The following is a 72,089-nucleotide window of genomic DNA, read 5'->3' on the forward strand; positions in this document are numbered from 1 at the left end:
GAATTGCATAAGGTGCGCGCGCGCATGAGACCCGATCCTCTGCGCGCACGCACCAATTGCGGCGAAGAAAGCTGGCTGCGCGGGAAACCGAGCCGGATCATGTTCTTCCTTATGAAACGGAGAACCGGCCGCGCGGCACATCGCTATGTCGCGTTTAATTGCAGTTCAAATCTTATCTTTATTTTAGTAAAAATCTATTATCCAAATTGATTTTTTGTTAGAAATGAAAAATCTTCGGCCCTTTCATGAAATTTGGCACAATAGATAAGAACAGAACTTTATTTTACGGATTGGTAAACTATTTTGATTTGACAACGTAAAAAGTGAACTAAAGTTATGCCCCTTATTGCCCTAAGAATAGAGCCATTCAATCTCATCCATATGCCTCAAATTAGAAGTTTGGAGTATGTTTATCAAGATGAAGATGATAAAAATTCTCAATCTTACGCTTAATGAACATGACTCCTTATACGACAACTATTTATACGAGAGCTGTGCTAATAGTTTTCAGAATGGAATATTTCCATTGTTCCTGTCATAATGAAATCTTTTAAATTGAAAACTCCTTGGTTTTAAAAATCGAATACCATGTAGATTTTACCCTATTTGACATGGCAACTTGTCAAATAAGCATATAACTACTTCGCGGTAGGGCTTTATCCGGTTAGTGGTAAAATTTGACTGCGATAGTATGCCTCACAAAATATCAAATGGAAGGTCGCAGTCAAATTTTGCAACTTATTACCATAGTTGTGACAATCGTAGTCAGTGGCGTGATGTCATGATGTTAATTCCACTCAATTGATTATTCCTAAACTAGTGGCTAATGTAATGACCATTGTCACAACGCCTAAAATAGTTCTAGCTGCTGGCGAGACTATCGTGAGAGCTTGTTTTAATGACACTACTGAATAAGGCCAGGGTTGAGATATTTAATTGGCTTAACCACATACCTACTGCCAATATGAACTTCAAAGTATACTTAAATTACATTATTTTATCCCTACCTAATTCTTTCTATTGTAAATTGTATTATATGCACTTTAATATACTTGTCATCAAAGTCAATCCAGTCATTACCTTTGCGATTTGTTTTATTACATTTTGTGTTGTATATCTTTCTTGTGTGCTAATAAAAATATTATGATAATGAATAAGCTGTGCCTGACGATTATTACGAAATTTATAAAGTTTTGTCAATTATTGTTTTTATGTTCTACCGTCCGGCTACAGGGGCCGAAATGCTGGCGGCCTGTAAGTCATCCTCTCCACATTCCACTCGCTCTTTTCAATTGATGAATGTCCCAAAGCATCACATTTGCGTGAACCCGTCGCCTCTGATATTCTCTCATTTAGGTAGCTAACAATCGTTCGTTCATATAACGCCCTATCCATGTAATTACATAAAATTATCTTTAGGTTTATGTATTTCCTCACTGGTCTTGCCGGAGTGCGGCACGATCGGCGGGCGCGACGGTAACCGATAAGGTTTCATTAATACCTCTGCACCGGAGTCATTCACCAAGTTGCCACATTACGGCGGATCGCGTCAGCTACGGGTTGTTAAGTAGGCCCGCGGGTTTCCGGTGTCTGCCTCGCAGTAGCTTATGTAATTATGACAACCGATAAGCACTGGTGGCTATAGTTGTGGCGCTAAAGATCCGTAATGGATTATGTGACGAGAGGGCATACTTGACTAGATAACATGACTGTTAAAGTGATATTCAAGTAACAGTTAGTTGGATATATAGTCTAGATCATAGCGGCCGAGGGTACAACGGATACACAAATATGCTAGAGTCTAAATCAGTTGCTACTCATGATGAAGTTTATACTAAGGATTTCTAATTCTATCCTCAATTTCATCACATTTACATTTTCTTTCAGAAGGAAGTGCGATAATAGATTGAAATTACCTGATAGCTCTCATATAGGTATCCGCTATTATGTCGTGGGCAGTAAATCCGAAAGTTATCGGTATTGCTTCCTAGACTAGCGGTCCGTCACTCACCACGGCATACAAATGATTCAGTTAATCACGCTTATTATTCGAAGAGAACGCCACGCATCCTGCGGGCGATCCTAATAAGATCATTATGGCAGTCTTTAGGGGACGATATCAGTTTGAGTCTATGACTTTATTGCTAGTGAAAAATGCTTTGAAGCAATTAAGCCCCTTTTGGGATAAAGTTAAACTTTAATTCAGACCTTGAAGAGAATTAGAGGCTGTGCGACTTAAAACTGTATATAATAAATAAATAAATATATACGGGACAAATTACACTGATTGAGATAGCCTCGAAGTAAGTTCTAGACTTGTGTTACAAGATACTAACTCAACGATACTATATTTTATAATAAATACTTATATAGATAAACATCCAAGACCCGGGCCAATCAGAAAATGTTCGTTTCTCATCATGCCCTGGCCGGGATTCGAACCCGGGACCTCCGATGCCACAGACAAGCGTACTACCGCTGCGCCACAGAGGCCGTCTAATAAAGATGACTTCATTATTTATCTCCCGAGAATCTAGTGCATCGCTTCTTTCTAGTATTATTGTGATTAAATTTAAAATCACAATAACTTCTTTACGAATTGCTTGCTTTGGTTAGAAGAAGCAGGCAGCGTCTGGACGTCCCGAGCATAGTCAATGAGTGGCGCCGGCGCCGGCGGCGGGGGCGGCGTGCGTTTACGATGTCACGTAGGTAGTGATAGCGGGGCAACGCTCTGTTAGCGGATTATCTTCCTGTCGTGGCTGTAGCTTCTGAAATCCACATTAATGTCTTATCCTGTATAAAAGTGCATTTATGTGTCTCCTCTTTACGCTCCTTCATCCATCTGCCAAATCTCTATGTTTCTTGCACATCGATGTAAATACCAAAAAGGATTACAATAGGTACCTTTCGCCCGGGAAAAACTCCTGTTCCCATGGGGGTTCGCGTTAGGTAAAAAAATATACGCGGACAAAGCTGTGCTAAGTGGAGTATTTTAGTATATATAAGGTCATTTAAACATATAACAAACAAGAAGAACACCTTTTGCTGACGGGCCTACCAACAACGCCTGTGAAATTGTAAGTTGTTTTGATTGCTTGATGGTTAAAAGTGTCCAACATAATGATAAATTGATAATGTATTAATAATGTCTCGCGTACGCTCCAGTTACCAGTATAACAAACAAATTTCACGTGATTTAGAATAATCATCACTTATCACGGCACATTAGGTATACGTGCTCGATCTAATAATATCTCTCTAAATTAGAATATGATTGTTCTTATATCCATCGAGGGGCATAATGATAGTAGAATAGAGGCAATGGCGTGGGACATGTTGCGTAGCTGCGGATTACTGAAGAGAAATTAGTGGTTCCGAATGCTTGAGGCGGAGCGCGGAATCTCGCGCATCATCGCCTCTATCGTAATTCTGCGACTGCACGTCTCGTGTTGCTATGTGCAAACAAAACCAAACCCACGAACATAATCCCGTCTAAATTCGTTGTTGCTTTATGACAAAATTAAAGTTTAGATTAGGACCACTCCATATATTTCTCACGGATTTCGCGACTAAAGGAATGGCTAATAAACTTGGGATTCTTTTTAAAGGCGATAGACGTGATCATATGCATGTAGATATGTATGTTGACGTTAAGGAATTGCATTATGTAACAAGAGAACCCTTCACAACACCCTGTTTTTAGTCCATCAGTACGAATAAAAGCTAGCGGCTATCATTAGAACCAACTGTGAAGGTATTTATTACACTGATTTTACACACTGCATACAAATTCGAGGCACGAAAATGTTATGACTGAGATTTGAACCTGTTAAAATTTTTACCGGTGCTTATTGCATCGGTGTATTTTAAATGTTTAAATTGAAATCCAAAGAAAGTAATTCAACTAAGGTATCCATTTTCTAATAAAATGCGTCTCTTGGTAGGTACTTTATGGCTGTCCCGTGGGACACTGGTAAATTAGTGACTTTCTTTTCTTGAGTGACACCCACGCGCGCTTCTGCGTAGTTTTAGGCAGTCGTGGGCCGCACGGGCGGGGGTGGCCCAAACAGGCCCATCTGTCTGTTTTATACCACTTTATTCTGATCGTTGTAATTTGAATTTATGCGCGCGAGCACTTTCACTCTTCACAGCGACTAATCCCACGTCTAATTTCACTGATTAGATGCAATGACTGTGTTCACAAACAATGTCATATTCTGTCACGTTTAATTAATTTGGTTCATAAAGAGTGGGTTCATTGAACCTTTTTGCAGACATCTAGTGTGAAAAGTTGTTAGAACTTTTCGTCGCCATTAATTTATTATTTTTAGGCATCAGGTTGATATAATTTATCAATCCAATTGGTTTTATCATAGCCTAAAGATGACTAGCCCCGCGACCTAACGAATTTTTGTTCGGTCCTTCGTACCGGATAAATGTAGACGTTACGTTACGTGTAGTAGTCAACGTTACGTCTTGAAAATTGTTGTCCTTGGCACTACTATGTAATTAATAAGGAATGCATGCAATTTAGCACATACCTGTCGTCCCACGTATTAAGCTTTAAGCGCACTTCTTACTGAGTAAATCCGCGGTTTGTGGTGGATGTACTAGTTAGTCTCTTTTGCTTCTAGATAAGTTTACTGTTCTGGTTACAAGAGACAATCTATTGTTCATGGATTTTAAGCAAGATTTGTTTCCGTCGTCGATGACGATATAATTGTGTAAAGCCCGACCTTGGTTGAATGTTTTATATTATTATTATGCGTCGTGGCGGCGCGCCGCGCTGTTAGCATAAGATCCGCTCACCCACGACTATAGTGTACAACACTTACAATACGTCTCATTGTAGGGTTTACCCGACAATGACCACCACATCCCAACATGAATTTTTAAGGATTACTGTTCCAACTTGAAGAGTTAGTTCAATGCACTAATTCGTCAAGTTGAAGGAGAAACGTTTGATATCAGATGTTATCTTTTAGACGAGCTATTGTATGATTGACTTTATTTTTATACATATGATCACGTCGGCGCTCAGCCCATCGTCTAAAAGAGGAATCCCAAGTTTATAAGCCTCTCCATGGTCGCCTTTTACGACATCAATGGGAAAGGGATGGAGTGGTACTATTCTTTCTTATTACATACTTAATTTTCAACCTACTAACTACATTCGATTGCCAACACACGCCAGCACGACATATTTTAGGCAGAGTTTATTGTTGAGTGAACGTTGCAATATAATACTTATCTCCAGCGAAATAGAGGAACCAAACTAGGGAATGCCCGTGGATCCGCCCGCGTGAATCGAAAAATTAATTTCTTATGGTGCACTACTACATAAGGAACCAAATGTCAAATTTTAAATCTCTTAACCCTATGGGCTTTGCATTGATATGTTAGTATGTCAGAGTCCTCTTTTATATTTTTAAGGTAGATACATGCACGCATAAAATCACAGATAAGTCTGCAGAGTCTACATCTTTCTACCTTCATTCCTGACTTTGTAGAGTCATAGAATGCTTTTTCTCTCTCTCTTTAGATAGATAACTCCTTTTACTTCGACGCCTAAAAATAAATTAAATTTATTTTGCTTTAATGAACAATAAATTTAATAAAAGGTGGGAATAGGAAGGCCTAGACGAACGTATCTTGATCTAATTAAGGACGTCCTGGTAAAGGGTCAGGTCGAGAGTACCCGAAACCGCCGAGCTTGCATGAAGAGAGTTTTGAATGTGGACGAAGCGAAAGAAGTATGTAGAGATCGTGGCAAGTGGAACGATGTAGTCTCTGGCTACCCCTCCGAGAAAGAGGCGTGATTTTATCTATGCATGTTTGTAAGAATAACTATTTCATATTACGGTGATTTGGTTACGTGTCATGTAGGTCTGTCAATATGTCATGTCGATATGAGGTATCGTTCGCAGTCGGTGAAGGTCATCGCAGCAGATGTGCGAGGCGGGCCGAGACAGTGACATCAAGAGCGGCCGAGCGCGACGTGCGGGTCTACACGGGGCAGACCACGGACAGGCGCAGTCGTCGCCTTTCAGGCTTACTATCAGTGCTCTAGCGCACTGAAAGCGGTTCAATATTACATGTGATCATTTTAATGGATAATTGCAAGGATACTGTTCTGATTTGGCTTGCAAATGTGATCACTTTCCGATTCTTTTGATTGTCGCTCGCCTTGATTTGGACTTATCTGTAAAGTGTTTCATAGGAGTTGTGACGTAATGTCATGATCACGTTGCTGAAGAGCTGGGAACTGCTGTTCTCGGCGCCGGCGCCCGGCGAGAGTGAGGATGCCAGCAGTTAGCACTCGATGTAGCGCACCGTGTCACCCGCACTCGAGCCGTTCAGCTTGTAACAGTTGAAAGGAATTCTTACTATGTAGACGAGAATGCACCGCATACCGAGACCATATAGAATCTAGACGTATATAATTCTGAATTATATGGTTTAAGTAGGCTTTTCACAGAAACATTAAATGACTAGTGAACTATTCGCATAAAATTAACTTTATTGGGTTTGTAAACGTAACATGTAATTTATACTGTATACGCTGTAAAAGGTTTTAATCAAAATTGGTTATTTGCTGTAAGACATCAACCGACTTTGGAAATTTTTGATATCCAAGTTATATAAAACCCTTGGAACAGAAAGAGATTCCGTACTTCTGTGCCCTATACCATACAGCCGTTTGCTGTATCAACTGGGCTTTTCCTAGTTTCTTTTTTATAGCATAAAAATTAAGCTATAATGTAAGGTAGCATACCGTATTATGTCCTAATGATTTTTAATCATAACGTTTTTTCGCATAATGGTTTACTCAACTATTTATAGCATAACTAATCTATGAGGGCGAGTTATGCCTTAGACCCATTATGTCAAAATCTTTTATCCTAAAACCGTATCTAATACCAAAGAACATTAGGACAACATAATTTCTGCGAAAAAAGGGACCCCACATATCACATCAGTATCTTTGAATTTTTACAAGCTTTAATTTAACTTTTATGACAATATTTAGATTATATGGTATGATGTTTGAGCTTGATTATAAAGCAAATGTTATTATGACCAATTTTGTGCTTATGTACACCGCGTGACAGTGAAGTGAGCTGATCTGCCCATTAATAACTTACTTAGCTCATAATAAGAGCATGTGTCACAATTTTTTGGTTGAAGAACTTATCAGATATTATTTTGGCCACATATTCAATGTATTTGTTTGTTGTTACAGACGAGCGGGAGGACGTCCAAAAGAAAACTTTCACAAAATGGATCAACTCACAGCTCGCCAAGGTGAGGGATTAATCATTATCATCTTATTGATTGATGTGCAACATAATTGACATGCATTTAGTTTCCAATGTCTGTATGTTGACATGAGGCACACTTACTCAATGTGGAGAAAGATTGCTATAATTTCTATTCGTGATGTCGCCACGAAATTCACGAGATGATTCAGAAGTAGTGCCTGCCACATTTCCATGCTGTTAACCTAATATGAGCAGCGACTCCGCACTCTAACGAATTGAGGACAATTAAACACGCGTGTAGTACCCGCTAGACTTCTTCTAAACGACTCGTGCACAAGCGATTCACACGATGTTATAACTTACATGCCCAAGGTTATGAAGCAAAATGTAAGGAGCATGCAAAATGTAATTTGAAAATGGATTTTGTTAAAAACACTTTCCACGTACAGTCCGAACGTAAAGATCGCATCATATTTGTGCAGATGCATTTGCCTCATTCACAATTTTCACATGCATATGTTAATTCTATGAAATCGTTGAGACTAAGTAAATTCATGTTGCGTTGTTATTATGACAACCTGATATGTTCCTATAGCGTCGTGACGACGTAGTGTTAGAAAACAGAATATTGTCTATCTTGCAATTGATTACTTACGTACATTAGAGGCAAAAAAAAAATTTTAACATCATAAGATTTCATTGCTAGTTATAACGGTTCATAATGATATATTATTGCGTCGTTGATGACTCAATGATGGCTCAGCCCGCGACGCTCGTGAAAGTGGTAATGTGTCTCACGATGAACCAACTTGTCACACTGTTATTGCTTCCGCGCTGTATGAATCGTATAAGTAAATACCTGGTGATAATTATCATTAGGTGACTGGGTCACGCTGCGAAGTCACTTCAAGGTCGACGAGTTGTTATTATGAGCACCTTGCTTATTCAGTTATCGTTTTTTATTCAACAAAAATTTGTACAAGTATTCACTTTCGCGGTTATCACTATTAGTAAAGTCGGGATTCGCTTCAACATATCGATGTATTTCATTTGAAATTATACGAGTATATCAGTTTAATTGACCTTGTTATTTATTATCAATTTAAGTAATCATAAGGCTGGACTATAAAACTTTATTGAAATTGATTTTAGAGAACATATTGATCATATTGCAAAGAAAGGTGCGAAACTAGCTGGATTTATAATACGCAAATCAAAATTTTTCAATGAGCCAGAAATTACTATTCTATTATTTAACTGTTTTGTAAGGTCACTTCTGGAATATTGTAGTATAATCTGGAACCCCTTTTTTCAGGTACATTCAAAACGTTTGGAGAGAATCCAAAAAAGATTTTTATACCATCTTACGTTTGCTAAAAATTTATGCCGTAAATTAGAGTCGTATGATTCTAGACTTAAGTATTTTGGTGTAATTCCATTAGATCAGAGAAGAAATGTTGCCGATCTTCTGTTTTTGCGTAAATTAGTGATGGGAATTATTGACAGTCCTAGCTTACTCCGTAAGATTTCCGTATCTATTCCACGTCAGAGTAGTCGACTTCATAACAGAAAAACCTTCCATGTCCCAGTCACTCGTACTCTATATTTGGAATATTCGCCGATAAATCGCATGTGCACTGAATTCAATAAAGTCTCTTCTCAGTTTGATATATTTAGTGCATCTATAAATTCAATTAAAAGCATAATGCTAGCTAAATGTCAGTAATTGATTAAGTAAACCTAATTTAAAAATTTTTTTAGTATCTGTAATTTTTAACAGAAATTTGTATTTTTTGTATGCACGATGTGTTCACATCTAGAAGACTTGCCACTTTTGTACGTGTATTTTGTACTTTTATGTTTTGTTTTGTTACTGTGTCATGTCAGTTTTGTGAACCAAATAAAAAAAAAAAAAAAAAAAAAAAAGAAATTAATTTCTTGCTCCTCATGAGAAGTCCGATTAAGTAAGGAGTTGTTTGGTGACACAACTGAAAGTATCAGATTAGAATGTTTACCGCCTGCTTCAGAACGACAAGCCGCTGGTGTCGGACCTGTTCTGCGACCTGCGCGACGGCGAGCTCCTGCTGGCGCTGCTGGAGATCCTCACGGCGCAGCAATATGTGAGGCTACTTTATTGTTTCGTTATTCTTCATGTTCAGATCTTTGCTTAAGAAGAATACGATGTCGTGTGGTTCCCGACACTTAAGCATCAACCCACGCCATTTCTTGCGAGTGGATATCGGCAGAAAGGGCATAGACAATAAATCTTTTCATCTGAACCAATAACCAAGCTGCGAACAAAAATTTCCTCTGTTAATGACGGAGGTCAGACGGGAGTCGCTCCTGAATTGCTCACTGTGGTTGTCCTATGAGGAAGTCTTGGGTAGGCTACATATCAGACCTACTTTCCATCAATCGGGACAAACTACAGGAGGGCAATAGCGAAGGACCATGACTATTTTATACACGAAGTGATAGCGACAAAATTATATCAGTCAAATACTTTACTGTGCTATGCGTAGTATGATTATATTACCTTTTATGTAAATATGTTAACAATTTATTTCCGATTTTTGTTACTCAGAAACGCGAGCGCGGCCGCATGCGCGTGCACCACATCAACAACGTGAACACGGCGCTGCAGGTGCTGGACAGCAACGGCGTGAAGCTGGTCAACATCAGCAGCAACGACCTGGTGGACGGCAACCCCAAGCTCACGCTCGGTCTCTCCTCTCTTTACAGCTTCTTTATATTTATTGCTTTCAGCACTATCCCAATTCGCGCTCGATCTGTTAAAATCGATCAATTCATGAAAGCATCGTTGCTAAAAGATGACAACTTTAATATAACTCTGTTACTATTCCTGTAAAAACCAGGTCCAAAAATCTGACAATAATTTGTTTTGATGTGTAACTGATGTTAGATATCTGGTGTTGCAGGTCTGGTGTGGAGCATCATCCTGCACTGGCAGGTGCACTACCACCTGAAGGAGCTGATGTCGGAGCTGCAGCAGACCAACCTCGAGAAGACACTGCTTGCCTGGTGTCGCACGCACACGCAGGTTTGGACGTTTATTTGTGAATTATTCCATTGTAATATGGATATGTTCATGTTAAAAAATGTATGATTATTCAGTAACGAGGCTTTTGAGTAACTTTGTAATTACAGGTTAAATCAACTGGTTTTTTTAGCTAAAAGGAACACGACAGCCGCTCGGTGTATTAACCAGTAATCTTGTCAAATCATTTAGTATGTATCAATCACTTAGATTGTTATGTTAATCTGTAGTGAAGCAAGAGCTTCGGACCCCAGGCGGTGAAGGTGCACCTGGAAACACAAGAAGATGAGAGAGGGGGCTAAGGAAGCTCTTCACACCTTAGGTTCGGAAACAGAGAGTGCGCGTGACAGAGCACTAAGCTAACTCTGCTTCCAGAACTACACGGGCGTGAACGTGAAGAACTTCACGACGTCGTGGTCGGACGGGCTGGCCTTCAACGCGCTGCTGCACCGCTGGCGCCCGCAGCTGTTCGACTTCGCCGGCGTGCTGCGCCAGGCGGCCAGCGCGCGCCTCGACCACGCCTTCGCCATCGCGCACGCGCATCTCGGCATCGAGCGGCTGCTGGATCCTGAAGGTAGGTGTTCCACTTCTCAGTTACATTCCTTCCAACACGTACATAAAATCATGCCTCGTTTCATTTGCGACGATCCTTGTATTTCTTAGGCTTTGTTCGCATTATTTATTTAGTTAGCAGTCATTTTTCACTGTCAACGAATTATCGAAGCGTTCCCTTTTCTGTATTTGTAATTATATTATTTTACATGTTCTGCAGCTATACAACGTAATCGGTTATGTTTCAGACGTGAACACGCCGCACCCGGACAAGAAGTCGATCATGATGTACCTGATGTGCCTGTTCCAGTCCCTGCCGCACGCGGGCGAGGACGTGGCCGACCTCGACTCCTTGCACTCCGAGCCCAGCACGCCACGGGCTGAGGTAACTATGGCGTGCCAGTCACCAAATCAGTGCACTGGTAAAATTACCGTTACAAACTAGATGGCGAAAACTTAAACAAGTTTTTATGTTTAACTCGTTGTGTGTTGAGGTTCCGCCGAGTCGTCCCCTGTCGATCGCGACGAGCGCATCAGCCGAGCTCGGCGGCTACGGCAGCGCGCTGGAGGACGCGCTGGCCTGGCTGCTGGAGGCCGAGGAGCGGCTGCAGCGCGCCCCGCCGCCGGCGCAGGAGCTGGCCGAGCTCAGGCAGCAGTTCCAGCAGCACGAGGTGAGACCCGACAGGACGCGCTGGCCTGGCTGCTGCTGCAATGGCGGAGTGTTCCTTGGTGTTGCCAAGCTAATTGAGTGTCGCTAATGCATTCCCTTTATATATTCACAGGCATTCCTTCTAGAACTGGCGGAGCAGCAAGGCCGCGTGGGGTCCGTGCTGGAGGAAGGCGGCCGGCTGCTGGCGGAGGGCGGGCTGAGCCGCGAGGAGAGCGCGGAAGTGAGGCTGCAGATGCGGCTGCTCGGGCAGCGCTGGGAGTCGCTGCGGCAGGCCGCCATGGCCAGGCAGGCCACGCAGCACGAACAGCTCATGAAGCAGCAGCAGGTCAGGATTTACCACTGAATTTAGGGCCAATGAGTCTTCTTCGGGAAATTCTGGAAGTAATAAAGCATCATCCGTTCTCTGTCAAATGTGCTAGTATTCCTACTTTTCTTGAACACTTCTCTCGCCTAAGACTTTAGCGAAAGGTCAAAGATAGTGCCTTCGTGTCGGCGGGTAGATCACCAATGAAATGGAGTGGACCAGGTGAAGGTGGACCTTTAAATATTCTTCACTAATGCACACTGAAGCAGAGAGGCCGGTTGCAGGCGCACCTGGAAGCGTTCCGCGCGTGGCTGACGCGCACCGAGGACCGCATGTCGCGGCTGGGCGCGGACATCCCGCCCGCACTCGCGGCCGCGCAGCTGGCGGCCGTGCGCGCGCTGCAGGAGGAGCTGCGCGCGCAGCAGCCGGCCGTGGACGCGCTGGCCGACTGCGTGGTGGTGGTGGACGACGACGCCGCCGCCGACAGCGGTGAGCGACTCACTCTGCGTAGCACATCGTTTGTCGCTGTGCTCTTGTTGCACAACTTTCTGTTACAATGTCTTTTCTGTGCGTTTCAGCGGTGACGGAAATAGAAGATCAGTTACGTGCACTAGGCGAGCGTTGGTCGCACACGTGCTCGTGGACGCAGCAGCAGATACAGCGGCTGACGGAGCTGAGCGAGCGCTGGAGCGAGCTGGACGAGCGCCACGCCGACCTGCTGCGGCACTGCGACGCGCACGAGACCGCGCTCAAACAGGCGAGTGGCTTCATGTGCCAGCAGACGCGGCGGCTGTGGCTTCATGTAGCAGCAGATACGGCAATATCACATTGTGACATGGTCTAACTTCCAGATGGAAGCGAACCCCGTGAGCGCCGTGGGGGAGGTAGTGGAGCGTATATCGGCCCTGCAGCGCATTCAGCACGCGCTGAGCGTGACGCAGCAAGCGGTCAGCGAGTACGGCGAGCGCTGCGGCGCGCTGGCGGGCGGCGCGGCGAGCGGCGCCGAGCGCGCGGAGATGCTGCACGACCGACTCGACGCGCTGACGGAAATCGCCAGCGTGCAGGCCAACAGGGTCCATACCTATTTTTTCTGATTTTATTTCGTCGTTAATTTGCCTCGGAGTGTTTATAATACTGTACACTTTAGATGTTTAGTGTTTAATATAGAACTATTTGATGATCTTTGTTGGAACTTGTTTTGAAAGATATTAAAACTGCACTTTCTGAAATAACTGGCTGAACTTATATTTTTAGTATTTGGTTTACATATTAGGTATTAATCCATAACATTACAAAAAGTGAACTTCATTATATATATATATAACATTGTAACATACGCGCTTCTGACCTTTTAAATATTTTATCCAATATTCTATTTTTGTTCTTTTTTTTTCTTTGTGGCCAGCAGTACCACTTGCAAATTACTGTACATGCCGCCTCCCAAGGACATCTATTGGCAAGATGTCCTTCACTAATAAACAAACTTAATTATTAAATTGATGAACCTTAACTGTATTTACAATTTTGCAGTGTAACATAACAAGATACTTTAATCTATTCACTCATTTTGGCCTTTTGTTGCCTTAAATCTAATAGGTAGATAATCTTTATAATTCTAATGGACTTTTTACTCTTTGAACATACCTACATGCCCAACCTCTCAATTTTTTTGCTAACTTTATTTACACATTATTTACAACACCAGAAATTAGCCAACCAAAAACTGTTTCCTGAGCAATCAGATCACCTTCACAATTTTTTAATAAACCTTCTTTAATTATATAACTGTAAATGTTTGCCCCTAAAATCATGTCCACTTGACTAGACCTATTGAAATCTGGATCAGCAAGATGTTGATCTAACCAATAAAAATATTTTTTATCAATTTCTTTATCTGGTAAGTTGGAAGTTATACTTTTAACAATGTGTGCATCGATTTCAATATTAAAACGACAAACATTTGAATGAATAGGTAACTTAACTATATGATTAATATTAATTGTTTTGTCATTTCCTAAACCAGAAACAGATCCATTTAGAGGTATCTTTTTAAGACACAGTTGTTGTACGGCAGCTTCTGTTATAAAACATGACTCAGAAGCCTGGTCTACAAGGGCACGTAGCACTCGGGGTTCACCAGTTTCGGATCTGGTGTGTTTAGATGTTTAGTGTTTAATATAGAACTATTTGATGATCTTTGTTGGAACTTGTTTTGAAAGAAATTAAAACTGCACTTTCTGAAATAACTGGCTGAACTTATATTTTTAGTATTTGGTTTACATATTAGGTATTAATCCATAACATTACAAAAAGTGAACTTCATTATATATATATAACATTGTAACATACGCGCTTCTGACCTTTTAAATATTTTATCCAATATTCTATTTTTGTTCTTTTTTTTTCTTTGTGGCCAGCAGTACCACTTGCAAATTACTGTACATTTAGAATTGAGTGAAAGTTCTATGTCAGCCACCGCACCATGCCATAGTACTGGGGCAGGTCTCGGATGTGATAAATGAATCGCTTCGAGTAATTTCTTTAGCCAGGCAGGGTTTAGAAAGACAGGACCTTGATCGTAAAAGACTTAATGACTGAATCGGACCAACGCTTAGATAAAATGTCTGCTTGCTGTAAAAGTTGCGTTCATAACTTGTTCGTACCAAATATTTTCTCTTTTTCTTCTACTAAGAATGTAACCCTCATCAGCACTACTCGCTAATGAATAAATTCGCAACAGATCCGCGAGTTGGGCTTCGAGTTCGACATCGAGACGCAGTCGGAATCGTCCCCGCAAGCGCACACCACCACCACCACGCTCCGCCTGGAGGCGTCCCCGCCCGCGCCGCGCGCCGCCAACAAGAAGCCGCGTCTCTCCGCCCCGCTCCCCGCCCCGCCCAGCGCTGTGTCCGCCGCTCCGTCCGCCGCCGTGGCCGCCGCGTGTAAAGCGTTCGACACATGGGCAGAAAGCGCTGAGAAGGATCTCGAGATGGTATGTTTAATTCATTACGCAGAAGACTTACTAATGTTACTAGAAAGAAAATAATAATTAGAAACGTATAGCCGATTAATTAGAACGTATAGCCGATTAAAAATTCCCACAGAAAGATGAGAAAGTAAAAGGCAGAAAAGCTCTATTTTATATATACACAAAAGTTAAATGATAAAATATGTGACGTATTTATTAAGAATTAAATAAAAATAGTAAACTTGGCGTATATTTATTTTAACGAAATTTCTGTTTTCAACCAAGCAAACTGTCGTTTGGGAATCACAGCAGTACGTATTATAACAGTAATTTTGTTTAGAATTCGGATGTGGACTGTTGTCAAATAAGTTTAAATTTTACCACGAAAAGATAGTTTCTATAGTAAACTTACTGAAAAACAAATTTTTCCTCAATAAACAAGGGATAAATAAATAAATAAATAAATAAAAATAAATTTATTGATAGTTTCTTAAACTACTTACGCTAAAGTACATGGTTAATGTAAACAGCGCCAAATCCGCATGCTCCACAAATCAGCAACCCGCGATTGAGCTAGGAACTAACCTGTGATTACAATTCACGTGAGGCGTCATGAGGGGCCAACGGAAGTGGCTTATTAAAGAAACAATTGAAAAGAATACAGATATGTTTGATTCAGTAATTCCCAAACTAGAAATTTTCTGTATTTTGGGAATTTGTAGAAATTAGTCTGTTGACACCATATTTTGTATTTTAGAAAATAAGAATAAAAATCTTATTTCTACATAAATATATGCTCTCTACCGTCATTAAAAGGAAAATAAAAGAAAAAGAAAATGTCACAAGTGCCCATTTACAACTCAATATATTCGCATGCATGTATTGTATATGTATATTTATTTATATTTATTTTTGAAGTTTATTTTTGAAATAGCTCATAAGTTAGATAAGGTCTTCTGTTTTGGTATAATCTAGTGTTAATAACCATTGTTTAATTTTCTCTTTAATTATTCTTTTAGAATTGGGATATATATTTAATATCTTATTAACTTTATTATATATGCAGCATCCAAACACTTTAAAGTGCCGAGATGCAAAAACTGTTCTGTGGATGGGGGTAGCGCACACGAGATCCGATCTGCGTCTCCGCTCATATATAGTCGGGTCATATGGCAATTGTGTGTGTTTCCTTTGAAGGGTCATCATAATATAGATCTGTCTTACTGTTAGCACTGATGTATCGGCATAAAGTTTTGTAGAGGGATACCGATAAGGTTTTCTTGTCATAACCTTAAGAACGGCTCTTTGAGCTCTTTCCAACGGCATAATCGTGGTCTTGGCTGCACCACCCCATGCAGTAATACAGTATGCTAATAAGGACTTACAAAGTGCATTATAAACTAGCTTTAGTGTATCCAGGTCTGCGCATTTATTTAGGTTTTTAAAAATGTATATGAGTTTTCTTATTTTTGGGACTAAAGCTTTAATATGCTGTTTCCATGTTAAGAAATTATCGATTTGAACCCCCAAATACCTAACAGTACACGATCTAGTTAAAGGCAGACAGGTACAGTTTGAGAAATTATCCCCACAAGTATGCGCTTTGATACTGTATTCGTTTTCTGGAGGCAAAGTGGACGAGTTTATCGCAAAGGTTATATAATTTGTTTTGGTTGAATTTAGGGTTAGTAAGTTTGAGTCTAGCCAAGATATGATCTGGGATAATGATTTTTCAGCACGCTCAAAAGCTGTCGGCCAATTTGGAGCTTTAACGATCATAGCAGTGTCGTCTGCGTAAACGAAAATCTGGCAATGAGGGATGTGAAGCTTACATAGATCATTTATGTATATGAGAAACAAGGTTGGGCCAAGAATAGATCCCTGCGGGACACCAAATACAAGTCTTCGCTCATCACTTACCACCCCATCTATCTTTACACATTGAGTGCGATTTTGTAGGTAGTCCTCGAAAATTGAGAGGGGAAGACCGCGAATACCAATGCTTTCTAATTTTGTTACAAGCAAGGGAATCGAAACGGTGTCAAAGGCTTTGGATAGATCCAAGAACATACCAATACATCGGTGTTTACCATCCAATGCCTCAACAATCGTTTCGAGTAATGAATTGACTGCATCTTCTGTACTAATACCCCTCCTAAAACCAAACTGATTTTTTGCTAGAATATTTTTTGACTCCAAATAGTTTATCAGCCTATTGTTTAAAATCCTTTCTAAAATTTTAGAGAGAGCAGTTAGAACCGATATGGGTCTATAATTGGACACATCATCTTTATTTCCAGACTTATAGATTGGATGCACTAAAGCTTTCTTAAAAGCATCAGGAAATTTGCCAGTAGATATCGCTAATTGACAAATGTGGGTAAGCAAGGGAACAAAAACTAGTTTCGATGTCTGCAAAATACGTGCAGATATACCATCCCAGCCAATAGCGCAGTCACTGCGGAGACTTGTTATTATCGCATCTATTTCGTGTTCATCGACATCATAGAAAACCATTGAGCTTGGCTCAGGATGAGACTTCACCGTTGGGCTGTTGGGGGGCTGTCGGTTTTGTATAGCACACGCCAAGGATTTACCAACGTCCACAAAAAACTCATTGACCAGATTTACCGATGTTTTTTGATTAGGATGCAGATTTAAAAGGGATTTTGCATCGGATATCGAAGGTTTTACATTAGCTATTGTCTTTATAACACTCCAGGTAGATTTTGAATTATTTTTAGCATTATTTAATAATTGTTTATGATATGTGCGTTTAATATTTTGAAGAAGCTTGTTTATAAAATTCCTATATCGTGTGTATGTTGTTTTGAGTATAAGATTATCGGGATCTCGCTGTAACTTCCGGTGCATTTTATCGCGGTTTCGGATACAACGAAGGAGGCCAGGGGTTATCCAAGGCTTTATATTTATTTTGCTGCGTGGAACTTTCACTGTACATGTATTATTTTTTATTATATCTGATGTAGTAGAAATTAAATTATTTACCGCCAAATTTACATCCTGTGTCGAGTAAATATGAGAAAAATCCGTGTTTATTATAGTACGATGGATATTTTCGTAATCTATTTTAGTTTTTGTATTTAATGAGCCTACAGGTTTTTTCTTGAGATTCGCTATTAGGAACGTAGGTTTGTGATCCGTTATATGCGTGTCAAGAACCAAAGTCGTAGAGAGCAACTTTGATTTCAGCATCACATGATCGTAACATTTATCACCTCTTGTCACAAACGTGTGAGTTGGTAGGAGACCATGAGTTGCATTTAAATCTAGATATTCATTTGCATACGAATCCTCGTTATCCAATTTTATATCTATATTTAAGTCTCCCACCATACTTAAAACTTGAAAATTTGGTAAGGACATGAACAAGTAATTAAGACTATTCAAGAAGGTGTCGATATTTTGATAAGATGGTGAACGGTACACAGCTACCAATGCAAAGGACTTTCCAATCTCACATACCAAACAATCAGCTTCTTTTATGCAATTTGGCTCATATACTTTGCAATTAATATTATTTTTAACAAATATTACTACGCCACTGTTTTGATTGGCATTTTTAAGAGTGTTATGGCTGTTATATCCAGGAATCTGTGGCAAGAAAGGAGCCTTAGATAACCAACATTCACTGAGAACGATAATGTCAGCCGTTATATTCATAGTAGCCAGTAAAACACTGAAAGAGTCAAAATTATGATTTATGCTACGTATATTTAAATGTATTACAGTTATAGTATTAAAATTATCACACTTCAAATAATTTATACATTGTTCCGGAAAGCAGACAAATGAACGCGATGAGCTAAGATTCTCAAGTTCCGACGTAATAGTAATAAAATTATCTATAATCATAATTAAAGTAAATTGATATATATTTTGCATAAAAAAGAGGGAACTCAGAAAAAATCAGCCCAGCGCACGTGACCGGGGTCAGCAGCGAGTCCGATCTATTTAATCCGATACTCTTAACTACATGAAAATGTTTTGACAAGCCTCTAATACAATACACAAGTATACTCGTAAATACTTCACATGGCACATGTAAGCATAGCATATTGGGCGTGGGAGAGAATTTGTGACATTTAATTTCACGTATGTTTATGCTACATCTAAGACGGTGAGAGATGCATAATAATAAATTAAAAAGTACCATCTTAAGACTACAACAGTTATGTTTAAAAACCCATTTAAAAATAGAACTTACAAGATGAAACAAGTGCAACACATAAGAAAAAACATAATAATTTCCTGAGGCATCGCTACCATCTAGTCATTTCCCCTCTACAGCGTCCAGAGCCGCTGCGGAATCCACTCTAATAGCTTTGGAATGTTCATTTTTTCGAATATATATTTTATTATTTGCAGACCAGCAAAATTTATAGTTGTGTAATTTGGCAAACTCTCGACATTGATAAAATAATTTCCGTCCACTTCCTGGGATAAATTCAGAAATGTAAATTGGGTGTTTTTTATTACCTGTAAATCCTATCAGAGATGTATTTAGCTTATCTACCTTGCCATTAGAGTCATTAAACTTGCGAACCGCTGCAAGGAAGTTATTTTTATGCGACACCGTTGTGAACTCAGCAACAATGGTGCGGGGATTACCCGGTTTTCCTGGGAGACGGTATACATCTCGTATGTCAGAGGACTGTGTGTTGCAGCCTGTAGCAGCTCCAATACCTGTTATATGGGAGAGAATGTCTTCCGTTGTCTCGAGATCAGCACAAGGGACATTGCGCACTTCTATAGCGGAGGACCTAGAGTTGAGTTTTAGGTCGCTTAATTGGGTTTGTAGCTGTTGAACGTGGTTGACTAGACTTTGCTTCTCACTTTCCAATTTTTCAATTTTACGAGACATTTTTTCCTGACTTTCTCTCATATCTTCAAGGTTTTTCACAATACACGTATTTGTCTGTTGGATTTGGAGATTTTGATGCTTGATTTCAGACATATCATCACTTATTTTTTTAAAGAAAGCCATTTGATTTGCTTGGAGCGATTCCATCATGACTCGCATTTCTTTTTGAAAATCGTTCGTTATAATATTTTCTGGAGATAATGACTCCTCTCGTAAACGTTTGCACCTAGTCGTAACGTTGATTTCCGGCGCATCATATTTAGCGAGATTCGGTATATCAGAGTCGGATTGTGACATGGTAGGAGTATTCGGTGGCGTTCTTTTAAGCGGCATGCTACTGTTGCAGGGAAATCTAAGCCTTATTTCGTACACTGATGTGCTCAAACTACAGTGCTACAAGACTCGGCAACGTCGTAGACGGTCACGGCAGTAAGTATCGTCGTAGCACAGGTGATCGAGTGCGTAGACGTTCGTAGCAGTCGTAGCGCGGCAGGTTGGTGGGGCACGGCACGCAGCGCGTTGGTGGGGATCCCGCTAAGTGCGCGCGTAGCTGCGATGACGTCGAAACTCGTAGCGGTTGACTTGTTTACTCAAATTTCGCACGTAGCTCACCGCGCTGTCTTGGTGTAGCGGTCGGGTTCTCACTGCACTCTCCACAGTTCCGAGTTCAATTCCGGGGCACCAATAAGATTTAGCACAACTTTAGTTTTTTAAGACGTATTTACATTTCACATCTATCTCACTCGCGACACGCCTAGGAGGGGGAGCTATACCATTTAAAGTCCACAAGAGTAAGCAGGAATTGAAATTTATCTAATTAGCCAATAGGAATTTAGAAATTTGATTTTATTTGTACACAAGTGACACTCGTCTGCTCACAATGAGGGCACAAAGGCGAGAGGCAGAGGGATTATTATAATATAATAAAATGTAATTAAATATTTCACTCTCAAGTCAGGTGACAATGAACACCAACCAAAATTCGTGACGTCACTTGTTGCCAAACTATAATTTTCGCTGTCAAGTATATGTATGTGTTTGTTGATATTTGGATAATATAATTACTGTGATTTCTGTGCAACTTCTTCGAAATTTGCTCGATTATCTTTTTCAATAGATTTTCACATAATGGAAAATGGAAATATTAAAGCACATAGTTATATAATAATAACTTCAAAATAACTATTCATTACATATAACTTCGCCAATGTTTGGCAACAAGTGACGTCACAGCGGGCGTTTAACAGGTATCCGCGTTTTGACGCAATATTTTAAACGGAATTTTAAATAAATAAATTTAAAGGTATTACTTGTAATAAAAAAATGGTTGAGGTTATATTTGGTACTTTTGCATGGTTTTAAACACTTTCCCAAAAATAGTCCACATCCCTGTTGTAATTAAATTTAATGGTCGCTATATATCGCTGTCGCAAATGTTTTAGTGCAAACAAAAACTGGAACAAAAGAGTGAAAGACGCAAAGAGATCCCCGCCATAGTGGAGAGAATTTCTATGGAGGCTTCTCAGCAGGGCGCGCAGCTGGACACTGGCGTGTTGACAGGTAAGGCCACGTTTCACTTTATACTATCATTAAAGCATTTTTCTATATGTTACTGTCATATTATCATTAAAGCATTTTCCCGCAACATTTTACAATTCTCGTCTTCTTCGAAAATCCTACGAGTGTTGTCTTATGTCTGTTAAACATATATGATAAATTTCTGCTTCGTACGTCCACTAGTTTTCGACTTTACATTGTGTGTCAGCCAGTTTCTCATTAATGAAAAAGTGAAATATAACACCGAAAAATCATGACGTTTTGCAGGAATAAAAATTAAAAATTATTCGTTTCAATTCAATTTCCCCCACAGATGTAGCAAACCAAAGCGCGGATAGCATTGCCGAACTTAAAAATCGACTGGAAAACATACAACGCACATCACTCGACATACGGAACACGCTCAATCTGCTGGAAGACAAGGAGTCCTTTTATAGAAACCTACAGGCTTTCCGCAAGGAATTAGACGAGATTCGAGCCTGGAAGGAGAAGATGTTAACGGATCCACCGACCAACAATCAGCTGATACACCTGAGGAACAAGATCAGGAGCGTCAAGCAGATGGAGATGAAACTCAAAGAGTTGAATGCGCAAACGATTATACTACTGACGAAGTCGATATCAAAATCGCACAAGGACGAGATTGAAGCTGACTCGAAACGAGCGAACGACGAATACGAAAAATTGTTGACGGAACTTAGTTCTCGCGAGGTCGAGATAAAGCTGGCGTTGAATAAGAATAGAGATAGAAGAGACGCAAACGTGGACAAGTTGAAGCAGTTGGAGGAAGAGTTACGAGAGCTGGAAGGAAGGGTTGTCTCTGAACACGCGGAGTTGTCAGATCGTAGTCAAGTAGAAGCTAAATTAGAAGAGCTACGCGTGTTGCGACAAAAGCTAGTTGAACTACGAAAACTGGGAGATCAGCTCGTCCAGGAGAGAAGTGAGACTCGGGAGAAGGGCAGCGCGCCAGATCTCAGTCTCCGCAACAGTGTAGAAAACCTGGTCACCAGATTCGACGATACCAACACTATACTGGACAAGAAGATCGACAAACTGGAGAGAGGTGAGCTTTCTCGGTTTTCTTACAAGCTGAATTTAAAAACTTCGACCACGTAAAATACAATACCTTTAAAACTATTTGTCAATTCATTTTGTATTTTGTGCTAGCTTTTTTGTCCCATTGTTAGGCAGAGTTTTTACCGGAACTGACTAATGAAATTTGTAGGCTTGGAGCTGCTCAGCCAGTTCAAGGAGGACCTGTCGTCGGTGCAAGCGTGGGTGGCGGCCACGGAGGCCTTCCTGCAGGAGCACCAGCGCGTGCCCGTCGGAGACCTGGACCAGCTGGACCCGCTGCTGGAACAGAGCAATGTTCGTAGTTTGATACGCAACTCACACATACATTACGCGTCCCATATAGGCAGGAATTGGCAGAGATAACATCTCTTAATTTGCCACGATTGTTTAGTTCATCAAAATAATAGTTAGTTTAATATACTCTTGATCCGAATTTTACCAGTTTATCCTATGTCTATAGGTTTTAAAGGGAAGGCAAATCTAATAGTCACAAGATTCAAACGACATATTTAGCGCGATGGCTAAATGATGGAATGCCATCGATGCAGTCCTATGTTAGAATTGATTTGACTGATGAAAACAAAAGTTCACAGCGTAAGTGTTGCACATTTCAGAAAATTGACGAAGAAAAGGCCACCCACGAGAGTAAACTAGAAACGCTGGCCGAGATCAAGGAGAAGATAAGCGAGGACTGCGAGGAGAGCATTCGGCAGTGGATCGAAGCGGAGTTGAGCGCGCTGCGGCGGCGCTTCCAGCGCAGCGCGGAGCGCGGGCTGGCGCTCAACGAGGCGCTGCGCCGCGCCGCCGAGCGCAGCGAGGCTGTGAGTCCGCACTATGAGAGAGTCACTGCAACAGCAGTTCAAATTCTGAGGCAATCATAATTCAACGGCTGAGACAGCAATTAATATAAACGTTATCGTTCATTGCTGAGTTTTCAAAGTTATAACAATAAATCTCAAGGCAGTTTTTATGACAGGTTACTTCGCCAGGTGTTCCGCACTATTAAGATGACAGGACGGCGGCTACATCTCAGGCGCAATGATTGGTTTGTGTCGCCAGGTCTTCCGCGAGATAGAGGAGACGGAGCAGTGGCTGGCGGAGCTGGAGGCGGAGCTGCCGGCGGAGGCGGAGTGCGAGATCGCGGAGAGCGCGGCGCTCTACAGCATGAAGGCGCGCTTCCAGGCGCTCAAGGACAAGTGCGACGCCCGCACGCAGGCCTTCCGCGACCTCAACGAGGCCGGTCAGTGCACTTCCTGACATGTTCATTACTACTGGGAATGTTATGAATGTCCCCATCAATTACTGTGAAGTCTGTACCTAATATGTGATTCGTCATCGTATGTTTTTCCCGCCAGGCAACGAGCTCCTACTGGCAGCGGGCGAGGAGTCCGACGAGAGCGGCTCGCCGCGCGCGCGCCCCGTGACGCTCGCGCGCAGACTGACGCAGCTCAACGCGCGCTGGAACCAGGCCACGCACGGCGTCTACGAGAGATACAAGTCAGTCGCTCTCACTGCACTCTCCCCTCCACTCGACTGACGCAGACTATCGCCTTACATTTTTAGAACCGCGTTCGCTTCGGCGGTATGCTGCCCTGGCGTGCGGTACTGGGCTTTATCGGCGAGGCCTTGTAGGCCCGCCGGCCGGGCGGACGCGGCCGCCTTGTTGAACATTGTTCTCGCTAGTCAAGCCATTTTTTCCCCTAAGAGCTTTAGCGGTGGCGAGAGGGCGGTCCCCGGTCAGCATGTGTTGCGTTTTTGCCACGTTCACCGACAACCTCCTTTTGGAAGAGCCAATCTGGCAAGGCATCGCTGGGCCCTTGTGGGAGCGTACCAGCTGCAGACTGATATTCCTAATGCACTGCAGAATATTATGAGCCCCAACACTCTCATCTACCCTTCGCCACGGTGCTTCGGAGCCTGGGGTTCGCCAGTGGCAGCCTCAACACCCGAAGATATGTTGATAGTACTCGTAAGTCGCTAGGAATGGTGGGTATAGCTAGTTCTTACACTAGTTCTGCGTTCAAGCGTGCACTGTTTGACGGCTTTCGTGTTGCAAGGACCTGTTGATAATGCTCACCACGGCGTGCGCAGGGTGCTGTGCGAGGCGTGGCTGGAGTCCGGCGAGCTGCGCGCGTGGCTGACGCAGGAGGCCGCGTGGCTGGGCGGCCTGCAGCGCCGCCTGCTGGCCGCCAGCGCGCCCGCCGACGCGGAGGAGATACACGACGAGCTCTACGTGAGTCTATTGCCCTCCGCTTACATCCTCACCTCCCTTTCTTTATGATCCTGAGTTTATGGTCCCGTATGTTACCTCGCTGTCCCCAGGACCTGGAGAACTACCTGCAGAACCACAGCGAGGAGCGCATGGCCCGCATTCAGGCGGTGGGGCGCCAGCTCATCGACGCCCACATCATGCCGGACGCCATTCGCCAGGAGATCGACAGCCTCGCGCAGCGCTGGGCCGAGCTAAGAGAACAGGTAACACTCATCATCTTTTAGAGGTCCTTCTTCCACTCTTAGACATTGCATTTTGGCATCTTTTTACGAATTTAATTGCAAATGTAAGGTGCATCGTGAGAATTAAACAGCAATATTAACTTTAATGCGTTTTGTCAGGCGTTATCGCGAACTGAAAAGCTCGAAGAGAGCGCGCGGTCGGCGGCGCGCTGCGAGCTGGCCCTGGACGAGCTGCAGCAGTGGCTGCAGCAGCTACAGCAGCGGACCGACGATCCAGAGGTATAACATAAGTGGCAGCAGATATTACCAACATGTGACAATATAAATTGTTGTAGCGTATGGCGAACCACTATATAATCAATTTTACACGTTAATTTAGTTAAAATGTTTGTTGTTGATAGTTTCTCAAAATGTAATCTATCTTGTAACATCTTTTTCTTCTTCGCAGCAACTCCGCGAAGAGTTCGCCTCACAAGAGGAAGTGCTGAAATCGGTGGAGCAGCAAGTGGCCTTGTACCGCGCCGAGGGCCGCAGCCACGCCGCGGACCGGCTGCAGCAGCAGCTGGAGCCGCTGCGGGCGCGGCTGGCGGCGGCGCGCGGCCCGGCGCGGACGCTGCGCGCGCGGCTGGCGGGCGCGCGCGCGGCGCTGCGCGAGCTGCAGCGCGCCGCCGACCTCACGCTGGCGCGCGCCGCCGCCGACCCCGACTCCGTGCGCGCGCAGCTGCGGCATTGCTTGGTGAGCGGTGTGACGGCGGAGAGCCAGTGTATCTCTAGATATAACATGATCCGCGCGCGGCGCTGCGCGAGCTGCAGCGCGCCGCCGACCTCACGCTGGCGCGCGCCGCCGCCGACCCCGACTCCGTGCGCGCGCAGCTGCGGCATTGCTTGGTGAGCGGTGTGACGGCGGAGAGCCAGTGTATCTCTAGATATAACATGATCCGCGCGCGGCGCTGCGCGAGCTGCAGCGCGCCGCCGACCTCACGCTGGCGCGCGCCGCCGCCGACCCCGACTCCGTGCGCGCGCAGCTGCGGCATTGCTTGGTGAGCGGTGTGACGGCGGAGAGCCAGTGTATCTCTAGATATAACATGATCCGCGCGCGGCGCTGCGCGAGCTGCAGCGCGCCGCCGACCTCACGCTGGCGCGCGCCGCCGCCGACCCCGACTCCGTGCGCGCGCAGCTGCGGCATTGCTTGGTGAGCGGTGTGACGGCGGAGAGCCAGTGTATCTCTAGATATAACATGATCCGCGCGCGGCGCTGCGCGAGCTGCAGCGCGCCGCCGACCTCACGCTGGCGCGCGCCGCCGCCGACCCCGACTCCGTGCGCGCGCAGCTGCGGCATTGCTTGGTGAGCGGTGTGACGGCGGAGAGCCAGTGTATCTCTAGATATAACATGATCCGCGCGCGGCGCTGCGCGAGCTGCAGCGCGCCGCCGACCTCACGCTGGCGCGCGCCGCCGCCGACCCCGACTCCGTGCGCGCGCAGCTGCGGCATTGCTTGGTGAGCGGTGTGACGGCGGAGAGCCAGTGTATCTCTAGATATAACATGATCCGCGCGCGGCGCTGCGCGAGCTGCAGCGCGCCGCCGACCTCACGCTGGCGCGCGCCGCCGCCGACCCCGACTCCGTGCGCGCGCAGCTGCGGCATTGCTTGGTGAGCGGTGTGACGGCGGAGAGCCAGTGTATCTCTAGATATAACATGATCCGCGCGCGGCGCTGCGCGAGCTGCAGCGCGCCGCCGACCTCACGCTGGCGCGCGCCGCCGCCGACCCCGACTCCGTGCGCGCGCAGCTGCGGCATTGCTTGGTGAGCGGTGTGACGGCGGAGAGCCAGTGTATCTCTAGATATAACATGGCTAAGATTCTGATCTGCAAGGAATTCCTATTGATCTCTCCAATAACTTTTCTTAGCGACGGTGGAAATTTACTTACATATAAGACTTCTATTGTTTGCTAAAACATTTAAAAATAAAAAATAAAATTCTTAGTTTTTGATCCCTCATTCAAAATAGTCTGATAAACGATGTGAATAAAGGAACGAAATATTTTATCGCTTTAATATAGTAAAATCTTCTAAATCTTCCGCCACGTTAGGTGTTATGCCTGGGGAACCGCGCTACAGGTGTTGTTGTGTCGGAGGTTGTAAATAAGTTCCAATCCGTGAAATATTGCGTGATTTCGACTTTTTGTGGTTTTTGACTGATAGCGTCGCGTGATTTTGTTTTTGTGACTTGTGGCGTAGAGATGTCGCCACAAACTAGTGACATAAAAACAAGCCAAGGTAAAGCGGGCGAACCAATGGAGCGTACTTCCGACAGCTGCCGGCGTACTGTAGGTGACACACGAGCCCGTCATTCATGCCGCTCGCGGAGGAAATTGCGTGTTTTATTGTATTCTGTCTAGTTGGCAAGTACCTACTTACGGCGATCCAATAGTTGGGTGCGTTTAAAAAACCTTTGACATTGAACAAGCGCATACATAATATATAAAAAATATAATATACATTATCAAAATAAGTATGCAGGGATGTTTATGCTGAAATGTTTGAACTGGAAAAATGAAACTGATATTTGTGGTTAAGAAATTCAATGTTGGTATATTTGCACTGATTATCACAATTATTGGTTAGATAAAAAATTAACTAAGACAGGATTTAATTCTTAAAAACATGCACTCATTAAATTTGTTTTGTTTAGATGTCAAAAAAATTCGAATTTTTTTCACTAGCATTCCATCAAATAAAAAATAAAGTATTGTTTTTATAACTGGCCAGCACTTGGCTAGCAACAAACAAATAGTAACACAAAGAGGTTGAATGTTTGAAAATGAAATTCATAGAAGTTTGAACATACCGCCCGCCAAGGACATCTATTGCAAGATGGCCTTAGAAGACGTCTGCCATGAAACTTCGAAATTGGTAACATTGGTTCATACACTAATATTTAATAGAAGGTTGAAATCATTTCAAACATTATAACCTAGTTGATAATTAATAAACTAAAATGAAAACAATTAGTAATACCTTTCTGTAAAATCAAGATATAAACATAACATAACATAACTTCTTATTTCACTTAATGAATAAACAACAAATTAAACTAAAAATACATTATGCAAGCATTTGAATTATCATTGCGTACATTCTTGAACAAAAGAAAATAATTAATTTGTATTTGTGACAATGTAGGAATCATATTTGTATTTCTAATCCGTAACAGGCAAGATACATAGCTTCGAAACTGGACGTTTTATAATAGAAGATTTGGTGCGTATAGAAACTACACGAGTTACAAGGTCAGCTCCAGGGTGAGTTTCGACTACTCGACCTAATAACCACTGACTTGGAGGGAGATTGTCCTCTTTAATAAGAACTACATCATTGAGTTTAGGCGCGGGTATTTGTTTAGTCCATTTATATCTCTGCATTAATGTTGTGAGATATTCATTTGACCAGCGTTGCCAAAAACTTTGCAACATCCTTTGAATTAGTTGCCATCTTGTTAAAGAGCTTACTTTTGATCTTTCGAAATTAAAATCAGGTACCGACAACAATGGCTCACCTACTAGAAAGTGACCTGGAGTCAACGCAGTTGGTTCAGATGGATCTGTATTGTTAAGAAATGTCATAGGACGTGAATTCAAGCAAGCTTCTATTTGACACAAAAGTGTACTCATCTCTTCAAACGTTAAAGTCGAATCTCCTAGTATTCTCTTCAAATGATATTTAGTAGATTTGACCGCACTTTCCCATAATCCCCCAAAATTAGGTGCATGGGGTGGTATATAGTACCATTCTGTACCATTCGTTTCTACAAGTGACGCTATTGATTGCTGAATATTCCGTAATTTAACTAGTTCTTTTGAAGCTCCTACAAATGTTGTACCATTGTCACTATATAACTTTAAGCAATGACCTCTTCGTGCTACAAATCTGCGAAATGCCGCTAAAAATGCTTCTGTAGTCATATCACTGACTATTTCCAAGTGAGTAGCACGAGTAACCATGCATACAAACACGCAAATATAACCTTTGTATGATTTATTACCTCTTCCTTTAGAAACTCTTATATTGATAGGTCCAGCGTAATCTAACCCACTATGAATAAATGGTCTTGCTGGAGAACATCGTACAGATGGAAGCGATCCCATGAGTGGAGTTTTTATATTTGCTCTATACCTTATGCATCGTACACATTTATGGACATGATTTTTGACAAGACTTCTAGCCCCAATTATCCAATATCCCGTTCTCAAATAATTTAACATCAACTGGGGTCCGCCGTGTAAAGTTTTGTTGTGTGCATCAGCTATAATTAATTTGGTCAAAGGAGAAGAGTGAGGAAGCACTATAGGATGTTTTGTATCTTCTTCCAATTGAGATTGTTGTAATCTGCCACTCACCCTTATGATTTCATCTTCATCTAAATACGGGCACAATGATTTTAATTTTCCGGATTTAATCTCACTATTATGAGACTGTTTTGTTAAGTGATTGTACTCTTCTGGAAATTCTTCTCGTTGAGCTAGTTTAAGGCAACACTTTAAGGCTTGATCCAATTCTGTCTTATGTATATAATGGTTTTGCGTTCTATTATTTTTTAAAAATCGTCTACAATAAGATACGACTCTTAATAACTGTGAGAGGGAAGAAAATCTCGAAAGAAAAGATTCTGTCGTAACAATTGCAATGTGTATGTTTACATTTTCTTCTACATGTGTATCCGAATCTATTGGCCGTTTGTATTCTATCATACTATTTTGTAAAAATGAAGGACCGGATATCCAAAGCATACATTCTGATAATAAAGCCGGTTGAACTCCTCTGGATGCACAATCAGCGGGATTGTCCTTAGAAGACACATGATGCCAATGAGATGAATCTATCAGATTCAATATTTCTGAAACCCTATTGGCTACAAATGTCTTCCATCTACTTGGGTGGCTATTCAACCATGAAAGCACTATTGTAGAGTCTGTCCATGCTTTGACCTTACTCTTTTCAATATGTAAGACTTCGGTTGCCTCGTATAATAATTTGGCAAGTAACACGGCGCCGCATAGTTCCAAACGCGGGATACTCACTTGTTTTACTGGGGCAACACGTGTTTTAGCAACAAGTAACGAAGTATTGACGTTTCCAGTACTATCAAGAACTCTAATATATATTACAGCTGCATATGCTAATTTCGACGCATCACAAAATCCATGAAGCTCTACATTAGAGCTATCAGTCGCGGTACCAACCCATCGAGGGATGTGGACCTTTGAAACTTGTTGTAATTCTTCACGGTATGTTTCCCATTCTTTCAATAATTTTGTGGAAAGAACTTCATCCCATCCTATTCCAGATAACCAAAGCTTTTGGATAAATATTTTTGCTAAAATTACAGCAGGAGCGATCCAGCCTAAAGGATCAAATAAACGCGCTATATCGGATAGGACAGATCTTTTTGTTGCAGGTCCTGATAATGCCGGGAGGTGAACCAAATATCGGAAATAGTCCTTATCACAATTCCAGGTAAGTCCCAGTATTTTTATTGTGTCATCTAAAGTAATATGTATATCATCACTTGTACTTGTGTCCACGTTTTCATTTTCCTTCCATTCTCTTTTTTCTTCCGCCTCACACTTTTCTATTTGCTTCTGTAGATCTTTATCGTTACTTTTCCATTTCTGTAACTGAAATCCTCCTTTTTTTAATAATTGTGTTAGTTGTGTGTATAGTTCTATACCGTCTTGAACTGTTGAACAACCTGACATCAGATCGTCCATATAAAAATTGTTTAAGACATTATCTGCAGCTATAGGATAATGCTTACCTTCATCATAAGCTAATTGATGCATGGCTCGTACTGCTAGAAAAGGTGCGGAAGCTGTTCCAAATGTCACCGTTACCAACTCATAGTCCTTTATTTCATCTTCAGGTTTATTGCGCCATACAATTCTTTGATATATAGCATCATTTTCATTGATCCTTACTTGACGATACATTTTAATAATATCTGCTACTAATGCAATGGGATGTAATCGCCATCTCATAATAATATGTCGCAGATCAGCTTGTAGAGTTGGTCCAACCATGAGAGTATCATTCAAAGAAACTCCTTTATTATTTGGGCTTGACGCATTGAAAACTACACGTACTTTTGAAGTAGATTTGTCATTTCTTACTACAGCGTGGTGCGGCAAATATACAGCGAATTCCGTCATATCATCAGTTTCCTTAACAGGTCTCATATGGTCTAATTTAAGGTATTCATTTATTACTTCAATGTATTTGTTTTTCAAGTCGTTGTCCTTGTCTAATTTCTTCTCTAATGCTTCTAGCCTTTTTATCGCAATGTGTCTAGAATTGCCTCCGGTGCAAAATGGTTCTTCAGTTTTGAATGGTAGACTTACCACGTATCTTCCTAACTCCGTTCTTGTAGTTGTAGCTCTAAAAAATTCTTCACATCGTTGTTCTTCCTCAGTTGGTAACTTACTTAATCGAGGCTGTTGTTCTTCAATTTCCCAAAATTTCTTTAGTATTTCATCATCATTAACCCGAACATGCATAGAGGATATACTAATATTAACAGGTTTGCATTTTCCTGTTGTTTCGACCACGCCCGAAAGAATCCACCCAAGACTTGTGCTTTGTGCTACTAGGTTTCCAATTGGGTTCTTTCTCATACCTTCCTTCAAAATACAGCTAAATATGTCAGCACCCAGTAACATATCTATTCTATTGGGAGTGTTGAACTGCGGATCTGCTAAATTTATACCCTTTATATCTAACCAATCAAGAGATTCTACTTTTGTTTCAGGTAGATATGATGTAATATTATTGAGGACATAAGCGTGTATTTGAATAACAAAATGAGGATCGATACGTGATTGTATATTAGTGATAACCATATGTGTAGCATTTACGGTCTTGGAATTTCCTAAACAAGATATTATTCCTTTAACAGGAATTTTCTTCAAACGTAAGAATTGCACAGCTGATTCAGTTATAAAAGAGGCCTGTGAGCCTTGGTCAATTAAAGCTCTTATCAATTGAAATTCACCTGTCTTTGTTTGTGCCTTTAGCAATGCAGTGGCTAATAATACTTGTTTAGTTTTAATAACTTTAGATTGACTGATTCTACCGGTTGTTTTGTAAGATCTCGTTCTTGCTCTGTAGGAGAGTGTAAAAGTGTGTGATGGCGCTTATTACAAACTCGACACTTACCAGGATTTTGACAGTTATAACTAGTATGATTGCTTCCTAGACAATTAAAACACATTCTATTTTTTACTACAAAATCACGTCTAACGTCAATTTCTTGTTGAGCAAACTCGCTACAAAAACACAGTTTATGTTTTTCAGAACAATATTCACAGAGCATGGTAGAACTATTTGTGGCAACTAGTGCCCTTGGTTGAGTGTGTGAGCCAATGTTATGTTGTACTAATGATCTTTGCTGACCCTTTGGTTCAATAAATTCGAGAGCTCTAAATCGACTTTCTAAAAACCTTGAAAATTGTATAAATGTAGGTAACTCATTATCATTGCAATCTGAGTTAGAAATAGTTAGCTCCCAATGTTTTCGCGTTTCACTATCTAATTTAAAAGTCACTATATGTATGATGATTATATCCCATTGGTTAACATCTATGCCTAAGTTACCTAATGCGCTTAAACAGTCAGTGGTTGTGTCAAGCAAGTCTTTTAGAGCTGGAGCCGATTCTGTAAATAAACGTCTTTGTCCAAATAATCTTTTAAGAATACAATTCGCTAAGTAACGCTTATTATTATACCTTTTTTCGAGTTGAGACCAACATTGAGTATAATTGGATGCCGTGATAGGTGTATGACGAATAAGTAACTCCGCTTCACCCGTGAGATGACCCTTTAGGTAGTGCAGTTTTTGTACATCATCCAATGCGGTGTTATTATGGATGAGAGACAAGAACATATCGTGGAACGTAGTCCACTCGGAATATTTTCCGGAAAAAGTAGGAATACAAATTTTAGGCAACTTAGCGCATGATACTAAATTATTTCCTTGGTTGCTGCACAAAGTCGTATTAATATGTGACTCAGCCGAAGAACTTGTAACGCTAAGCTTCTTTAAACATAATTTCATGTGAGCTTTACACTCGATATAAACTTCTTCGGCTTCGTCATACATACCATTCTTAACATATTCTGTATTTACAAATTCAGATAGTTCTGGAATATTATACAATTTATTGTCATTATCCCTAAAAAGCAACCAATCCCGCTCTAAATTATCTAACCGGATTTCGATATACTCGGGTGACAGTCTATCTTTCGGGCATTTCTTAAAATTTATGAAAGCCTTATTTATGGAAGTCATAAGTTTTTTTTGGACATTTATTAAAGCTTCCATTTTGTTACTTAAATAAAACTATACCTATAAATGTATGTTCAATAAATTCTTCTGATAATGTACTTTGATGAAAAACGCACTGTTCATGTGTAATTCTAATATTAACTTCTGCCAATAGTTCTCAATAGTCAAAAGTCTAGCTCTAGCTTAGTACTTGGTAAGAATATTATAGAAAATTATTCACTCACATTCACTTTCACTTTATATAACTGCAAATGACTTATCCCTGCGGCTTGTACTCTGCCTGGACGTAGACCACCAGCTTGGAGAGGCAACTTTCTGCTATACGCCGTTCCGCTGCACTGCCTGGTCTTGTCTTCCAATTGTCGCGTCGATTCTCAATCGTAATAGTAATAGAGGAAGGTTCTATACATGCACCGCATATGACGGGAAAGTCAAGGGTCTTGTTTTGGGAAAAACACCAAGCTTAAGTAGAATGTAAGTGTTCATAGGAGTAAGACGAAAAATATGTACAAAAGCATGCACAAGAAGTACGAAACTTGAGATAAGTTTTATGTACAAGCTATTTAAATGTACAAAAGTAATTCAAAGGGACTGCATAGCTGGAAATGATGTGGCTCGATTAGGACCAATGTTTATGCTGAAATGTTTGAACTGGAAAAATGAAACTGATATTTGTGGTTAAGAAATTCAATGTTGGTATATTTGCACTGATTATCACAATTATTGGTTAGATAAAAAATTAACTAAGACAGGATTTAATTCTTAAAAACATGCACTCATTAAATTTGTTTTGTTTAGATGTCAAAAAAATTCGAATTTTTTTCACTAGCATTCCATCAAATAAAAAATAAAGTATTGTTTTTATAACTGGCCAGCACTTGGCTAGCAACAAACAAATAGTAACACAAAGAGGTTGAATGTTTGAAAATGAAATTCATAGAAGTTTGAACAAGGGATAGCAGGAAGTCTCTGCCTTCCTGCTCTCTCTACATACTTATTTTGCCTAATTAACATTCACCAATCACCTCACCAAACTCCTTGATATACTTTCTGTTAAAGCGACTCGGAGTGGTGTAAAGATAACGATTGGGGAAGCATATTGCGGATAGTTTTTGACGAATTATACATGTATGTACGTGTTTATTTATTACCAATTAAATAAGCATTATTAGGTTAGTGACTAAACCTATTCTGCTTGTAATGAGCAGGACTTCTTGCGAATAAATAAATGCAATCGGGGCGCGTCATAGCGTGCTAGCAAAACCGCGGCTCTGATAATACGTCGGCGCAGTTCGCGATCGGTCGTCGCGTGACGTGTGATCTACATTGAAAGGATTCTGATTTACGTAGAGCCACCATTCACTATGTGGATGTGGTTTAACGTATTTTATTTGTTTGATAACGCATCATATATATATACATATATTATATAATCAATCATGATTTTTTTATTGGAGATAATAAAATCATAATGGGTTTTAATTACAACATTGCATCGAAAAGACGTGCAATAAGATAAAATGCACCCGTTTAGTACTGTCATCTTTCGATGTTATAGTATCGAGGCCAAATTTGTTTTAAAAATAATAATACAATTGTTTTGTTTCTGGCATTAAATGTATTCGATGAATGCAAATATTGCATTTCTATGATGCCAGCACAATGAGCTAATGATAAAAATATAGAGGGTATAGAAGTTAAACTGTAAGGCGGTGATTACAAAATTAAAGTTATGTTTTTCAAAGTTATGTCATTTTAAAAACAATTTTTATCAGTTTTATTGAAATGGGTCGGAGTGGGAAGACCTAGATGAACGTATCTTGATCAAATTAAGGACGTCCTGGCAAAGGGTCAGGTCAAAAGTACCCGAAACCGCCGAGCTTGTATGAAGAGAGTTATGAATGTGGACGAAGCGAAAGAAGTATGCAGAGATCGTGGCAAGTGGAAAGAGGTAGTCTCTGCCTACCCCTCCGGGAAAGAGGCGTGATTTTATGTATGTATGTATGTATGTATGTTTATTGAAATGTACCTATATAATATTTTAATGTATTAAAATATTTTATGACCTTTCACTTTTTGAATCACAATTCTATTATTAAAGCATACCTACAGCTGAACGTGGCCTTTCAGTTTTTTCGAGACTTTTGGCTCTGTCTTACGGGGTTTAAGGGATAAATAAATCATTATATGTATGAATGTTTAATCAATTTTTTTTGCGATTAATTTGTTTTGTATGGTCATTCCAATTCATTCAATTCCATTAAAAAAAAAACAATATTGCTTACGTCAGCCTAGCCAATTAGTGTTATCGGACTTGCTTCAAAGCTTTACCTCTGCATCTGTCGATGTTCCGCCTCCTGCTCCCGCGCTAGTCGGCCCGCGCTCCGCCGAGAGCGAAGGCTCGTGCTCATGAGAGACCATGAATTGGGACTCCCTGTATCTGGTTTTTATCATCAGTGTGGTTTTTTGCAAATGGCTTGTAAGTTTTCAGCGTTATATTTTTATATAAAAAAAAAACAACCTACTATTTCTTAGTGTAAATCGTTTGGATTGACTACTTTTTATATAAGTTGTATAAAGTTTACTCTCGGAAAAAATTAAAAAAAAAAACTTTTTCTAACCTTTAAAAAATTTGTAGTATAGTTTTCAATGGAGGTACCTTGTGTGTTGTTTAATTACAGTGAATTTTTCAAGAATATTAAAAAGTTCTAAGAAGTTCCTACGAAAATTACTTGGCAAGGTAGCTGTCAGTTGTAACTTCAAGTAAAAAAAAAACTTAAATAATGAATCATGGAGAATGCAACTACATATATTGGAAGCGGTAGTAGTTATAATAAGATTTAAGTGAGTGACGTCAATACGTGATACCTTGTATCCAATTTTGAAAATAAATCTATTCTATTCTATTCTATAGATAAGTTGTGTCATATGTCCTCGTGTTTGCCGTCTCCAGAAGTACTACCGCACGCTGAGCGAGATCAAGGGCGAGGTGGAGAGCATCATCAAGGCGGGGCGCAAGCTGGTGGACGCGGGCGCCGCGCCGGCCGCGCTGTCGGGCGAGCTGGACGCGCTCAAGGAGCTCTACAACAAGCTCGGCGCGCAAGTCACCGACGCCAAGACCAGGCTCGAGGGCGCGCTGCTCACCGCCAGGGAGCTGCAGGGGGACTTGCAGGTAATGCTGCCGTGGACCAGTGTAGGAAGTATAGTTATAAAAAGTTATTTATAACAGAAGAAAGAAGGAAAAAGGAGGAGAGAAATAATCAGTTTCAAAATAACTATATTATTAACATAAAAATGAGGAACATCTAACAATAAAATTAATTTTTGACATAAGTCTCACTAACAAACCATGGCAACCGTTGCTACGGCGTCTAGCAAGAAGGTTGCCTACAACCAGAAACATTGGTGAGGCTCTCTCGTTGGACGAGCACAAGTCACCGCAATCAAAGACTACGCTCGAAGGAACCTCGCTTACTATACTGAAAGTGATATTTGATTGTTTGAGAACTTGTTCGTGCAGACTCTGTCGGTATGGCTGGACGGGCTGCCGGCGGACATGTCGCCGCAGTCGCTGGAGCTGGAGATGTCGCGCATGGAGGCGCTGCGCCGCAAGCTCAACGCCGCCGTGGCCGAGCTCGCGCACTCCGCGCCGCACCACCACTTCGCCGCGCTCAGCCACCAGGTCTCCGCTCATACATATGGTCACGTCTATATCCCTTGCGGGGTAGACAGAGACAACAGTCTTGAAAAGATTGAATGGCCACGGTCAGCTATTTGGCTTAATGATATAATTGAGATTCAAATAGTGACAGGTTGCTAGCCCATCGCCTAAAAAGAATCCCAAGTTTGTTAGCCTATCCCTTAGTCGCCTTTTACGACATCCATGGGAAAGAGACGGAGTGGTTGTATTCTTTTTTGTATTGGTGCCGGGAACCACACGGCTCCACTCTATCTTATTTCCTATTCAAATACTATAAGGTAGTAATCTGAGAAATCAATACTTACCCGAATGAAGGCTCGGACGAAATTGTATTGACGATATGAATGTTGGTCAGGTGGACGCCGTGAACGCTCGCTGGGACAAGATAAAGCGCGCGTCGAGCGAGTCGCTGCGCCGGCGCCGCGCCGCCGAGCGCGAGGACGGCGCCAAGGCGGCCGAGGTGAGTGCTATCATCACCATCTATGAGTACGATACCGACCGACTGATGGGCACACAGTATATACTAGGTCATATTAAGATTAAATTCGTTATGTATGTTTTGGAGGAAAAAAGGGATTCGTTAAAGAATTTCACGAGGCGCGGAGCGAAGAGACATCTGCTCTGTCAATATGGGTATAGCTTTCAAATGCTCAAATGCAAATAATTTTTATTGGTCATTTCCCTTGATATATTATTTCAGCTACGACAGATTTGAATGCCTCCCTCACTTTCTATAACTTTGTGAAATTTTGTAAAAATATCACACTTTTTACCATGGCGCTGTATTTATAGCTTGTAGTATAAGAAATGGTTTTGATTTGCTTTGCTTAAAATAAAACCTGTCACGCTTTTGATCGTATTATAATATATAAGATATTATGTTTTTTGTGTTCAGTTTTTCATTAAATCATATGGGAAATAATATAACCATTTCAATTATTGTTCAAAATGTTAACGCAATACGTTGGTCCAGCTGGGACTAGAGGACTAAACAACCGGGACAAACGCCGATGACAACCTGGTTGTCGAAAAAATTATTTACGTTCATTCGATGGGCAAATGATTTTTTATGTTTCTTTTAAAATTAATGTATATTTTTATCCACTTAAATTGGGATTAAAATATCTATATTCGGCTGTCACCATTATCTGTGGGCACACATCGATGTGGAACAACTTTCATTTACGTTGTAACTGTACATTACTCATTGTATATTACGTCATCGCTTTGGTGGAACCAGCACGCAGCTTCGCAGCAATGGAGGTAACAGTGTGGTGTGACGTCATAACCTACTAAACACGTAGTTCCGGATAGTGTGTACATACTAAATGTAAATAAAGAGCAGTTCGGTGTGGGCGACGTGTGGCTTCTCACTACATTGATCATCGTCACACGGCTTCGGGGATCATTTCATCGCAGTGAGTGCACTAACATGTAAATATCATTTGAACGCGACAGTCGGGAGGCGTATTGTGAATGTGGGGTTGGTTGCAGGGCGGCGGCACAGAGGGCGCCACTGTGTACGAGAGCGTCACTGACACCATCAAACGGCGCCTCGAGAGTCCCGCGCCCGACGACAAGCCGGACGTTAAGAAGTCCAAGATACCGCTCGCCGTCCGCAGTCCGGTCCCCATACGGAGGGAGCTGCGAGAGGGACGCGCTCCCTCCGCAGAACGAGCGCTGCCTCACCTCCCCTCCCACACACTGCCTGCACCCGACACCACCGCCACACCCGCCTCGCCCGACACTCCTGATACGCCAGCCGCCAAAGATAGCAGCACATTCAACTTACTAAAAGACAGTGAACTTTTTACTCGAATATCCAATAACGACGTGGTTCCCAGCGAGCTGGAGATACAACCCGCACCGTCGCGCGTGGTGGTGACTACCCACGAGATTGTCAAGTCCTCGGTGTCGGAGCCGGCGGCCAGCAGTGCCTCCGTCGTGCAGTCGATGCAACATGCCGACACAGTCACTGTTACAGATGATGGTGTGACCGACAGACGACCTTCCGTCGACCTCGGCACGGAACCCAAGACTTTTGTCGTCGAAGTAAAGAAGTTAGAAGAGCGCATGACGCCGACGTTAGGCATTCTTAAGCAGAAGAACAAAGAGCCGGAGCGGCCGAGACGTACAAAAGTGAGGATCGACATCCCTGATTTGATACCCAGCGCGGGGGAAGACGTTTCAATGAGAACGCCGCCGCCTACCCCCATGGAGGAAGGGCTAACTGAGGCGGAGTTAACGACGATCGCCAAACATAAAGATGCTCATCACAAACTCTTATGCGATGAAGTAAACGAATATTTGATACTAGATGACGTACCTAAAGAACAGGCCGCGTTGCCTGAACCGTCGGCCACGGAGAATCTGTCCGAGGATAAGGAGAGCAGTTTGCAGGCAGAGCCGGAGGATAGAGCTAGTGACGGCGCCACGTCGGAGGTGCCGCTGGATGACGAGGCCATTTACTCTGAAGTAGAGGACTGTGCGCAGGTATTCATTCAGAAATATTGTGTGACTTCCAATTGCTCCTTCATAAAATATTTTCATTAATTTTATTATCAATCATAATTGTAATCTACATGTTGTTCAAATCATTACCTAAGAATAAAATTGTAAAACTGTCGAACGTGATTTGTTGAAAAAATTTTAGGGCAATTAATTATTAATCGTGTTTTCTTTAACATATCTTTGTCATAAATGTTTCAAATTTGGTTAGTAATTTGAATGTTTGTGTATCTAGACGTAATGTGTTTGATTTAACTTTTAATAATTTACCTGTGTGGCTTAAATATGTATTTCCTTACTTATCTAACTAATTTATTTTTAGTTAATAAAAATCAATTTATCTAAGAAATTTTGATTGGATGACAATCGATTCGGACTTCTCTATAGTTTTATGTACAAAAAAAATACAGACGAAATGGATAATATAAAAAAAAATATAAAGATAATATAAATAAAAAAAAAAAAAAAAAAATAAAAAAAAAAAAGAATAGGACCACTCCATCTCTTTCCCATGGATGTCGTAAAAGGCGACTAAGGGATAGGCTTACAAACTTGGGATTCTTTTTTAGGCGATAGGCTAGCAACCTGTCACTATTTGAATCTCAATTCTATCATTAAGCCAAATAGCTGAACGTGGCCTTTCAGTCTTTTCAAGACTGTTGGCTCTGTCTACCCCGCAAGGGATATAGACGTGATTATATGTATGTATGTATGTACGAAATGGATGGAACTAAAAAACTAATAGTTTGAGCGATGATGAACAAAGTCTGACAATGTTAATGTAAGTTTGGTCACATGCAGCTCTCCCCTCCCCTGTCGAGCTCGACGCCGCTGAAGGAGGGCAAGGCCACGGTGGTGGCGATGTCGCCCAAGCTGCCCGCCAAGCTCGCGCCCGAGCGCTATCAGCGGACTGACGACGAGGTGGGTCTGCTCGCTATACACTCGATGATCGCGGCGCTGCCCCCCACTGGCAGTGAGGCGGCTCAAAAACAACTGTAATGGATTGAGATTGAAAAAATACCAAATTATTACCGGTATACTAAAAAAGAAAAAAAAGGACGACTTGAAAAATTCAATAAGGTTTAATATTAAATCAAAATACGCCGCAATTCGATTTGGACTTCAGCTATTTAACCATTATCTTTTTTCTCATACAGCCATCGTCCCCGCGCAGTCCCCTACCCCCCTCTCCTCCAGCAACAGCGTCAGAAGCGCCTTCAGAACTGCAGAGTTTATTCGGCGAGTGCGATGAAGCGCTGATCCGTTTTGAGAGCGAAGCGCTGCAGCTGCTGCGGAAGATGGACGTGATGCTGCTCACCGTGCGCGGGGTGGACGCCGAGCGAGATCCCGCCAAGAGGCTGGAGGTGAGCTTGGACGCCACAGGACTCCATTGCCTTAATCTCGGCACAATATCATGTTTCGCCAAAAGATAGACTTCACTTTTTAAGACTCCGTCCGTGTAGTGTGTCCGACCGAATAGAGTCAATTGGCTCATAAAGATCATGCAGCATCGTTCTACGTAATGATTATTCGCATATTACCTGACTGCTCTTCTGGATCTGTAAGATATCCAGAGCTATTCCTGAAACGAAGCCAATCTAATGAGATCCCTTGTGTTCCAGATCTTGAAGAACCAACTGGGCGCCCTGGCCCCGGCGGCCGCGGCGCTGATCTCCCGCGGCGACTCGCTGGTGTACGACACGCACCGACACAACACGAAGCTGGCTGAGTACATACAATCGCATTTGCAGGTCGGTTTTATATAATATACATATATCATGTTTTCAAACATCTATCTACCTATATACTATCATGGCACTCTGCTTTGTCCGGGCCGGGAACGTGGCCAAACCCTTAAAAAGTGCTCGTATCTTTCACTCTCTCGTATCTATCTTTGATCGGTACTTGTGGCTGTGTACCGTCTGCCGATATATACACAGTGTTGTTACATTCACAGGACAAATTGCGCAACAAATGGTCGACAGTAATGTCCGAGATCGAGAGCAAACGAAACAGCGCGTTACGAGCCGAGGACGAGGTCAACGAGCTCTCCGCGCTCGTGCGGGATCTCTCGCGCTGGCTCGCCGACGGCGACGGGGCGCGGGACGAGGTGAGCACGGGATGACTTCATGATCAAAATCCAACAAATTTTTAATTTAAATACCACAAGGAAACGATGCAAGTGTATGGTTTATGGCGAAGTAACTGTGCATTTGAACTTGGACAAATGAATCGCATCTATATTTGTTCCGTTGCAGGTGATCGCCCGCTCGGAGTCATTCGCGCGCCTGCAGCAGCTGTCGGAGTCGCTGCAGGCGGCGCGCGTGCGCTTCCCGGCGCGCGGCGCCGCGCACGCGCTGGCCGCCTTCGCCGCGCTGCAGCAGCGGCTGCAGCTGCCGCCCGCCGCCCCGCCCGAGGTAACACACGCGCTAGCACCCCATACATGGCATGCACATTAGTCTGACCGATGCTCCGTGTTAGCAAACATCGTGAGTAAACAGGATGTTTATCAATGATAGATCATTGATAAACATCCTGTTTACTCACGGCAACCGTACAACACAACACGGCAACCGTACTTACAACACAACACGGCCCGTATTAGAATACGGGTCAGGTTACCCTATTAAGGTTCCGGAGGTCAAATTAAACTCGCTGCGTATAAATTACTTACCTTACACCGAATATAGGATCATATGCAAAGGTACATCCCTGAATCCACAGGGCGAAGGTGTAATCGGGACTAATGCACGGAGGAAGGAAAAGAACAAGCATTTATACTCGACGGACCGTCCGTTCTGAAATCCATGTAATTTTCTATCTACGGATGTTCAAATTTTGTTGCTTCTTATTCATTACTAGTGAATCTGTATGTGTTAATTACTCTTACAAATTTTAGTTTTACAATTTTTGTCTAGGGGGGCTGACAATACATATGACGTCTTACGTTAACATCGCATTTTCTAGTCCAGACTTTCCGTCCTAAATACCTGCCAATAATTTTTGTTACGTGAATGTCCAGACTCAGGAGTCGTGCGGCGAGCTCGTGCGGTCTGCTAACGCGTGCCGCGAGAGCGTGTGGTGCGCGCGCGAGGCTCTGTCCGCGCCGCCGCTCAACGGACTGGAGTTCGACGAGTTCCCGCTGCAAGAGGACGCTTTGGCTGTTTGTATTCTCATATTAAACAAATCTAGCACAGATATTATGAAAACGAATAGGAAGAGTTTGAACGTAAGCTTTGACACTTGAAGCGTAACCTGTAGAAATTAATCTATCCTGACCGAATGCCTTACTGAAACACATAAAATGTTTACAAACGTGATTTTTGAATTTTGAACAAATTCATTTATTATTTTTTACCAACAGAAAGTGAAATCCTCCATCACGGAAATCGAAGCAAAACTATCAGACTTGGACAAGGAATGTTCCCGATTAAGCAAGCGAGCGAATACCGAACAAGCTAAACGCGTCCTGGACAAACTTCACGAAGAGTTCAATCAGCTGGACAGCGCTTACAACGCTCGCTACGAGCGCTGGACGGAAGCCAGGAAGCAGTGGGCGGAGCTTTATGCCGCATTGGAGAGTTGCGGGGAGTGGCTGGATGTGGCGTTGGAGGACGTGGCGGATGTTGATGCTCCGGTCGAGGTGAGTGTCTATAGCTCACGGCGATACAGCGCTGGGCTACAGTGCTTTGTGGTGTCTTGGGGAGTTGCGCGGAGTGGCTGGATGAGGCAAAAAGTTGGCTATTGTTTCTTTTGAGGATCCAGTCTTGAATATAGGCCTCTTCTCTCTTCTTGCACTTTTGGCGATCTTGTGCCCGGCTAATCCAGTCTCGGCCTCCGTTCCGTCGGATGTCGTCCCCCAGCGCTGCGGTGGTATACCGCGCCCTCTGGGGTCAGCTCTCGATCTCAACTCCAGGACTCGTCTTGTCCATCAGCTCCCGTGCATTCTCGCAATAAGCCCTACCCATGCCCACTGTTTTTGCTATGACGTCTAACTTTAAAATAAAAAAGTAAAAAGGTTTCATCATTCTGGAAATGCAGGTTACGCGAGTTTATTTTTCTTGAAGTTTGGAGTGTTCGAGTAAGGAATGTATCCACATTTTTATTCTAAGCTTGGATAGTTGTGAAGTTGACGTTGTTGAAGCAAATGCTGCAGTGCAGTTTGTTACCGCTTCTTCTGCAGTAACGCCTTGGAAGCGGCAGTAAACTGAGGTTTAATTAATTTATTTGACGTTAACCAATGTTGTGAAACCAAAAGATTTGACTATTATTAAGCGATATGAAGTATCCTATAATAATGAAAAATTTTTTTTAAATTTTGAATTTGAACCATCGACAGGAGCTGCAGCAGAAGCTGCAGTCGCTGGAGCAGGCGCTGGCGGCGCGGCGCGGCGCGGTGGAGGCGGCGCAGGGCGCGGCGCGCGGCGTGCTGGCGGCGTGCGCGGGCGCGCTGGCGGCCGACGTGCGCGCGCAGCTGCTGCTGCTGCGGCGGCGCTGGGCGCAGGCGCAGGCGGCCGCGCGCGCGCTGCGGGACAGGTACTACTCGCTCGCGGCGGGCTCCCTCGCGCACTGCTCGATACTCAACCGCCTTCCCCGGCAGGGTGTCCGCGGCGCAGCAGGCGGCCCCGGCGGGCGCGGCGCGCGTGCTGCAGCAGGTGGGCGCGCTGCTGGACACCACGAGCGCCAACCCCAGCGACCGCACCAGCCTCGCCATCCGCCTCAGCCTCGTGCAGGTGAGCAGTGTGTAGCGGGGTACACAGAGCCTGTGCTCGCTATTAGACATTTAAAAATTTTATTAAATAAAAAACCTTATTACAAAAAAAATTAAAAACAAAAAACAAAATACCCGATTATTTATGAACCGAATTTCAGCTTCCTGCGACCAGTAGGTCAGCTGTACGTTGTCTGTCAGTCACTTTACCAGCACAAACATTTTTAAAGTTTAGAAGAAATACGCGACAGTACAGTACTTTCCAACATTACGTGGGGTCTCAGAAGCTTCGCAATGGAACCGACGCCGCTATGACACCGATGCATTGTTGGAAAGAAGCCAACACATCACTGTCTTTATCACAACATCTTAAAATCAACCTCATGTTGAGAGACATAAAGTCTCATTTCGATTGGGACATTTCTACGCACTGCAATTTCGAATAGGAACGTCGTAATGTGGAACATATCCCAACTCACCTATATTGATTTGGGGTGAACGCTCACTGAATGCCAAAAAGAAATAGTACTAAGTGTTAGTGTTATGTTTTTATTAAACTTTTAAATAATAATGTTAATGATTATGTATGACCCGGGAACATGTTTTAAGATTCATCGACTCAAGATCAGAATTGCATTTAATTTCGTATTTTCGTTATAATTGCAGTTCTCATCGGAAATTTTGCAGAATACAAAGAAAGAATTTGTTTTTAAAAATCTTTAAGATAAAAATAGCATTAACATCGCAGGATATTCCGAGGAGGGTAACATACACAATTATAATCAGTTATTTTGACGGATATAACGTTAGACCTTCCTTCCACGAATCGTACAATAAAACTAAATATCTACAGGTCAGTGTGCGCGGAGCCTTGGATCTGAACGGCGCGTTGTTTGTTTGTTTGTTTTCGCGATGTCCTGCGAGTGAAGCCCCGCTTCCTAGTTCAGCTGCGATAGCTGCGAATAGCTCGCAAACCAGTGTGATTGCATCAGCTTTGCAAATAGAAATGATACTACCCAATGATGTGCCATGTGGTCCCCGGCACCAATACAAAAAAGAATAGGACCGCTCCATCTCTTTCCCATGGATGTCGTAAAAGGCGTCCTTTTAGGCGATGGGCTAGCAATCTGTCACTTTTGAATCTCAATTCCATCATTGGGCCGAATAGCTTAGCTTGGCCATTCAGTCTTTTCGAGACAGTTGGCTCTGTCTACCCCGCAGGGGATATAGACGTGACCATATGTATGTATGTACTACCCAATGATTGACAGTTTTTGCGGATTTTTATAGGTTTTTTTTCCAACTGATTCTGTTATTATCTAAAAACTAATCTGTCGTCACTTCGCTGTTCAGTTAAGAGCACTAGAAAATAAGAAGCTTTGGGAATTGTTGTAATATTTATGTGGTACACTAGTTTGCTCGCGGACTTCAGATGTTCGTAACTCGCATTTTTTATCTTGACTTGCTCGTATTAAGATGAAACTTTATGACCACTATTGACTCTCCTCTTTATACCTTAGGGGCTAGACAGAGTAGACACAGGCCAATTTGTTTCATGTATAGATAGACTCCATCTTACATATAGATAGATAAAATGTAGATATTATTTATGGTCGCGTAAGTTGCGTGTCGGAGTTGCGTGTGGATTCCAACATCAACGGCGAATAAACACGCTTCTACATAATGTATCTGACAGGCTCAACTGCCGGAAAATACGTTTAAACATTTAAAAACGATAAGTTTTAAGCTTAATTCTATTTAAGGTAGTGGGGTGTGTGGCAGATATTAAGCTTTTAAATGTTTGTGTCAGCTGAAATCAAGTACAGATAGAATATAGTTACAGACTTGTTCATAGGAATAAAAGATTATATACCAGCCAATGTAATCTAATCTGAGGACGACAAAGACTAGAAAAAGTGGAGAGTGTGATATCGGAATGCGGACCGCGGGTCCCGAAATTTTGCTGTGGAGGGTGCAACCGGGAACTCGCTACACAGTGAGAGAGAGAGAGAATCTTGTATTTAGGTGTGTTAAGCGGGAGTAACGTCTCGGCCTTGACCGCCACCAAAGGCAAGCTCTTCCGCCCGACTGGGTGCTGCCCGCGATGACGGAGAACGTCATTTTCGCTTCTACAGACAAAGTCTCCTTCAAAACATAAACAGTGGTCCGTCACCATGCGCCGGCGTCACTGGCTTTCTATAAAAATAGCGCGCTATTTGCGTCGCGACGGAAATAGACGCCGAGCGTGGGGCGCGTGTCAAGTTCGGACGCTCGTCGTCGCTATCAACAATAACAATGATTACATAAGTGATTATTATATCAATTTATATTAAAACCATTAACCAAATTGTTTTTACTTTAATTCCATGTGGATTTGTTTTGATCTACTACTAGTTACTAGTCGGTAAAAAATAATTGTGTACGATCTTATTGTCATTCGCAAACGCCTACTGTTTCCTTGAGGTTTACTCAAAGTTTAGATTAAATATTTTAACTTGTAAGAAGGGTGTTTGAATAGAATGAAATGTCGGTGCGGATTTGAGTTGTCATCGCGCGAGTCGTAACGCGGAGAGGGATCGCCGCGATATACCGCGCGCCGACAGCTTTACGACTCGCCTCGCTTTTTACACGATGAATGAACTCGCGCACCACCAGAATAGCTACCTATAATAGTATGTGAAATATTTGAAAGAATATCGCGAAAATGTTACATTTCCTTATTGCATAGCTCAGGAGTGGAATGCGTTGGTATCAAATAACTGCGTGTAAATACCGCCCTATAAGGAAACGAACCGACAGTCCCTATCTGTCGCGGGCGCTATTTCTGAGAGTGCGCTTAGAGATCAGAATGGTTCAGATTCGAGTGCCGGCGAATGAATTATAGCGTGGGGCGGGAGCGGCCGCGCGCTGTTGCTCGCCGCGAGCGCACGGAAATGTGCGCGTTTTCTTACGTGAAAAGAAAATGTTTTTTCTTGACTGAAATACGTAGAAATTCTAAAGTTTTAAACTGTTTTTCTATTAAAGTTTTGTGTATTGGTTGAGTGGAAAATTCCATAAATATTGGAAGATCGGAAAATTTGTGTTTGAGTTATTGCGTGTGAGATAACTGTCTTGAGTTGTTGAGTCTAACAACAGTGAGGATGCCTGCAAGGCGGACTTACTTTTACACTTCAACGAGCACGACGGCGGTCAGTATGATGACGGTCAGTTGTCACATTTTTCTAAATATCTTTTACTACTCGTAGTTGTCATCAATTACTTTTTGGGTGCGTGTACCCCAATCTGCCTGTGGTAAGCAAGATGAGGAAATGAAGTCTAGGCGGACAAGCAAAATAAAAGCTTACTAATTCGCGTTGCACATAGTCTCTGAAAAGCGAGTGGCAGAATAACGTTGTTTGTTTGTGCAGGCTCGCGAGGAGGAGGTGGCGGAGCGGCTGCGCGAGTCGGAGTCGGCCGCGGGCGCGCCGCGGCTGCGCGACCAGCTGCTGGAGGTATGTATACAATTAGCCCATCATGCTAGTTCTTGCAGGGAGGGAATTGGCATGTTTAACTGGAAATGTAGTCAACCATGGCCTAAGTCGTTGGGTTCCCCTGCAGAGTCGAGGGCAGACGGGAATCGCTTCGTGTACTGCTTTCTAACTCGAGTAACATATCTACTCCAAGAGCGTATTCATAAGCTTTTCTTCGGAGAAGTGAGGACGAAACCGAAACTAACGCTAGCGGAATCATATTGAATGTACGATGTAACCTCTCTCTCTCTCTCTCTCTCTCCCTCTCTCTCATATCTGGGCCTGTTTCGGGACCTGGGGTCCACTTCCTACTTCTCTATTTGGCACGCATACCACCTTTCTCCGGTCTATCCTGTCCACGCGGACGTGCGGAGGCGGCAGAGACAGACATAATATGATTTCCAGATATTCTGCAGGTTTCCGCAACACATTCCGTACGATGTTATCTATTGTTGTTTTTATGACTACATCTGTCAAATTACTAAAATTAAAGGTTTAAACCGTAAAAAAATTAAGTGGTAAATTTCTCATTGACTATTTCTAAGCTATAATTTGTCATTACTATCAAAACAGGATTGCTCTTATAACAAGCATCGTGGCAAGTGGAATGAATCACTCTGTTGCCAGCTCCTTCAGGAAAGAGGCGTGGTTTTATGTATGTTTGTATGTATCCGTCCAAAACCCTTAGCCAAGACCACTTGACAGGTACTAGGCTATAGAAGTGCAGTAACAGTAGTTTCAGAACTGTCGAGTCTAGACGCGGCTCGAGGGCGCGCGCGTTGAGAGGCGCTCCGTCGCGCCGCTTGTGTGGCGTCCAAATTATGCTAATCTTTGGTTAAAGGGGTTCTGTTGGTGGAAACATTTTGTGGTTGAATTCGTTTAGCTACAGACTAAACGAATTCTACCACGAAATGGTTCTTTATTTAGTTTGATAAAAACAAACGTTTATCCCTTTTGTTCAGTTAAATGTTCTAAGATAGTTACATTTATTGCACTTTTAAATAGCGAATAAAATGAATTTCAATAAAACTACATTACCTATGTGGAGTCGAATAAAACAGGTTTAAACTCTAATAGCATCAAAATTGTCAAATGCCTGCTATTATTAAAATTTAATAATCAAAGTCTATTATAAATAATTTTGTGACTGCGTTCAAAATGTCATAATGGCAATAATAGTTAGCAATCTGCACTGCATGTGGTATGCGCGCCGCACTCGCGCCGCGCGTTCCCGCGACCGGCGGCGGGTGCGATTGTTTGTTGAGTCTGAAGTTGCACGTTGAGAGGAAATCAAAGCGGTTCTGATTTAGGCGCTATCTTGGAACTTTATGCGCTGGGAGGTTAATTCCTGTGTTCCATTATGACTGTTTGGAATTTTGTAAACATTGTGCTGCTGGAATTTTTTAAACATTGTTTAGTAATGAATTGATTTTCATGATGGAAGCTTTTCCGAATATTAAAGCCAATGTGGGCTTTGTAAATTGAAATCTTCATTGATGAAAGTTTATCAATGAAGATTTCAATTTACTTATTGTTATCTATGTGCGTTCTTGGTGGAATCTACCTTATTTTATTTCTACAAAATGTGGTATCCCAGGTGATCTAACTAAGGTTTTTACAGAGAGTGTATAACCTCGGCCACCCGGGCTAGACCAAAGCCAGTGGTTTGTTTGTTAACATCTAGCAGTAGTCTCCCTCCCTTATTTCATCCTTATTGTCATTGTGATGTTTGTAGTAACTCACCGTTAAATGATTATTGGGTCGAATAAATTTAAAACTTTTCATATAATAATTTTTATGCGGAAAGATGACTACGCCAAAAATTATATTGCTATGTCTAAATAACGGGCATTTTATGCGCAGGCGCAGCAGAAGCTGTCCGCCCACCGGTCGTTCGTGAGCGGCAAGCTGACGGCGCTGGCGCGCTACGACACGCGCCTCTCCGCCGCGCTCGACTGGGCGGCCGACAACCAACACTCTGAGGTAACGAGTTCAATTGGTTACTGATGTTGGGGTTGGGTTGGAGTGGTGAAAGGAGATTGGCAAGTACGAAGCTGGTGCAAAATGGGAACGATAGGAGGACACGATTGATCATATTGGTGAGGTTTTGGTTAAGTCTGATCTTGAGTAGTCAAAATGGGTAAGCTTTCATGAACCAGTTGAAGAATGGACGAGAGGGTACAATGTATCATATAAACTGTTTTATTGACAGGCGGAGATTGCCGAACAGGAGTCGGAAGTACGCGAACTAATGGAGAATTTCAACAACATTGAGAGGGAGTGCGCAGCAGCCAAACAGACAGTCAGTGCTGACGTGCGGGAGAAGGTGGCGCGCTTGCGAGCGGCGTGGGAACGCGTGCGCGCGCGCTCGCTGCCACGCGACGACTGCGCGCCGCGAGCCCCGGCCGCCGGGCGCGGGGCTGGCGAGGCGGCGCCCGCGAGCGAGACGGCGCGAGCGCGCGCGGCTGAGGACGGACACGACCAGCCCGGTGAGTGCACGCGCACTGAGCTCTATCAGCTTGGGGTGGTGGCGGCGCTAGTGGGTGGCTGCTGGGGGAAACGAAACGGTGTTATTAATCAATTCGGATGCCTAATTGCTACATGATAAGGCCAGGGTGTGCAGAGTAGATTGTCATTGACATAATTCTATTAATAAGAATTTAAATGTTTTAATTTATAGCGAGAAAACTTTTGTTTACAATGTTATTCTCCTCTTGCAGATCGGTCGAAACGTGATCCCGTTTCGTTTCCATTTATTTTAGTAAGAATGTGTTGCTAGTAATTATTAAGCTTAACTAATGTGTATATAATGCAATTGTGTGGCGTTTACTAAATTCTAACCGAATTTACGTTTGAATACTGAAACGGCCAATCAATAATTTTCAGGAATAACCAAGTATTACCTATATTCGGCCGAATGTTTGTACGTTTTAGTATTCAACGTGACCTGTAAATATTGTACAGTAGTTTAATGGGGACCAATAAATAATAAGAACTAACTGCTTGTTTCATTCGACTTATTTATAACCTGAAGTAATAAAATATTTGTGTGAAAGAGGAATGTCTGCTCTCAAGAGATCACTGGCTTCTAACGATCGCCCCGTAGCCATTAACTTTTAGATTTTAAAATTCGTTTAAGATGCTGAGCTTTATTAACCCTTTTTTTTAACGTGATTGTAAATATCGCTTCTCTGCTACGTTTCATTTTTGAATAAAATTCACATTGACTACAGGTATAGTGAACGTAAGTAACGATACTTGAAAGATTAGAATTTTTCTGAACTTTCCCATCTTACTTTTTTGAATAAAATTTACACTATAATGTAAGTTTGGTTGACCTGGCTACTAACTCGAAAAGAAAGTATACCGTGTACGATGTTATTGGCACCGTACGTGCGGGGAGAGTAAGGGCGACAAGTTTTTTCATTACTATCAGCTTTGTGTGGACCCTCGCTGAATATTAATCGGGGAGCAAGAAATAAGTAATAGAGAAAAGAAATGGACCCAATATTTTATAAAAATGACTCATTCAAGTGGCAGCCTGAATATTTAAGTACTTCGGACACTATAACGATATTGCGAAAATTCCTATAAATAAGTCAACTGCGTGTATAATTATTTTATTAACTTAACAACAAAAACGCCAGTTCAGCTTTCATAGATTCACTCGGCCGTTTTACCGCCACTGAAATGTTTGACGTACACTGCAAATAGCGCCATAGCCGTCAATCATCGCGCTCCGGCGGCTATTACCGCCTTTGGAATGGAGTCATATTTTTAACAGCTGGAATAGTTCACTCCCGCACTGCAGTTGTTACCGTCAATCATGCGACAGATGGCGCGAGTGGGCGCCGACCAGTGTAGGTTCAGACTTTTGTACTTAATAATAGATTTACACGTTTTTTCGATCACTGATTTCATATCAGTTTTTATTTGAATATTAAAATTTTTACATATTTTTTACTTTTAGTAAAAAATTAGTTTTAGTGAACAATTTTATAGACTGCGCGATCAAACGACCAAAAATTGCGTCGAGAAAGTCATTAAACATGGACGAAAATAAAAATCAATATATTTATTGTGCAACACAGGTCGGGACGAAAAACGTTTGTACAGGTTTCGAAGGACACTTTTACAGTTATAATTTTTATAGCTAGTTAGCAGTTTAACTGTTCATCAGGGTTGGCAACACTGGCTCGGATTGCAGACTACCCACAAATCATGCGCCGTCATTAGCACGCGCGCCGCCCAACCGGATAGACGTCTACATAAATATTTAACATCTCCGGCTTCCAACTTTACAAAGAACTGCCAACAGGCTGAGTCATAGTTTATAGCCACGTGAAATACAACGCAGATAATAGGAGACTTACTAGAATAAAAGGGAAGCGTTACGGCCGTGAAGTATAAGATGCCCGGGACAGGCGCGTCCGCGGGATCGTAATAGCATCTCAATAGAAATCTGTTGGATCATTATTCAGGCGTTTATGAACATCCCATCCCATGTTTCATTTGTTCTCACATTTTACCGTGTTTTGTATTTATTTAGTCGAATCGGAGCATAATCGGTTCCCGAAAATAAGGTAATTGTTTTTTTTCCCAAAGGTTGTATTCTTTACCTCTTAGAATATATTTTATAAGTGAACCCCGTTAGGGATAAAGACGTATAAAATATCGTTTGTGAGGCCAACAGTCACGAAAAGACTCATGTGCCACGTTCAGTTAGATATGTAGAGTAGATAGAAAATAATAATACCATTGCCGAGAAGACAAAGTCGGTTTGGCAAAAATTTTAATAGGCGTAGGTATAACTAAAACCGGCTCACGCAAAGTTGGAATTCCTTTATTATTAGCGAGTTCGCGACAAACGGGAGGAATGTCCCTGGCATTCCCGGCGGGCTTTGTCGGGAGTTGCCGCAGCCTCCGAATCTCCGCGTCATTCTCCTGGCTGTTCATCTTGGAAATGAGAGCGATGGCCGACCTACTTGCAGCTAAAAGCTGAAAAACTGAAACAACGATGCGCTGTTCTCATTGCGAATGCTAGGGCTGCTACGGCCACGAAATAGGAATAAAACAAATGTACTTTTATTTAAAAATTCTTGTTGGAGTGCTCATTGTTTCATGATGGATTCAAAATAAGGGACCTCACGGATGCCACAGCTGATAAAATGGAAGTGTCAGTCATCAACATGGAATCAAGATAAAAATGATGTTTATAACTATTCAATATGTTAAAACCATGAATGGCAGTAAAAAAATGATTTTGAAACAATCTTACGAGAAAAGTGCATCTGTATTTTGTTACGAAATAAAATTCTGAACGAAGTCGAAGATATTTTTATTGTTCGCGAAGAATGTGATGTACGGATTTTACTGCCAATAACTTTCAAGTTATAAGGAATTTTTATCTCAAGAATCAGTTGGACCTGCTCGGTATTCTGCCAACCCTGGGTGTAGGGCGACATCCTGAGCCGCGTGACGTCACGAGGCGCACTATCTGGGCCGCTCATTACGGGGTGTTCAGAGTCCAGCGCCTCCATCAGAAATAACTAAACGCGTATATAACAAAACTGAAGGGTAGGTTAGAAAGAATGAAACAAAACATGGGAGAATTTATTTTCTATTTATTCGGTTCTTTGATTATTTTGATCTCGTAAGACTTAGTAAATAAATAGGTAAGAATATAGATCATGAAACACGTTGCCAATTAAAAATCTTCACATAAGGGAAAAGTTAAAAACCCTGACATCCAAACTAACTAAAGTGACTTTAAATCAAATCAATAACTAGACATAACTTGGTCTCATGTCATCTAAAAAATATTTAGAATACATAGAAAATAGAAATCACTTTCAGAAATTGTGGTGGGACTTAATTCTATAAAGGTTTTTTTTTTATTTTTGATTAAAATCTTAATTGCAAGTCTATGCATTACAACGAGCGGTATTATCATGTGGAGGTTTCATTACGCTGCACCCTCATATCGCTTCGCTAATAAATGCACTTTATTTGCATGTCATCCTGCATGTACGTAATTGCTTGATTAATCGTAATTTCTGCAATTTTTTCCTTTATTTTCTTTTATTTATTTTGCATTTTCCTTCTTTGCAGGTACGTATTCTGTTATTTTTGGCGAACTATTTCCTGCGCAAATACCATTTAACGTGGTAAACGAGAGAATGCCCGCCGCTGTAGCGCTCTGTGTTTGTTTGACGGCGGATAGCTTTCGCGTTAACAATGATTTAAAAATGGGAAGTCTATGGGTTCCGAATAGAGATTTAACCGCTTCGTATACTCTAACTACTGATTAGTTTTAGAGGTGTTTGACTTGCCTTGACTTCAAACAACATGTGTTTTTCGAATCTTAGATTCCGCAGTAAAATATCGCTCACTTCTAGCTGACCCTTGTCATTAAAGGCTTGGTACGTGCACGATAAAGCGAATTTCTGCCAAGAAATATACTTGGATATCACTCCGACATATCTATGTTAATGCAGCTCCATATCTCCAAAAGGCGTGAACGCGGAAGATTCGCGGATTATCCGCGGATTACCTGCGAGACGACGAGCGGCGCGGGGAGCGGGCGGGCGCATAACCCTCGCCCTCGCATATTGCAATAAGACGATTTTTATGAATCCGAATTCTCATTCTAGAACAATTTTCATTTTACGAAGGAGCGAACGCCGCTTTGCTTCAATGAATTTCAACAATATTTCCACTGCCCTAGTTGACGCTCATTCGGTATTTATCCACTTTTCATTCCACTTTCAATTTGTGTAAAAAGCAACTATTTCAGGCATTTAAAGTTCTCTCTTCTTTCACGTTAGTGCTCTTCAAACATGTCAAAACCAGAATTAAATTTACTCACGAAAATTGGCGACATAACTTTAGAGCGACGTCGTCGACACTGCCGGCATCTCCGCGGCTATCTCGCTGTGGCACGCGGTAGCGCACGTGGTGAGTGGTGGCGGACGCGACGACCGCTCGCGCGGGATGTATTTGTCACTTTAACTACGCACTTTAGATATTGGAAAAGAAAGAAATCGGTTTCCATTACTTCAAACTATCTTTTGCGTTAGCTACGAAATTTCGTAGCATCGTAGCGGCTCTACGAAATGAGTCCGTTTAAGTATTCACTTTTTGAAACTAAATTAAGGTGATTTTTATTTAATTCGAGTGATCTCTGACTACTAGATCGATTATGATGATATGTGACAGAGAGATAGATAAAATCTTCAGAGGCTACTTTTTCTGGTAATTACCATACAAACAAGAAACAGTATATGTGTGTAATAGCAAGACTACCGCCTGTACTCCCCTCCCCTCCTTTCTCCCACCCCGGGGCGAGGGCGCCGTGTTCTCATTCCCTAAACATTTGTTACCGAAGTAGCTGCATCCGGGATAAAGATCTCTGGTCAACATTTGTCTACGCTTTTTCATCAATGGAAAATGATACAAACATATTATTAAACTTTCTTATTGGAAATGATGTTTTGTTAAAATAAAAGGTGGTTTAAACTTTTACTTGCGTTAAAGTCGAACCCTTTCTTCTCAACACAATGAGAATTCACAACAAATTCTATCATAAAATCTAAACAAAGCGGTCTTTAACTTTTGAATTAGAAGCGACAATACCGCGTACGAATAGATTGAACAATTGTGAATCAAACCGCGACAGTCGCGTCGCGTCGTGTCTCAGTCGCAGACGACAGCCGGCCACACCGATCCCTACTTTAATTAAAGCAGGGATCCCGACTGCGGCCGGCGGCAGGGAAACACAACAGTGAGGTTAGAATTCTGAGTTACACTTCAAACCAGCTCCTGTAACTGTTAAACAAGGATAAAACTCCTTATAGAATCAAGATTTTATAAAAATGTAACTTTTACTTACTTACATGACGTTGATTTTCCCACGTATTTTTGATGAAATTTCAACAAAGCGAACTATTTATAATCATGTTCAAATGTTCTCTTCAGGACAAAAATCTACTTAAACTAAAAAATATTAATTCTTTGCGTAACACTGCCCTGGACGGGACTCCGCTCAACGCATTCAGCTAACCTCAACCTTTTGCCAAACATTTACCCTTATAGATATTCAGAAATATTGTAATACGGCTCGCAATACGTTCAGTTTCGGCGAAACAATTTGCGAAGGTCAGGGCCGGCGGGGAGGGAATCCGAGGGGCGGGGGGAGGCAGGAACGGTTCAAATTAAACTGAGAGATTTACAGCCACTGACTTCGGGAGGAAACGATGCCTGGGGTAATGAACACTCATCTCTTGAAATGGACTACCGGAATAGTAATACTTGAAACAATATTTTAGGTTGCAATGGGGTCGTTTATACTTAATTAAAACTAATTGCAAGTTATCAAATTAATCTCCGCCTCTTAAAAACTACCATCATAGTAATGTAGTCCGAGTCAATGGTTACTTGGTTGCTCCCTAGAAACATGAAGAATTTAAAAAGAAAGAAATGGTTCGCCAATTCGTGATTATGACCAATCATTTGAACTAAACTTACCTATGGAAGATTATCCTCTGAAATAATCAACTAATTAGTTAGTATTAATTAACTAATTAGGAATCAGGATGTAAGTTTTTCGTAAGTTAAAGTTCGCCCGTAAAAGCTACGTGGTAATGTGTGTTAATTTGCGGGGCGGGGGCTGGCGGGGCGGGGCGGGGGCGGCTCGTGATGAATTCGAAGCCGATTGCACCGCTAATTAAGAACGATTACACCGCCACTGAGCCGGCGGGCACAGGTGACTCACGGCGGTACACCGGTTTTCCACAAATTAGCCATTATCATTGCAATCTGTCACTATCTTAGTCTCAATTCCATCATATAACTAAACATCCAGTTGAACGTGGCCTTCAGTTTTTGAAGCTTTTCTTTGGCTCTGGCAACCCCGTATGAAATAAACACGTTATTGTGAAGTAAATGTTTGCATTGGTCTTTCTCAGTAATTCTTATACGTCATTGCAAATCACTATTTTAGTATACAAAGAAAGAATAAAAATATCACACACACATATACAATCGTCTAGTATACATATACTGGTATACGTGTCGCCGTCTCAGTGTCGTCCCGCGGCGCTGTCCAGTCAATTAGCGATCATTGTCGACAAACTTTCAGATTTTTCCGCTCAAATTAATTGAAAGGTATTTTAATAGCAATTTGCACGGAACTCTGTATTTGCACAAATAAACGATTTCATCTCGCCCTTCCCCCTTCTGATGGAGTTCGTGCCTCTGCATCTGTGACACATTCTGAAGATATTTTTTTCTGAAGAGTACTTTTTCAAAAAAGTTATTGATGCAACGAATTGGAAAAACGTATAAAATTTATGCTACCTCACGCCGACTTGTCATTCTGCTTGGTCACACAGTAGTTGCTCGTATAGCTATAAGTCGTTAGCGATACAGACAGACAGAAACCCACTATCTCCCCTAAGCTTAACAAGAATAACGTACAACGGCGGAAACATCCGGTTAGTTCACCGTCACGAGGCGTCAATGAAACGCGGGACATTGAAAACTGTAGGAAAAGTCGGCTTGAGACGGGAATATAGTTCTGCTGGGGTCGGGGAGGGATGGAAGCGTGAGGGATGATTTCCCTCTCGTTTGGGCGGCAGTCAGTGGCGGGCGGCCGCGGGGCGAGCACGCCGCGGCACGCGAGTGGCAGTGTGACGTGTGTCTAGTGCAGTGGAAGGATACAACCTTGAACGTCGGCGGACCGCTGTCAATGTGATTACTTCCATATTATGTTCTTTATTTATACTGATTATATGTAGCGATGTCTGGTCAATTATTTGTCTTGAGGTGATTGTGTTGGGTTGAACAAAACCCGATTGAAAATGCAGGGAAAACTTTGAAAGTATACGAAGCACATCGTAAAATACGTTTACTTTTAATGATACTATGTTTGTTTAATGTTTACCTGATGAGTACCGATTTTCTGCGACAGATATGTTAACATAGACAAAATAACTTTTGACACTTCCCCATTTAGGTAGGCAGAAACTACAATATCCAATTATCACGGACCTTACAAACATTTTTCGCTTGTAGCTCGTTGTTTAAGGGTATTATAGACCAGGCCACATCATCCACGATTTGATCACGGCAAACATGTTTGTCTTTATTTATCGTTGCCTTAATTCCTGATCCAGTAAAGTGCACATGCACGCTGCAGGATATCACGAAGTCGTCCGCAACATTAGCATGCGGGCGTGCTGCGTGCGTAATCTGATAGTTTGCGAACTGTGATACGACAGCTCGGCGTGGCAGCAGCTGTGCCTGTCGCCGCCGCATTCATTAGCAATATTTTGACCTCTTTAGAATGTTGTAAGCCATTAAACAATCATAATACAGTTTTTAGGATAACTTTAGGGGTCTGTCGGGTTGAAACTGGCTTGACACCTGATGGTCTCCAAATGAGTACCACTTTTAAACTGCATTCTCAAACAAATTATTGAAATATTTTATTTCAGCATTAACATTTGCGTATACTTTATTGCAACGACACACGGAAAGTCAGTTTGATTTCAAACGTTTAAGGGTCGTCTGTCTACAAACACCTGAAATTAATAATGTACCTACGTAACATCTCACTAATTCCGAACTTCTCTTACGAACGATTCCTTCAAAAGTTTTGCTCAATAAATAATTGACACTTTACCGAGTAATTCACACCTCACGTCTCACACGGGTCCCTCGGAGGGCCTGTCTCGCGAACCAATAACGAAGTTTCTGCGAAACAATTTGCCACAAGATATTCTTTGGTCCCTCGCGCGACCGCTCCGAGGGCTCCCCACTCACACGCACTCTTATCTCTTCCGCACACGTTTCGACTTAAACATATAAGTAACTAGCTTTGATAATGCTTGGGTATTACGTTTTTAACAAAATGATTTCATTTCCTCCTTTTGAGATCATCATTTTGCCGTAGTTTGCTTTCAGAGATTACTGGCTTCAATTAAAGATAGTTTCGTAGAAATTTGCAGACTTGCATTAATAAACTAAATTCCGAGGAAAGCCTTCATATCGTAGGTTACTTGACTACTGGCACTAGTGATTTTCTGGAGATATATTCTTGTTTCTTCGGCCCTTTCCTTTGTTTAGGTACTTTCCTTAGTGCTTATATAATGATGATCCAGGGTCTATCTAGACCAGGAGGAATGTATTTACGACTAATATATCATACTTCCGTGCCCCTTGTTGATGGAAACAGAACTTCGGTCGTTGTTCTTTCTAACGTGATAGTGGCTCTTTCGTCACTAGAGATTCCTGTTTTGATGTCTAGGGATAGAATAGATTTCCACTTTTTGCATCTTTTAGTGCGCGCGTCTTTATTCTATTCAGGTTATGTTTTTATCAGTCAAGGTCGCGGAGGCTGCGGGGAGGGGTCGGGGTGCAGGGGGGGATCATTAACCCCACAGAGTGATGTGTGGGCGCCGGCTGGCTGTAACACTGTAATTGCTTTGCATTGCCTACCTTGGAAATTTGTTGAGGTGAATGTTGCTTACATATAGCACAGGTTAACATTCCCCCATTCGTAGTAACAGGTCAGCATGTTTATGTGGTTCCTGAATGTAGGATAACATGTTACTGTTATATTTACGTTTAATCTGCCTAATGAGTGCGGTGCGATGCACTGTGTAGGAATTCTTAGTTCTTGTTATTTTCCTATCACAGAACTGATCCTAATTACACAACTTTTTTTTCAATCAAAGAAGAGAATCTAAAGGAGGCAATGACTATTTTGTATTGCCGTAGCTTATTTTTGGATATTTAAGATTCGAAAGAAGACAAAGCTTATTTGCCACATTATACCAAAATTGAAACCATTAATTACTCAGGCAGGGCACCTATCTCTATGCAGTCAGACTCGTTCTTTAGATTTTTTATGAAATATCATCCGAGCAGTGAACGCGGCAAAAAGTGAAGTAACTGGATGATAAATGATGGTTACCTGACGCCTGGGTAATCTATTTTGCTGGATGACATTCTAGTTTACACGTTGTCATGGTTATTTGTGTGTAGTTATAAAAATCAATCGAGGAAAAGGCTTATACCTTATAACCTTTGCGGTCTGTCGGTAACAAAGCGTCAATTTATTTCAATTCCATTAGAACCATCCAGAGCATGTGGCTTCATGGTCTTTTGACAGACTTTGCCTACCCCTTAAGGGTTTTACCTAGTATTTGTGAGAATAGAACACGTGTTCATAATAATATTTATACACACATATATAAAATTACGCCTCTTCCCCTTTGCATTGATATTAGTCATTATACCTGTTTCTTCCGCGTCATTCGACCGGCGTTAACCCTTCAGTTTTAGCGTAGCAAGGTATACGTAGCGAGTCCGCCTGCAGCCCTTGAACCCCGCCGAGCCTGCAGGTCTCGACCGCCCTGGAGTGCCGCCGCGTGCGCGACCTTCGTGCTTGAGCTTTGAAGCTTTGAGAGCTAGACTACTTCCGTCGGCTTTTCATGTGTGTTCCTCACGTTCGCCATTCTGTTTGGAGAGGAGTGGTTAACCTGTCCTGACTTTTGTTCGTTCGAGGTTCACTCTGAGAGTGCTGGAAGGCGGCTTTGTGGACGAGTCTTGTGAGACTAGATAATACTATTGCGTGTGTCTAAATTCTGCTTTGGAACAAATGAAGTGGTCAACTACTGCTTTTCTTGTCTCATATACTTACGCCTCTTTCCGTCTCTCGTCTTAGCTGCACCCTCCACCGTCAGTCCTATTTTTTGTCAGGTCTGCTGCAATTTCAGAATATTTACTTCAGACTTACATGGACATCATGTTAAGAAAACAGGTCAAGTTAGGGCATGATGAGAAAATAACTTTTTCTGATTGGCCTGGGTCTTGGATGTTTATCTATATACGTATTTATTATAAAATATAGTATCGTTGAGTTAGTATCTCGTAACACAAGTTTCGAACTTACTTCGAGGCTAACTCAATCAGTGTAATTTGTCCCATATATATTTATTTATTTATTTACTAAGTAAGTAAGAGTAGCTATCACTTTTTATCACCAGCTTAAAACGAATGTCCGCTCGCGGCTTAAATTACCAAAGTTTTGTTCCGCAAACGCGAGCAAGAACAGATCGCCTTAAAATGCATATTTTCCAAGTAGATTCCGATTGGGGCCGCCATTTTGTTGTTGTTTTTCTTTTCATTAATGTCGAGGCAACTAATTAGTTTCACCTTCTTTGTCCAGTCGGCGTCTGCGCCGGACGTATGTAAATTACATTATTATGCAAACTCCGGCGGGGGCTGAGCTTATTCACGGCGGATTATAATTCATTTAGTTACTAATTTTGTTGAGCGTTTTCTGATTAGATTTTGAAAGTTTGTGTAACCATTTTGTTAATAGACATCTTGATATATAAAAAAGGATTCTCACCGTGAAATTATCGTTTCACGCGTGCGGAGCTGTGGGATAACCTAGTAATGTATTAAAGACTTTAAAGAGCGGGTGCAAACAGTTTGAACAAGAGGAGAATTTTATAGGGCAAAGCATCGTGTAGTAGTTACAGCTCCGCATCAGCGTAAACCGACCTGTGTCATTGCGTTGTTGAACTAAGTTACGTAGCGAAACCTCGCGTTGTATTGTTAAGACAAGTTTCCTCGAATGTTAACACGTAGAGTCGCTGTGTAGTTGGTGGAAGATTTTATTGAAAAAAGAATTCAGTTTTGTAACAACTACATTCTATGTAGTGAACATGTAGCGCCTCTAATGTATTGCAGGATGATAAGGGCGTGTTCTTTTTTTCGATACTACCTTTTTTATATAAAGCGTAATACCAAAGTAGCTTATTTAAAAATACCTATTTATCATTGTCTCAGTAAAAGGATTTATTAATAAAATTCTATCAATATATTCATCTAAGCTAATGAAAAAAGTGTCAGTGAAGGCCCGTTACCAAATTTTTCTTTTATCATTCATCTTCCCTCAAACTTGCCGCAGGTTTAATGTCGCTTCCAATAAATAAATCAATCACCTTGAATTACCACCGTAATGCGCTCTCAAAACAATATGACATCCGATATGCCTTCCTTGAGTATAACTTCATATAGTCAGTCTACTTGCTATGAATTCGTCGGTTTGTTTGGTTCCTAAGGCAAAGGAATAAAGTGCAAAATTAAATAAAGTTTTATGACTTTTAGAAGTTTAGTCCCAAAAAGGTTTAATTTCAATTTGGCATTTTCGCGAAGAATGTCGGGTCGGCGGCCGGTGTCGTGCTAATGTATGTACTGGTTGGTGCAATGCAGTATTGCGAGCCTAGTGCCGCTGCCCGGCCTCGCCTGTCTGCCGCTATAATGCCTATTTTATTTTAGCTTTTAGATCACGGAAGCAGGCTTTCGTGTAGAACAAAAATTTACATGTCTTGCTGGAAATTTGTGAATTGAATCAATAATAAATTAAAAACATCCTGGTAAAGGGTCAAGTTAAGAGTACCCGAAACCGCCGAACTTGCATGAAGAGAGTTATGAATGTGGACGAAGTGAAGGAAGTATGCAGAGATCGTGGCAAGGTGGAAAGATGTAGTCTCTGCCTACCCCTCCGGGAAAGAGGCGTGATTTTATGTATGTATGTATGAATCAAATGATGTGTATGTCTGTCTTATCTGCGAGTCAGCTCTTAAATTGCTCATCAAGTTTTAGTAAGCGCAGTGCCTGTTTGAATTCTTCCTTTACAATCTCATTTCGGTCAAAAAGTTCAGTGAAAATCATGCTTTCTGCACATAATTTTTGGTGCAATAAAGTTTCCATAAAGATCACCAGATTGAGGAGCGTACGGCTCATGCGAGGCGCAGTCGATATCAAAACAACATTAGTACAGCAAACAAACATTAGGACGCCGCGCGGCGTTCCGAAGCTGCGGCGCGCGCCGGCAGCTCTGTGCGAGTAACTTATGCTCCTGGGCAGTTCTGCACACGTGCGCTGGTGTAGTTCCGCCTAGGTTCCGAACGGATCGCGCAATGGTTTGTAGCTTAGTTGGCAAACAAATGGTTTTGTTTTCTGTACATTTTATAATGTAAATATACAAACATACACAAAATCGTGACTCTTTCCCGTTATGAGATCTCATCATGTTTCCAATTGCGACGATTTTTGCATATATGATAATTGATTTGCAGATATTTCTTTTGCTTGATTGACATTTATCACTCTCTTTATGCAAGCTTATTGCTTTAGGACATCCTTGATTTGACCAACGAAGGCACTTCTATATTTGTTGAATATTTGGGTTCGAGTTTATTTTTTAATTATTCAAATGTATTCTGTATTGTGAATAAATTATTTTAATGTTCCATTGCCTATCCTCACTTCCAAATCCTTGTCGGTGACAAAATTGAATAATATAGTGTCACAGTTTGTGACAATAAAATATGCAGACAGAGACACGGTAATCGGAGCGGATCACGAACTGTGATAGAGTGGGAGGTTATTATTTAGGGCTGTCTGTTTGTTAATATGGATTACAAACTATTTCACATTGAAAATCTTAAATTAAAAACATTATTTTTTGAGTTAAAATACTAAATACAGTTGATAGATTATATAAGGTACAATTATATTGCAAAATGCCAAAAGTTAGTAGCTAGGTAAGAAATGATGTAAGGACTTCAAAGTCTTTAAAAAGGTGCATAGTAAATTATACGTTCTATTTGATATTTCACAAAATTATCACAAGTGAAATAATTCTATTTCCAGCGGGATTGTGATGGAACGCACGAAGTATTTTTTTTATCACGCGATTAACTATCGCTGTTCTGCTTTTTAACAAACGTTTAACGCGACAGCGACAGTTCATCGCGCGTGCCATGTTAGCATCGCTTATATGAAATTATCAATACATTTCTCAATTTAAAAACTTACAAATGAATATGCAAGACAAATTACCCTTCGAAAATCCCCCTAAAACTCTAATTAATAAATGCAAATTTCTTTGTTGATTTAACGTCCGTTCAAAGTCAACCCTACACTCCTCCTGAATTATTAATTCTGCCCTGTCTATCAGATGTGGAGCTCTGTGTGGAGGATTTACTAATCGTTTTAATTTGTCGCGTGTGGTTCGCAGGTAGATATTCCTATTGTAGTGAGCGGGTAAGATAGTAATTATTTGTGGTTGATTTGGATTATGATTGCAATTGAAATGTTGGCAGCGGTTTTAAAAAAAACATTTAGATGAATTTCACGATTAAACAATCTAATTAAAGTAAAAATTTTCCGTACGTTTAACAGATAGCAACGAATATATTTCATTGACGCCTATAAAATGTAAGTAGACACTTCTTTTTTTTATTTACAACAAGGTATTTTTGAGATAGGCTTCAATAATTGTGTCCATTGAATCCACGTCATAAAGTGGAGATTGAAAAGGCCCTCGCTTGTCGTTTATTTGATTGAATTTATCGTCAATAGGTCTGCGGTTCATGAAGCGATGTCTTAATAAAGCGATCACGGCCCGGTCCAGCGCCGGCCCGGCCCGGAGGCCCGGTAATTGCTTCCCGGCTTCAATTTAATTCTAGCAAGGGGCTATACACATTCAATTGTGATATGCAAGCCCTTGCATGAAAGTTTTAATGAACCAAAGTGCCTTGATCAAAGAGGGAACGTCCTGGGGAAAGGTCAGGTCAAACCGAAGACCTGAAATAAGTCAGTGTGAAAGAAGTATAATGGTTGAAGTGGTAGTATGTAGTGTCTGTCTAGATACATACGAAATCCCTCAGTAATTTTCAGGAAATTGTGGTTTGTGTGTTTTCACTTGAACACATTCTGTCCTAATAATTATTCGTACACTTTGGGAGATTTGGGATGATAATTCTGCTATCTGAAATATGAAATTTCATGAAGATTGCTCGTGAAGTAGTAACGAACAAAAACATGTAATTTCCCATAAATGATGTCCGCTTTAGTCCTGTCTGAACACAACTCTTGAAAGGAATCGTAGACATTCCTGGAACTGCTTCCCAACAATTCGGCAGCGGCCGGTGTTCTGAGAAGTATTTCACTAAAGAGAGGCTGTTAACACGAAATCTTTAGTAATTTCGTTTGTAAAGGATCAAGTCTTTGAGATCAACAGAGTATACTTTCAATGTTTCAAATTAATCTTTTTGTGGTGGTATTTTAAAAAGTTTTATCCAAGTTTACTTGTTAAATTTGATCAAGATTTTTCCTGAAAAAATAATTGAAATTTAGACAATTATAAAATCTATACCCCAGTAATGATTATTTTGAACATTTTAAAAATATTCTTCTCAAAATTTCTTTGGACGTAGGTAGTTTAATTATTATGCGAAATAAAAGGTATTACGCCAGAAAAAGACCTCCGGTTTTTCTAAAAATCCAGCAATCCGTCTGTTTAATACTAACATCCATTATCCCCCCGCTCCCCGCGGTCGCGAGCCCCTCCCCCGCGCACACCTGCGTCTAATTGTTATATTAATTCAAGCGCGCGGATTTATCTGGACTATTCATTATGTGTTCCTTACGGCTACTTCACACGAGGCTTCCCTTCACGTCTTTGTGAGTTCCGCTGTAATTTAAAGGTATGCTAAAATACAGCAAGTAACACAAAAAGAATTCGTTTCGTTGAGATGTTTTGAAACTGAAAAACGGTATGCTCCAAACTTGAGAATATTCCATCCAATATTTCCACATTTTTCTGCAATTTCCTCGATAGAAGATTTCGGATAAATAATTTTTTAAAATGCACTTCATTTCCGTGTGGTTCCTGGCATTTTTGAATAAGGACCACTTGATATCATTACAGTATTTCTATTCCACATTACTCTCTTAATTCGCGACTACGCGAGTGTGATGGCAAAACAAGATAAAAGACAGATACACAAACGCACTTTCGCATTATTAATTAATGTTACTAACAGTGGAAACTGACAAAAGTATTTTTCGTCTCTGCAAGTAACTAATCTCGCTTGAACGAGCCTTTATGTCGGAGGCTGCGCAGGTGTGCGGAACTGTGTGGGTAACAGCTTATTAACTATATGAAGCCTCCAAGACTTATCAACTATTCATTTAATGCTTTGCAGTACTTCGGCAATATGTCTCATTCATGCATTTTAAAGGTTCCTTTATTATTTCTGATGGGCTAAGAATCAATTCAACTAAATTTTGATTACCCGTACCTCTCTATAAATCAAATTTCTAAAGAAAATTGTCACAAAGAACTAGTAAAATGTAAAAAAGTATCTTAACTAGTTTTCGTAAGTTACAACTTAAATAAATGTAAGCATGTGAACCTTATAGAAAAGCTTCGATCGTCTGCCTACTATGTTGCCTAACTTACGACCGTAGAAAGGTACTACGCCTTTTGCTACGAATCTACGACATTCGTAGCTCGGTGCTACGAGACTTCGTAGCGCTTAACGCTGACTACAAACTGCTAAGCGAGTTTCTCTTTACGAGTTTCCGAAAGTATTCTTTTAAAGTATGATTAGATGAACTAAATCTATACATATAATAAATCTGTAGAAAGGTCAATTCTGTACATTGAAAATATTGAAAAAATAAATAGCAGGGGGTGTTACTGGATCGATACCAAATACAAAAATGTGATTAAAAAAATTTTTGTCTGTCTGTCTGTATGTTCAGGCATCACGTGAAAACTAACGGTTCGATTTTGATGAAACTTGGTATAATTATACCTTATTATCCTGGGCGTAAAATAGGATACTTTTTATCCCGAAAAAATACGAAGAAAAAAAAAATCTTAATTTTTCAGTTTATCCATAGACGTTGTTCTGTAGAACCGCGAACACACGTTGTGTTACCCGCAGTGGATTTAGCGCCGTAACCTGTAGCGCCTAAAGTCGGCTTTGGCTTGAACCGTTTGCTGCACAAGCGGGCCGCCACTAATTACTATGAAAAAAATACTACATAGCTACATTAATTCCCATCAAGCTGAAAATGAGTATAATTATTTAAAACACAATCAAAAGCATTATTTCAAAATTCCCCATGATTCCGGTTTAAGGAAAAAAATTTACTTACGGTCAAAGGTAAAAAATGGGTGTATCGCAATTTTCTTTAAAACGGTAAGTTTTTCAAATCGGAAAATTACCTCAGACATAAATTGTAGATCATAAAGTTATCTATAAAAAAGGTATCAATATTTTTTTTCAACAAAGCTACCGTTTCTGTGATATAACGATGCAAAAAGTTGCAAGCGTCATAATATGCATCCGTTTCCTTGCCACCTCTGAGGTAGTGTACTATTAGCGCGTTTTTTTTTTACATTTTTATTATTAAACTTGAAAAAGTCTGAAATAGGTTAGAATAAACACGTGTTTTCACTACGCAGTGGCACTCAAGACTAACTTTCGCATTTATTATTTAAAAAAAAACAGAATAACCCTAAGTGAAGAAAATCATCTTAGGACAATAATAGAGATTACAATTATCAAATTCAATGCAATAATCAAATTAAAACTAAAACTACTTATAAAAAGAAAGAAAAAAGATGACTACAAACTAAAATTTAATTTATAAATTGTACAGTCCTTGCAGAGCATCAACATGTGGGAATGTGCCCAGAAGGCTGGCATCATTGCCAATTCGAATGGCAATGCTGATTCTCTGAGCCAGATAATTTCCAGCCCTCCGGTCAAGAGATACCTCAATTAGCTTTTTCGACAATTGTCGGAAAAGCTGATGGGCAGATAGGCCCCCCGGTCCCAGAGTTTCTACCCCAAAAGGTTCAAAAGTATAGATATTACCGATAACTACATATTTGCGCCTTTTGAGGTTTTTTGCCTCATTTGAAGCAGAACGGCCTTAGATTTAGTAACCTGAAGATGAGACGGCGCAAGTGTGTCGACACAAGTAGCATCCCACACCAAAGGCCGCCCCAATCTCCAGGGTACCAAAGTCATACCATCCGGTCTCTTGGCATCATCCTGAGCCAGACCGTTTGGTTCTAGAACGGCTGGAACATGGATGGTGGCAAGAGCACGGAGGATTATATCATTTAGGGCGGCATGGTGCTCTAAACGGCCGGCACTCCTAGGGCATGAGAGGCCGTGGTGTACATAGCCGACAACGGTATCCCCGCAAGGACAACTATTATTAAAGACTAACGGTATTTCATGTGTTGAGCATTCTGAGATAAAGCAGCTATACGACCCTAGCCACGTACACAATTAAACAGAGAGACAGATGTTGTCTCAAGGTTTCACTACAGTATAAATGAAGGGACTGGGTTTCATTATACTTATATATATTTTATATTTTGAATTCAAGTTAAAATTACCGACAGAACAATATTTTTACTTATATTACTGCTACATAGAGTATATACGAGACGTGCTTATGCATATTATGACACTTGCAACTTTTTGCATCGTAATCATCATCATCTTCATTTTCATCTCAGAAACGGTAGCTTTATTGAAAAAAAAATATTGATTCCTTTTTATAGATATCTTTATGATCTACAATCTATGTCTGAGGTAATTTTCCGATTTGAAAAACTTACCGTTTTAAAGAAAATTGCGATACACCCATTTTTTACCTTTGACCGTAAGTAAATTTTTTTCCTTAAACCGGAATCATGGGGAATTTTGAAATAATGCTTTTGATTGTGTTTTAAACAATTATACTCATTTTCAGCTTGATGGGAATTAATGTAGCTTCATTCCTATTTTTTGGTCTAAATTGACCGGACTGAAAATAAAATGGAGAAATAAACCATCTACGCGAAGACCGACATCCGCGCGGACGGAGTCGCGGGGGAAAGCTAGTTATTTAATAACAATAACGCCCCGGGCCTTCGCCTTTGGACTACTTACTATCCCGCTCACCAAGTACAGTAGCTCACTATCCTCCGGCGACTAATTGCTGGATCTCGTGTCAATAGCTAAACCCTCGCCCTCTTGAAGATTTTAAAACTAGCCCTAATAAAGGGTGTAGTTATTATATGGTATGATATATATCTATCTTTTAATTATTTGTCATCTCTATCAGCGACGTTTTACCTTAACGTCACAGTGGCGCCCAACGTGGGGCACGTTATAATCTTTACAGACAGACAAAATAGTTATGAGACTCAAGTCCCAGGCTTAGCTGAGTAGCTTGAGAAATACATACTATTTGCTAGCCCATCGCTTTTATGTAGAATTTCAAAGTGATATGCATTTTTTCCTAGATTAAAAGCTTTACGCGTAAGATTGGTAAAAAGTGGTCGGATTATACCTTATTCCACTTTTTTATGTGTAGTAAGTACGATTTACTAGATACTGGATCCTAATTTTATTTGTCTTCCGCGTCGCGGTTTTCGACTTCCTTTCCTTCGATTTAGATGAAACATAAATAAAATATAACTTAACAATTTTTGAAACGTAGAAAAGTAGTCAAATCTTAATTTAGTTAGGTTCGTTCCGAGAATCGGAATTCACGGCAGCTAGCCGCGCGACAGCCGCTCCCGGGGTCCGCCTGGGGCGCGCGGGGCCGCTTGCTTGTCTTATTGTTCAACCGTCAATTGCATTGCACAATATATCCGTCAAGTCCTGAATTTGACGGATATATTGTGCTCCACTAATATTTCGGTAAGCTAAAGGAGGATTTGGAAATCGTAGTATTAACGATTATATTTATAAAGAGAAATCTATTATCTCCTATGAATTTGGTACAGAAAAAGACAAATTTTATTTATTTCTATTTTATTTAATTCCCATGGGAAACTTTATTCAATCCCGTAAGAATTTTGAAAAGTAAAGTCGATATGCATGAAGGAATCCTTATCATCAACTCAGCAACATGAATACAAGTACTTTACTTATGTGTGCTTTTCACAACGAACTTATCATGATGAAGCCCAGTCAGTTTAGTCATAACTAGCTTTCCCCCGCGACTCCGTCCGCGCGGATGTCGGTCTTCGCGTAGATGGTTTATTTCTCCATTTTATTTTCAGTCCGGTCAATTTAGACCAAAAAATAGGAATGAAGCTACATTAATTCCCATCAAGCTGAAAATGAGTATAATTGTTTAAAACACAATCAAAAGCATTATTTCAAAATTCCCCATGATTCCGGTTTAAGGAAAAAAATTTACTTACGGTCAAAGGTAAAAAATGGGTGTATCGCAATTTTCTTTAAAACGGTAAGTTTTTCAAATCGGAAAATTACCTCAGACATAGATTGTAGATCATAAAGATATCTATAAAAAGGAATCAATATTTTTTTTTCAATAAAGCTACCGTTTCTGAGATGAAAATGAAGATGATGATGATTACGATGCAAAAAGTTGCAAGTGTCATAATATGCATAAGCACGTCTCGTATATACTCTATGTAGCAGTAATATAAGTAAAAATATTGTTCTGTCGGTAATTTTAACTTGAATTCAAAATATAAAATATATATAAGTATAATGAAACCCAGTCCCTTCATTTATACTGTAGTGAAACCTTGAGACAACATCTGTCTCTCTGTTTAATTGTGTACGTGGCTAGGGTCGTATAGCTGCTTTATCTCAGAATGCTCAACACATGAAATACCGTTAGTCTTTAATAATAGTTGTCCTTGCGGGGATACCGTTGTCGGCTATGTACACCACGGCCTCTCATGCCCTAGGAGTGCCGGCCGTTTAGAGCACCATGCCGCCCTAAATGATATAATCCTCCGTGCTCTTGCCACCATCCATGTTCCAGCCGTTCTAGAACCAAACGGTCTGGCTCAGGATGATGCCAAGAGACCGGATGGTATGACTTTGGTACCCTGGAGATTGGGGCGGCCTTTGGTGTGGGATGCTACTTGTGTCGACACACTTGCGCCGTCTCATCTTCAGGTTACTAAATCTAAGGCCGTTCTGCTTCAAATGAGGCAAAAAACCTCAAAAGGCGCAAATATGTAGTTATCGGTAATATCTATACTTTTGAACCTTTTGGGGTAGAAACTCTGGGACCGGGGGGCCTATCTGCCCATCAGCTTTTCCGACAATTGTCGAAAAAGCTAATTGAGGTATCTCTTGACCGGAGGGCTGGAAATTATCTGGCTCAGAGAATCAGCATTGCCATTCGAATTGGCAATGATGCCAGCCTTCTGGGCACATTCCCACATGTTGATGCTCTGCAAGGACTGTACAATTTATAAATTAAATTTTAGTTTGTAGTCATCTTTTTTCTTTCTTTTTATAAGTAGTTTTAGTTTTAATTTGATTATTGCATTGAATTTGATAATTGTAATCTCTATTATTGTCCTAAGATGATTTTCTTCACTTAGGGTTATTCTGTTTTTTTTTAAATAATAAATGCGAAAGTTAGTCTTGAGTGCCACTGCGTAGTGAAAACACGTGTTTATTCTAACCTATTTCAGACTTTTTCAAGTTTAATAATAAAAATGTAAAAAAAAAACGCGCTAATAGTACACTACCTCAGAGGTGGCAAGGAAACGGATGCATATTATGACGCTTGCAACTTTTTGCATCGTTATATCACAGAAACGGTAGCTTTGTTGAAAAAAAATATTGATACCTTTTTTATAGATAACTTTATGATCTACAATTTATGTCTGAGGTAATTTTCCGATTTGAAAAACTTACCGTTTTAAAGAAAATTGCGATACACCCATTTTTTACCTTTGACCGTAAGTAAATTTTTTTCCTTAAACCGGAATCATGGGGAATTTTGAAATAATGCTTTTGATTGTGTTTTAAATAATTATACTCATTTTCAGCTTGATGGGAATTAATGTAGCTATGTAGTATTTTTTTCATAGTAATTAGTGGCGGCCCGCTTGTGCAGCAAACGGTTCAAGCCAAAGCCGACTTTAGGCGCTACAGGTTACGGCGCTAAATCCACTGCGGGTAACACAACGTGTGTTCGCGGTTCTACAGAACAACGTCTATGGATAAACTGAAAAATTAAGATTTTTTTTTTCTTCGTATTTTTTCGGGATAAAAAGTATCCTATTTTACGCCCAGGATAATAAGGTATAATTATACCAAGTTTCATCAAAATCGAACCGTTAGTTTTCACGTGATGCCTGAACATACAGACAGACAGACAAAAATTTTTTTAATCACATTTTTGTATTTGGTATCGATCCAGTAACACCCCCTGCTATTTATTTTTTCAATATTTTCAATGTACAGAATTGACCTTTCTACAGATTTATTATATGTATAGATTATCACTTCATAGTATAAAACAAAGTCGCTATTTTAGTCTGTTTGTCTGTATGCTTAAATCTTTAAAATTGCGCAACGGATTTTGATGCGGTTTTTTGTAACAGGTAGAGTGATTCAAGAGGAAGGTTTTTATGTTTAATTTATTCCGAATTTTGCACCCGTGCGAAGCCGGGGCGGGTCGCTAGTAATATATATTTCTTGAAAACTATTAAACGTGTAAACGAGTTTTTTTTCATAATCCGCGAGTCGGTCTGTCGCGCGCGCCGCAACAAGTTCAGAAACATTAACATAATGCGAGGTTCTGCCGACTTCAGATTAAAATTATAACGTCTCTAACATCGCGTGCTTACTATCGCTTTCACGACTCGATAAATA

General features: G+C 41.3%; 1 protein-coding gene across 1 annotated transcript; it reads left to right on the top strand.

Annotated features, from left to right (window-relative positions):
• Positions 1 to 6,238: 6,238 nt before the first annotated feature.
• LOC106135297 (utrophin) lies at positions 6,239 to 25,676 on the top strand. Its single transcript, XM_060950104.1, has 23 exons — positions 6,239 to 6,296; positions 7,244 to 7,305; positions 9,290 to 9,382; positions 9,847 to 9,985; positions 10,202 to 10,323; positions 10,696 to 10,894; positions 11,121 to 11,257; positions 11,367 to 11,543; positions 11,655 to 11,867; positions 12,116 to 12,335; positions 12,425 to 12,603; positions 12,698 to 12,919; positions 14,587 to 14,838; positions 21,142 to 21,259; positions 21,570 to 22,319; positions 22,482 to 22,624; positions 22,945 to 23,151; positions 23,390 to 23,570; positions 23,686 to 23,827; positions 24,356 to 24,563; positions 24,653 to 24,805; positions 24,944 to 25,063; positions 25,233 to 25,676. Exons 1-23 carry the CDS (start codon positions 6,239 to 6,241, stop codon positions 25,674 to 25,676), a joined length of 4,539 nt encoding a protein of 1,512 aa, XP_060806087.1.
• Positions 25,677 to 72,089: the final 46,413 nt, after the last annotated feature.

The sequence above is a fragment of the Amyelois transitella genome, chromosome 20 (assembly GCF_032362555.1).
Source record: "Amyelois transitella isolate CPQ chromosome 20, ilAmyTran1.1, whole genome shotgun sequence".
In the NCBI taxonomy this organism is placed as follows: Eukaryota; Metazoa; Arthropoda; class Insecta; order Lepidoptera; family Pyralidae; genus Amyelois; species Amyelois transitella.

What these genes read in the sequence shown, in the direction of transcription:
- LOC106135297 (XM_060950104.1), top strand. Translation starts at nt 6,239, where the DNA reads ATGATCACGTTGCTGAAGAGCTGGGAACTGCTGTTCTCGGCGCCGGCG. An exon ending in GCGGCTGCTGGATCCTGAAG is followed by an intron (nt 10,895 to 11,120) that starts GTAGGTGTTCCA and finishes GTTATGTTTCAG; the next exon opens with ACGTGAACACGCCGCACCCG. An exon ending in GGCGTCTACGAGAGATACAA is followed by an intron (nt 23,828 to 24,355) that starts GTCAGTCGCTCT and finishes TCTGCGTTCAAG; the next exon opens with CGTGCACTGTTTGACGGCTT.